The sequence below is a fragment of the Corvus cornix genome, chromosome 1A (assembly GCF_000738735.6).
Source record: "Corvus cornix cornix isolate S_Up_H32 chromosome 1A, ASM73873v5, whole genome shotgun sequence".
NCBI classification, from domain to species: domain Eukaryota; kingdom Metazoa; phylum Chordata; class Aves; order Passeriformes; family Corvidae; genus Corvus; species Corvus cornix.
This window is the reverse complement of record NC_047057.1, coordinates 25,556,278-25,628,366: the sequence shown is the minus strand read 5'-3', so window position 1 is coordinate 25,628,366 and position 72,089 is coordinate 25,556,278. Positions and strand designations below refer to the sequence as shown.

At 38.2% G+C, this 72,089-nt stretch overlaps 1 protein-coding gene across 1 annotated transcript; it reads right to left on the bottom strand.

Moving 5' to 3' along the window:
• Positions 1–36,500: 36,500 nt before the first annotated feature.
• Positions 36,501–64,202, bottom strand: PPP1R3A (protein phosphatase 1 regulatory subunit 3A). Its single transcript, XM_010413530.3, has 4 exons — positions 63,406–64,202; positions 42,792–42,850; positions 42,546–42,682; positions 36,501–40,332 (listed from the first exon to the last, which is right to left on the bottom strand). The coding sequence occupies exons 1-4, from the start codon at positions 64,200–64,202 to the stop codon at positions 37,831–37,833; spliced, it is 3,495 nt and encodes a 1,164-aa protein (XP_010411832.1). The 3' UTR covers positions 36,501–37,830.
• Between the last annotated feature and the right edge of the window lie 7,887 nt (positions 64,203–72,089).

The following is a 72,089-nucleotide window of genomic DNA, read 5'->3' as shown; positions in this document are numbered from 1 at the left end:
TAGTAAGCTTACCCCACACACATGGTCTGCCCCATGGGGAGGGCACAGCACTGCCCCACGGGGACTGGCCTTCAGGGAACACATTCTGGGCCCTGGCAGGACGGCCAGCCTGGGACCAGGACGGGATGGTCGGAGTGGTCCCTCCTCTTTCTGCCACCCAATTGCTTTTACTTAATTAGGCCCATTTCTGTAACATCTGCACACACATGTACTTGTGTCTGGAGATGATTTGGGATTGTCCATAGCACAAAACCAGAATCTGGAAGAGGTGATCAAACATGGCATGATCAACCAGCCATATAAAGGGAGGGAATAACGTCTGTCTGTGGGAGAAGCCAGAGGCAATGGCTTGAGCAGATGTGAACAGAAGACTGAATGCTGGGATGACAGGACTTTCACAGAGCCTCAATTGGGGAGTCAGTGGTAGGAGACAGGAGCTCTTCGGTGGTGCTCACACACTCATTCTCTTCCCTCCATTCCACCTAGAGTCTGCTCAGGCTTGATCTGGCATGGTCTTGATTTTTCACCTTCTTTGCAGGTTTATAACTAGACATTTGTGCAAAACTAGGATAAGAAAATTGTGTTGAAATGATTCATAGGCACTGGCACACACAGAGACAGAGCGGTGAGACCACCGCTGTTCACAGCCTGATTGTGGTTTAACCAAGGCTGGAAGCACCAGTCTCATGAAATGAAAGACACCTGAAACTTCATTGGGGTGGCTGCAAGAGAGACAGTGCCTTTACAGATCTAAGGTCTACCTTGTACATCTCCATCTGCATTATGTATGATAGAGTGGGGAGATTTGCAAGAACATTAAATAGAGAAAAAATACAAAATGTGTTTTGTTAGTCAGAATGCTTTATTACTCTTCATTGGACGTGATTAAATGCCCAGGACATGAATAAATCAATAAAATGGAGCTAATAAATGAGTGACTTGCTCCTGGTGACTGTCATATATTCTTGACCAAAATGAATAAAGGTGTAAGTGCAGGAGACAGACATGTGATAGCAAATAATATAAGGAAGAGTAACTTCATTTTATCTTATTCTGTCACACAAATTGAAGAAACCATTATTTTAAAAAAAGAAAGAAAAAGAATAAATTAATTACACTTATGCTGCATTTACAGCAATGAATGTCTACGCCTGAATGATGCAGGCAAAGACCATTTCTGAAAGGTTCTTAAAGAATGACAAAATTCAATATCAGAAGGGGCATTCAGAAAACCACACATGCTTGCTGTTTGAGGAAGGTGAGGCACACCATGGGGTTTTCTCTCTCCTTTAGAAGAAGCAGACCATTGTCAGAAACTAAACACCATGCTAACTGTGACAGTGGATTTGGGTGGCGGCTTCTTTGTTGTTTTTTAATAACTAGATAATTGTATTTCTATACTGAAGTGTCACAGCAAAAAGAAACTTGAAGCAAAAATTTAAATATGATTAGCTTGTTAGTGGTGGTTTTTAGGAATCTAATTTTTTTCCCTCAACTCCCATCCTATTTTTTAAAATTTCTCCAGGGCATGTCATATATAGTGAAAAATCTCAATGGAGGCCCACAGGTATCACTGCTGTTTAGTCAGACTCAAATTGGGCTCTAATGGTTTTAGATAGAAGAGCAGATGGAGAGGGTTTGTTCACTAGTCGGTGCCCTTGCCTCAGAGTTCACCTCGAGTTGTTTTCAGAAATTCTCACTTCATGCACATTACTTATTTATATCATCACTTTTTTTTCCCACTTCATAGATAATTGCTACTTAATTGATACTGCCTTTATACAAGCCTCCACAATAGCAAGCAACAAGACACACTGCTAAATAGAGGAATCATTAATCTGTGTATATATTCTGGATTTCTTTTAAAGATGGGCTGAAATAAGCAAAGTCATTAGTAGTTTGTTTGCAACAGTGTATTTATGAAAGCTCTATGGAGAATGTGTCAACAGTCAGTATGTAACAGAGCAATTAACACAGTACTTTTGTACTTTTGACTGTTAGCATGGGAGTAAACAGAAGCAGATGTGAAGTGTTTGTGCCGTTAGTATTCACAGACTGTTCTGACATATGCAAATACAACTAATGCTTACAGAGCTTGCAACTCTTATTGTACCATGACCTTACTTACCAAACCCTGGGACAGGACTACACACTTTCCTTATAATTATTAACAATAAACAGATACTACCTTTTTGTTTTTAAAGCATTACAGACTGCAGTGGTAATGTGTTGATAGTCTTATGCATATATAGCTTGTTTTAGACAGTGCTTTCTTCAATGTAAGAAGAGAACAAACAATAAAGAAGTAATGAAAAATGCATACAGAAAGCTAGAACAGGAGTCAGCTCTGAAACACTGGTTCAGCTCTAATTATACAAGCCCACTAAAGTTCAGTAGTTACTACATCCATCAGATTCTGTGTATTTAGGACAGAGTTCAAACTGAGACCTTTCACTGCTACAGTCTTAAAATGTATATCTTGCTAAAGCAACTCCAGTCAGGCTGTTAAAATAGGATGCCAACACTGAAATGGTTTTCTGCCCCATAAAAAAACCCCGAAAACCACATACTTGACCTAATAAAATTGCCTGCATCCTGAAAAAAAAAAAAAAGAAAAAGGAGAATAGAAGGCTTCTTGTGTTCAGTTATTTTTCATGTGAACTATATATATCTGATATACCTGGAGTTACTACAGTGATTTTCATCTTCAAATACTATCTAAAACCTAGCTATGTTACACAGGTGAAGGTCAGATGAGCTTTTATTTTCAAATGTTCTGTTACAGATGTGTTTCCCGAATAGGAATTAATCAAAACGGAATGAAAATATAGGATTTACAGTGATGTTTGTCATTATTTACTACATGAAAAATATTTTGCTTCAAAAGAAAACAATTTGTAGAAAATAAGATTGACAGGCCATCTCTTCCAACATGTTTCCCTGTTTGAAGGCAGAAAAAATATCTCCTAAACATACTGTCTTTTTGTTATCTTTAAGATATAATGGCTCATGAAATTAAAGTCCTCTTTTGAAAGTGCATATATGCTTGTTTCCATTTTGGTTTTGCCATTACAAATTAGTTTAACAGGTCTCACTACAAAATACTGTGTTTCAACTGGACCCACAGTGAAGCATCTTCTTATTTTGGCTCCACTGGGGCAGGAGGCTGTTGCAGCAATCGCTTGGAGCAGAGCATGGGGTGGAGCAGCAGCACTCCCCTGAATGCAGAGGCAGAAAAGCAGTGGCTGGAGGTTTGGAGCAGCAGCCCTGGGGCCAGCTGTGTCAGGAGGCTGCACAGGACCTGGGGGGTGTTACAGCAGACAGACGCCTCAGATGCTGTCAGGCCCACCCTGTTAGTTTCAAATAATGCACTTCTGTATTGTTTATTGTAAAGAAGGTGTTTCACTGCCGCTAAAACACTGCAATTGTGTGCTTGGTATTTCTTGACTTGTCAAGATTATAGGGACAGGCTGAGTTTTTGGAGGCTTTAAGATATTCACATGCTTGGGTGTGGAAGGTATCAACACTTGGGAAAGTAGTGAGGGTGTTAAAAATGTTTAGGTTTTTTTCCTTACCAGCAGTTTTCCATGTTGCTCATAGCATTTGAAGTACCTGGAAAGGTTAGTTTTTCAGGAGATAACTTTTTTCTTTTTCATTTTTCTTTTGATTCAGGGTTTTTTTGGTTGTTTGGGGTTTGTTGGTTTTTTGGCACCTGAAAAACACAGGTATTACAATTAATTGCAGGTGTGTATTTTCTCATTTAGAAAGCTTTATGAAATTACCATTATCATAGCTTTCAATTTTTCTTGGCTGCCTTTTTTTTCTTTTTTTTAGTCTGAAAGATACCACTTTTTAAATAAACAGTGAGCTGTGAAAAAATGAGGACCAGGGGTGTGATGTTTAGTAAAGTTGGTTAAAATAAATGTCATTCAGTAGTACTTTGTTATTCACAGCCTTATCCCTAAAACTTGGCCACAGTTTAAATCACAGAAGCATTTAGACGTAAGTATTTATACTGTAAGCAGTCAAGGACATTGTATGCTGTTATTGGCTAATGCCAAAACAAAAACAATAGCTGAGTTTACCTGGACCCTTTAGTCCCAATGCACCCCAAGGGTTTGAGCTGTTCCTCCAAGCACCAAGGCTGAGTGACTTTCCTCCAAGTTTCTGGTTCATCTCATCAACTTGCTTGCTTATCTAAATAATCATTTGTCCGCAGCTGCAGGCAATCAGCATTTTGTGCATACAGTGTAGATTCCCAAGCCAAATTACGAGATAATGAAAATACATGTAATTACATGTTGGTATGCTAGTCTAAATATAATTTACACTTGGGAAAAGGGAAAGAAGACAAGATAGTAACAGGTGAATAAGAAAACAAAGAAATGAGCTTTAGAAATTTTTCCTGATCTTGTTTTTCAGCAAAATAGGTATAGTCACTTATGCTCTGTTTACTTAAATGGTTATTTGTGAATTAGAAAGTCCATCTCTCTTTGAGGAAATACTGAACAGCCTGCGATTGCTACAGTATTTAAGTGAACATTTGGGGAGAAAAGTCAAATTGGCCCATTGTGATTGCTGATACATTTTCATATCAATGTAAAATTCTGATTACTTTCCTTTGAATTTAATATAAACAGCTGCACAGAAATACTTTCTCAAACATTTTTTTTTGTTTCCTGCTATTTATTCCTTGAAAAGATTTGGATCATGTTTGCTTTGCAGGTCAGAGACACCTGCCTTTTGGTCACCATCCACAGCTTGTGGATGATGCGGACCTGTCTCCTATCCAGTGACTTTGGATGGGATGAGATTTTGGATGAGATGCAGTTTGGTAGGCTTAGAGAGTCTCTCATGGCTCTGAATGTTATTTTGTGTACATTCCTTCTTTAGTTTCTCTTGAGCAGTTTTTAAATGCAATATTATTTCAAGCTTTCACAAATTATTTTATTGCTGACCAACAGACTGCATTTCCTGAAAAAGCTGTTTCAGGTTAACATATGTGCTCATTCCTAATACCTTGATCTGTCAAACCTTCTGTGACTGAATTTGAATTATTGTAGTCTATGATTTCTTTTGTTAAAACCTGGAATTAATAATTATGTAATGCTTGGCTTTTAAAAGAGATTTGTTGCCATAAAAAACTATTAGTGAAATATTTTCTCAAAGATCCCTTTGTTATATCACAACACAGATGATTTTCAGGATCAAATATACATTGTTTTCAGGAGTTAATTTACACAAAACCATATATGTAGTAGACATAATGGAACATTCTTATTTTGTTTTGAGTTTGGGATATGAGTATTTCAAATTCTTTTCATGTCTTCCTTTCTTGTGCTTTTTCTGACATAAAATATTTGAAAAATGTATTTGAGGAATTCAAATTGCAGTCGTTACCTACAGGAAATATATATAGTAACTTTTTCAGTTTGTATATTTTTTCCTTAATATTGCTTTTTGAGTTTTGTTAAAATTGGTTCATGAACTCAATTATAGTCTGGAAGCTTATTCAATGTGTACCTTGAATAATTTGGATGCACTGACCTCTAATTGCTCTCAAGTTAGGATTTTTTTTTGTATTTGAAATGGTAGTTCTATAAATTTTAGAGTAATATATGGCATTACTTGCTGAGTTTTGTATTTTCATCATTAAATACATTTTCAATGACTAATACTTCTCTGTGAGTTAAAGAAACATCAAATTTAGTGCAATTTATCAAGGTGTGAATAAGGATAAGATTCTGTTCCTGCCTTTATTTACTACTTAAGATACCTGGAGCTGTATTAAAAGCCTTCATTATACTCTCTGTTTCCCTGAAGCATACAGCCAGCCACAAAATAGATGTCTGCAGGCATCATTGCAATGATGAAGGTGGAGAGACAGATGAGACCATGGAGTAGGATATGATGGGGGCAATGCTACAGAGTTTATGACTTCCATAAGAGGTTGTTGTCGTGGACCCTTTATTGCCAGGAACCTTGAGAACATCAGAAACAGTGGTCTTAAAACCTGCCTCTAGTTCCTGTTATGCTGAGTAACAGCTCACCAATTGCTAGTAAAATCTCCATCACTGAATATCTTTAGCAGGATATTCCTGCATATTACTGACTGATTAGCTAAAGCTTCACTAAAGTTGCTGGACTTGCAAGAGGAATTACTTCCTCATTAGGCAGTGATGCTAGGTGATCCTGTAGCCTCTTGTGAGCTCAGAGAAAGGAAAACTGTTTCTTTGTGGATATTCCTTCAACTCTTCAGAGCCTGTTCCATTCTGTCCTCAAGCTGACTCTGAAAAGCCATTAAAATGCAAAAGGATGTGCAGATAATGAACAACCCTGGGCTTCATGGAGGAATTTTGGGGTGAGATATGTTAAGCCTAGACATTAGCTGTTAGTCTCACTAATCAGCATAGTCCCTTTGGTCCCTTTGGGCCTCAAAGGCATTTTTTTTTAATTGGAGCATCAATATGCACATAGCTGTCTTGAATGGTGGAAACATCCCTGCTGCACACACCCAGTGGGGACAAAGCTAGCCAAGGTAGCAGGCTCTGTGCTACAGCCTAAGGTAAGAGCATCACTCTTGCTCACCGTGTGTGGATGTGCTCCTGGGGCTGCTGTGGCTGGTCTTCAGCAGGGAGTAAACTTACATCACATGATAATCTTAAAAGCAAGATAGGAAAACACAGCTTTCATAAAACTTACGTGATCAGTAAAAAACTCCTCAGAGAACTTAGTAGTGGTTCACTGTCAGGAATGGAAGGATGCATGTCATGAGCTTGCACAGGGGTCTGTCTTGTTCTGCTGATTTTCAGTACTTTTGTTAATGACCTGGTTGATGGAAAAAAGTGGTTGCTTATTAAACCTGAAGACCATATCATGCTGGAAGTACTGTAAGGATGCTGGAGAACAGGAGCAGGAATTCAAGAGTGTTTTAAAATTTAGGAAAATTATTGTAATTACATTGTTTTTATGGAGTTCAGTGTCCACTTTCCATTCTGTTAAAGCTCATTATTATTGTTAAATCCACAGTTTTATTCTCATTGAGATAATTTATTGGAGTTGTTCATGCTTCCAGAATGAAATAGAAACATGCACTGTTCTGGAACCTTGAAATAACTCTGGAGTTGTACGCAAAAGCCATAAGTATTTTATGAATTGAGACTTCAAATAATTTTCTTGATCTTTGATAATTTTTTTTCTTTGATAATAAAGCATTCCAAGTCAAAATAAGACTCTCTAGTCTACATCCGTAGGAGTATGTGGAGCTAAAAGGCATAAATTCAGCCTCACGCCTTGGTGCCTCAGCACATATTTTATAAATATATGAGTATAAATACGAGTATAAATACTCATATAAAGGAGTACTGTATAGCATCCCTAAATTATATAAGCTCATAAACTTGATTAATGTGGAATCAATGTGGGTTCACTTTAGCAACTTGAAAAACCTTTGCACCATGCATTTTTTGTACGGCACTGTTCTAAGGAACATGATTTTCAAAAAATAATTGCCCTAACTAGTGTGAATCAATACCCTGAAAATAAACACAGAGACCCTCAGCGGATCCTTGATGCCTCCATTTTCATTAGGAACTTTAACATTTATCTCTTTGTTTTATGCCTGTTACACAGAATTATAGTCCCTCTGGAGACATTGGATTAGGGATTATAAAATCAATGTGGTGTAAAACCGTTGTTCCAGCATTTTCAAGCCATCCCCACAGAATGGGAAAAGGGCAGCTGGACCCTGACCCACCATGTGGGACAACATTGCCCAGCTGAATGATCTCTTCAGGAACGGCTAACTTGACAGCCTGTGTAAAGCTAGATAAGCAGAGATATTAGTGCTCACTGAGATATAAATAATTATTCAGCTCACCAAGCAAGGTAGCACTGCACCCTGCAGGACCTGAATCAGACAGCTCAATATGAGCCAAAGTGCACTGGATTCACTGCTAGATTATTCAGCTTATTTAAGACTCCAGACTTGGTAAAGATAGTTGACTTTCCTTAAAACATAAAATTAGAACTGCAGCATCTGGAAGGATTACGTTCTTACAAGGTCTTATATTCCTGTATACACAATTATATTATTTTTCTGTGATGTAAACATTAATTTTAAATCTAGTGACTACTTCTGTATGTATTGTGTTTGAGAGATGACTTGAAAGACTGGCTCAAAAAATCCTGCTCACCCACAAAAAAAAAGTGTAGGATAAAATCTTTATTGGGGCAAAAAATAGCATTGCTTTTGACCAACCAGATTGTACAGCATAGTGCATCTTTTCTATTCAGCTCCGAAAAGGGGAAAATGTGCTAAACTACCTCATGGAAAACCATACTTCTATAGTCTCTGTCTTAATGTGCATAACAAAGATGTTTGGTTAATTTGGATGATTTGAATAAACATATGTTTCTCCAAATCAGTAAAAAACTTCCAGTTTCTCTGAAAGCCATTCAATATATCTGTGAATCTTTATTGACTTTTACTTAAATACAAAAAGTTGATTCAAGTAACATGATTTAATTCTGTTACTAAAGACTGAAACCAGCATAAACCAAGGAGCAAAATGAAGACTGTTTTCCAAAAAACTCAACAGTTTCCTGGCTTCATCAGCCTCTGCCCTACACATGGCATGGGAAGAAGGAAGTGCAAAGCATGCATTCACATTGTCACCCCTGCATGTTGTTGTATTAAATGTGAGAGACAAAAAGTAGAGCACTTGCTCTTTCAATATCAGAATAATTTTCTTGTAAAGATGGTTTGCTATTGTTTACATAGTGGATTTGGTTTAATTACATATTTGCATATTTAATTACATAGATGTCATTTTACTAACCAGTACAGTTCTTGGAAAAACAGACATGGATGTTATTGTGTAAGGTAACATTGCATTTGAGAGGTGATGCAGTAACAGTCTAAACATTGCATGCGTTTCTTGATGAAAATCTTTTCTTTAGTAAGAGTAACAAGAAAGCGGTGCTGGCATGATACCTCTCCCACAACTAACAGCTCATTTTTCATGCTTCCCAGTCTAGTTTAGACCAAAAGGGAATTCCTGCAAAAATAACTTCTTTTTCTATTATTTTATGTTGGCAATTTTTCCTTCAAAAAGCTGTAGGTTCAGAACAGATGTGAAAAATAACATTCTGTCTTTAAGTTTAGACTGCAAAAAGGGAATCCAAGCAGGACAGAAGAGTGTCAATGCTCCTGTTGTTAGTGACCAGCCAAAGCCTGGCCACAACTTGTGATGGCTTTCTCACGCAAACATTTTCACTCTAAAAATGTTTGTATTAAAAACCAAGAGATTAGGCAGCTGGGATGAGAAGTGACTCATCTCGTGCTGTCACTCCTGTCCTCAGCCTAAACCCCAGGCACGTGCTCCCATCACACTCATTAGAGGGGGAAAGTGACCTGGTCCCTTGCCTCTCCTGGAGGCAACTGCTAATCTCTAGGGAAGGACTTGAAAGCCACCAGTGACAGCTAAGTACCAAGCTTCTAACTGAACCTTTGAAAATACGCTGAACATTTTTATTTCACAAAACAGTGATGCACATGTTTTCTGCTTTCCACAGCTTGCTTTTCTTCACAGTGAAGCATATTTCTTTTACTCCATGTATCTTAAGATTAATAAATCAGAATATGTTCTCTTTATGAAGAAAATAATATAATTTTTTTTACTAACATAAAATACGTAGGTTTCCCTAAGAACTTTATGCCTGACTGTAATAGAGTATATCAGCTTGTTATTGCCATAAAATAATTGAGATGTCCATTGTGGTGAATTCAAATTTCATACTCTAAAGCCAAACTTCCATCTTCAAATCTCTAACTCTGTTAACACTTTATTTTGACCCTGGAGTAGATCTGTAGCATACATTAGTAGACAGCCTGAGGAGAATGAAAGCCTTGGATGAGGTACCCTGTGAGCAGATTGCAGACATATAGGATAGTTGTGTATAAAGGTCATCATAAGATTTAGACCTGAAACTACCTAATTCTGTTAAAAAAACCTCATTTCCAAGCAAGGCAGATAGTGTGGTGTTAGGGGCTTGGGTTTATGTTTCAGAAGTATCCTTGGTATCCTTTACTTTCATCAGGCATCAAACATACAGCGCATCCCCAGCTGATGAGGAAAGTTGAACTCACATGTCCTATTTTCCAGGAGGAATCCTTATGCATTAAGGATAATTAGGGCCTAGGGTATTTTACAGTGAAACATCACCTTCTCTTCTGGAATGATTCAGCTCCAGAAGAACACAAAACAGAGCCAGAAAAAATGTGCAGACCAATATTATCTCTCTTTTAGCACATTAACATGGAGAGTGTGTCATCTCTACATGGCTTTACAACTTCCAGCCTGAGTCCCACCCTGTTCCAACAGCTTGGAGTAGGGACAGGAGCTCAATCCAGTCTTATCTTCCACATGAATATGCCCCATCTTCTACAAAAAACACTTCTTTTATGATTGTAATGCTTACATTTTTTGTTTGAAAAATAACACTTCTATACTGCGCCTTTTTTTACACTGAGAACTGAAGGCAAAGTGGGTAGGAACCTGTAATTTAAGGAAGGACACAGGAGAGACGCTATCAGTCCTGCTAAACAGTTATCTATGGCTTGAATCTCTCCTGTGGACATGCTGGGTGTTGAAATTCCTTGTACGACTCCTTAATATTTTAGATAAAGGAAAAAATTGCTAAAGAAGTCTTAGTTAAAGAATATCAATGGGTTTTGAATGGAGACTTTGTCTAATACACTGACTTGCTGTATGGACAGAGTCTCATAGAGCACCCGTTTTCCACATGCACATACATGGCATGCAACTTGCATTTTCCCCCTATTTTCATCTTCCTTTTATTTTTTATTGTCTTGTTTGTTTTAACTTGAAATGAATAGTCTTTAAAGGGAAGGATAAAGAAATCTTTGCAATGAGGTATTAAGAAAAAGGAAAAAAAAATACTTAAAAATATCCCATTAGACTATTTTCTCTCCTGCAATTCTTTTTTTTTTTGGTCTATATTATTAAAGTTGCCAATTTACAGAAAAACAAGGACATGCATCCTCTAATAATGAACTTACGTAAAGTTCATATAATGTGCCAGCATGTCCCATGGCTGACATTGTAAGCCAATATCCACGTGCAATGGAAAATTTGGATTTCTGATTTGTTACTATATTTTCAAACAAGGGAAAAAATAATGCTGGGGACTCCTACTCACATATTATTTTATAGCTTTATTAATATTATCTATACAAAGTGTTGCAAAAGAATATGAACAGTGGCTCACAGTGAAAAATTTTCTTATCCAAACCACTCAGTTCTGAGGTTCTAAGAAAAACAAATATTTGGTAACACATTGAGTCTGTGATGCATTCTACCCTCTAAAAGGGAAGACAAACAGCTGCTGAGGAAGATAAAAGAAAATGGTAATTGACAAACAGAGGGATACCAACGTAAAATGCAACTAAAAAAAATTGTTCTTGGTTTCTGAAAGTCACACACAGGCTGCATAACTGTCAAGATGTACATAATTTAAGACCTTCGCCAGACAGTTATCGTATTGCTAAGCATTGCTAAGTTTTATAGAAAATGCCACCTTGATTTTCAGAAATTCAGTCTGCAAAATAGAAAATCTGTTGATGAAGGATCTATGGGGATGCAGTCCCTGAAACTTCTTATGACTGCCAGGCAGAAATGAATGACAAGAATATACCTTGTGCACAGAGCTACCAAGTCAAATTTTAGAGGAAAAGGAGGAGTATAAACTAATTCATGAAGCCTAGCATAGCTTAATAAAAGGAACCATTTTAAACTGAATAACCAGACATAACCAAAAAACCCATTACATCTTTTAGCAAACAAAACCTATCTCTGTATTAACAATCTTGCTGTTCACCAGAGGACTGCATTGGTGTGCAGTTGCTGGGAGCATGGGCACTGAAATAACCTTGCATGCCATTGGCGAGGGAGTTCCAGCAACCTGGAGATGGGCAAGAGCAGGGATGGGCGTGAGTTATGGTCAGGCCAGAAGACCTGTTATGTTTGTCAGACCCCAGGCCATGGCAGCCAGGCTGCCCTCCTGTCCCAGACCTTTGATTTCCACTGACCCCATGGTAGTGAGGAAGGAAAGTCTTGATCTCTGGGGAGAGGAGAGGAACGTAAATGTTCATCTCTCATTTTTGCAGTAGAACAGGGAGTTGCAGAGAAGGCTTCCTTCCATTTGACGTCTTCTGGAAAAATAAAATGGTGGTGAAGCTCTGTGAGGTTTGGGTGGGGCACCAGCAGACAGTCACTAACACTGTATGAGAAGCTTTTCCCTAGGGCAACCAATATGAATATCAGACATGCTGGTGGGCACATGGCAGCCCATGCCATGGAAAGGTCAAGCTATCCATTCCCCTCCTGTGGGAGCCTCTATAGTGCCTTCGGCTGCATCCTACATACAGCAATACCACCTGATGGAATAAAATCCTCAACAAATGGAAATGCTTACATTCTTGGCATGGTGTTGATCAAGGGAAGGGCCAGGAAAACCATGCCTTTGTCTGAAAGGAAAAGACAAAGGAGGCCTTACCAGACTACCTTTCTGAATGGAAGGATGAACACACAACTTCACTTTTACCAGTAATACGATTATTCCCAGCAGGGGACAGTATGTGCTAAAATACAGCAGCTTGTGCCTAATTATACAATTACACCCACACATCCCTGTCACCCACTCTTTGCAATTTTCATCTGAGAAGACAAGCTGAGCTTAAATACAGCATCTTTTGGTTCTGGGTGCAAAACCTCTCGCACAGGCCATCTCCTTAGGATCCGAATTTTTACATGTGCAAACACAGCCCAAAACCTCAGCTGAACCCTAATATACACTAGAATTTTAAATGCAGGCATCTCTTACTGCATCAATAGGGCATGCAGTGATCATCTGAATCCTTGAGGCTGGACATTGCTACCAGAGACGAAATATCACAGACTAAACAAGTTTTGTTAGTGAAGGATACACCCTTCATAAGTGGATGAAAAAAAGAGGTGAACTGTGGAAATAGCCTGAAAGAAGTCGGTGTCAGGATGTAAATGTAATACATCAGGCGGGGAAAAAAAAGCAAAGGAAAAAAGAATGTATGACTAATACAAAATGTAAATATATATAAGTGGTGAGATAAAATTATATTTATTTTTTTATCCACTGTTCTACTATGGAAACATTTCTTACTAATTTGAGAAGAACTAATATTTATTAAAATAGGAAGACTATTTATATATACTTACATTGCTTCAGTCATACCACTATACCAGCTTCTTAGATGGTATCTGATTTCTAGGATATATTGTAGACTTTAATATAATTTGCCTATTCTGGAGAGTCAGATGTCACGTTCTGCAGGATTTCTTTGGATCATGCTTGTTTCTGAATTTATGTGAACCACAACTTCACTGAATTTGTTGAAAATTCTTAGCTATGCAAAGCTATACAGCCAAGTTACACATTGGTAGACTTACTAGGTTTGGACCAAGTCTGGATCCAAGCCCATACCAATTGTGAAAACATGAAAATATAATTTACTATGTAAAACTAACATTGTAAGTGTCATAGAAGGTGTATTTAGTGAAGCAGTTATGGGATCGATTTTGCATTTCCTTATGAGTCAGATGTAAGAGTTGTTGGTGCTGCTTCTGGACAAGTAAAGCTTCTGCACGTCTTTCGTTTAACAGTCTTTTCCAAGACTGTTGGACTGTGGAAGGGCAGTCAGATTACTCTTTTTTTCTCCTGCTGATAGTTTAAAGATGATACTTGTAACCCTCTCTTCAAAGGTGAGAATGTATGCTAGGGAAAGTTAAGAATATTTGGTTTATCTATGCTTCTGAACACAGATTGCTATGCATGAAAAAGGTTAGAGCCTACCAAAATTACTATTTCAAGGACATTCAACACAGGTTGTCTACTTCACAAGTAAGGCAGCAAAAGCATTTTGACATTAGGTTCAAATGCCAACAACAGCAAGCATCAGATTTCAAATTTGTTTGTATGATTTATAAAGAGCAACAGATGGGATAAAATAGAATCCTCACCAATGAAAACTAAAAATGAAAACACTTCCATACCCCAGCCCACAGGCTGAATCTGTCTCTCTCTCTCTCTCTAATCCGAAGTATGCTACTTATTTCTTCGTAGCTGGACACAATAAGGGTAGTTGGGTCCTTGCATCCACCAGAACATAAGATCCAAGATCAGGATCCTGCTATACACATCTGCACATAAAAAGAAAGATGAAAATGGTCCCATATACTTCCATAGCTGCTAAGTATAATACTCTCTCTTGAAATGTGGTGGCTTGTTTGAGATGTGGTAGCTGACTGTATATGTGTGTTCCTAGAGGTCTGCAAAGTAACATTAATTTCCTTGAAAGATATTTTTAAGTCTCTGTGAAAGGAGGCTTTTATTTGAGGAAAAAATGCTTTTCTCACCAGGGAAACTTAGCAGGCCTGTTCCTGGGGCCTCAGCTGCTTGGCTATTTGTGTTTCATTTCATTTTGAAGATGTGCCTTGTAGACATTCTAGGCCTAGATATAGCTGGAGGCCAAGGAAAAGAACAATCCTATATGGCTGACCTAAGCAAAAGGATCTAAAAAGCATTCAAGTAAACTCATGGATTCAAACTCGAAAGTCCAATAAATGCTTAGTGGAGCAACTATGGAAACCAAGCTAGCCTGTTAATCACTAAAGGTTCATCACAACAGAAAATTTTATGACTGCTTTGTGGGCAATATTTCAATACTTCTTTTCACTACAATAAGTATTTTCCAAAGAAATTCAACATACTCTTCTTACTTGATAATATGTTCAGAAGATTCAAGTTGAATACAGGGAGATCATGGATTTTCAGTTGAATATAGTATTTCTACAGGCAAATGTATCGGCTTTCTGGAAAAATCAAAGTTTGTAGACACTGTAATCTAAGCACACTTTTCCCAAACACCATAAATTTGTCATAAATATTCTGATTCTGTACCATTGAAATCAGTGGGAATTTCTGCACAAACTCAGGCAAGTGGTAGGTTATCCAACTGCCAACAAGACCTACAGCCACCTTTACATTTTGTATGTGAAAGGTAATAACCAAAATGAGCATTTCAGGAATATCGGTTTGACACATCAAAATTGTGTTAGTCACAATTTTTTTTGAGATTGACGTAATGCAAAAGAGCACAGTAAATACAACCTTCTTCTCTTCCTACGCCCTCACCGCATGCACACAGTTGCTTGGGTATGAAACTCCAGCAAATAATCTGACAACACAAACATGAACTCTTTAAATGTTTAAAATATCCTGATTACAACAGTATTAAACGTGTCCCTTTACTTGGGAACTCTGGTCTTGACAGCAACTAAAATTACTCTAAACCTCATCTCTTTTTCAGACAGAATTTCCTAGCTCCTGCTGTGTGGCATCTACCACTAATCTGACATGCCAGAACAGAGGCAGAACAAAGAGGAAACCATTGTAAATGTATTTATTTTTTAAATCTGCATAAAATGAGTATTTCAGGGATGCAGTATTCAACCTCTGACTGCAAAGTTTAGTCACCCCTAATCAGTCTTCAGTGTAGAATTTTATCAGCAAATGCAGAAAGAAATAGCATCATTTCATAACTGCATCTGGAGGCAATAAAGTGTGGGTCTGTCTGTATGGGGAAGTTACAACAAAATATGCCAGGGCATGAATTTCAAGCACAATAACTGCTATGCTCTAAGTCTCTCTGTAGATGCTCTGCAACACTAAGACTTCGGGGGTTTATTCCAGTTTAGCTTAATCCATTTTCACAGTGGACTCCTACAGAGGAATTAGTGTCCACAGAGAGAACTATTTCTTAAAGGTATTCTGAGATATTTTCCAACCAGACAAGCACTAATTGATAATATATTTTAAAATATATATTTCCCCATAGTAATAAAATAACAAACCTGAGTACTTTTTCAGGGGAAATTAGAGCTCCTCAGAGACTAAATCACCCCCATCTGCTGTTTTGCAACTCGTGTTGTATGGCAGCCTCTCCTACTTACACATGCTAAAACAGTGCATGAACAAAGAGAAATTCTGGCACATGCATACATTTTCCAAATTTACATAAAATTAGAATTTCCAGAATGCATAATGTGCCAGCCATCTCCAAGTATTATTAGTCTGACTTGTCTTTGAACTGGGTTGGTACAGTATCGATTATATATGAAAAAGGCTGTTACTTTCCCTGTAGTACAGGCTGTATTGTAGCACGTGTCACTAAAATATAAAAAAAATGTGCCAGACTGCTCATATAAAGTGGCATGAAGAAAGCATGCATGTTCTTTTTTTTCTTTTCTTTTCTTTTCTTTTTTAATTTTTTCTTAGGAATTAATTTCTTCATGAAGATTTTGGCTTTCCATGCCTGAAAAAATGTGAAATGTAGGCAAACAGACACATTTTCTGAAACTGAGTTACCTGTTTCACTGACCAGAAAGTCTCATTTGTTGTCCGTCAGGATGGGCATCAGCCAGTGAATCACATCACTTCTAGTTGGGACATTTCAGATACAAATATTATGATGCTAATGCGAGTGTTACTTAGTGTCAGAATTTTAGATTAATTTTCAATATCTAGAAATTTAATCCACAGTCTGAATTGCTTCAGGTCTGTCCTAATGAGTGTTACTGGCATATCACATCTTTATTGATGTTATTTTTAAAACAGATATATGAGAAGAGGGACTACACAGAGACAGCATTTCCCTCCATTAGGAGTGCAGCAAGCCAGCCCAAACTGTATCCTGTCTGCTGAGGGTGTGATGTGAGATTTATTATGAAAGTTTTCTCTGTGTTTCAAGCTCAAACAACATTATCAAACTACCAAATTTTTTTCCAGAACCCACACTGAGGGAAAACAACATATTAATGCAGTGAACATTGTTTGAAAATATTAATTTTACTGATATTATTAGTAAAAGGAAAAACGTAGTTGTGGGAAAATTGCCCCAGCATGTATTAACAAGGTGCCCTGACATTTTTTAGAATGGTTAAAACAATGAAATATGGAACATCAGCAGTATTTAAAACTGTGTTTCCAAAAACCATCTCACTGTTTGTTGAATATTTTCCTGCCCTAAATTATGCCAAAAATTCTACTTCATCTCTTGATATTCCATTTTTATTCCATTAAAGGAGTATGAATATGAGTAACAGTTGTTTCATTTAACAGTTTTCAGGGCACAAAAATGCCATGGAATAGAAATGTATTGAAAAAAAATCAAGATTTCCTGGGTTTTGTTTAAAATATTTCCACTACACTTATCAGGGGAGAATAATTTCAGATGCTAGGTGTTAATCAGATGAGAGTAGGTAAATGGAGAGTCTCACACCGTCTCCTTGTTTGTCAGCTGAACATTTGTGTTACTGATATTTAGCAGCCCTTACTAGGCAGAGTTTGGGGACAGCTGGGAGAAGTTTCAATGGCCTTCAACTCTTCTGAGGAACTTCTTTACCTTTATCTTGTTCTTCAGTTCCATAGTAATAGTAGATCTAACCATTTATTGGGTTTTACTGATTGGAAAATGGTTCTTAGTAGACATAAAGTAGATGTTTATTTCAGTTTTGCCCATGTACTGTAGATTCATACCCTGGTCTTACTGCCATGAATGCCTGTCTTTGAGGTTGAGAACATGATGCTGGAAAAGCTTGCAGACATTATGCAGACATCTTGCTTTTGTCCTTACCAGGTAACTTCTAAAATCAGCATACTTTCAGTCTATTTATCTCTTAAACATGAAAAGAGGTTGGAGTTTAAGGATTTTTTGTTGTTGATTGGTTTTCTTACTTTTGCATTGACCAACTTCCATTTTAGTCAAAAGAATTCATACAATCAAAGCAACTGAAGTTCTGGGAATCTTCTAGTAGTCTTTTTTTTTTTTCCTAGTACCAGTCTAAGTGGAAATACATATTTTTCTAAAGATGGTCTACTAATAAACAGGATATGTAATGAGCAGCCATTAGATATGATTTCCTCCCTCATACAGAAACCTCCATAACTCACTAAGGAGATAACCACTTGTGAGTCTTTCCTTGAAAATGGGTTTATCATATTTTGTGGCAATTTTCATGTCCCCTCTATTCATGTATATTACTGTTTCACCTGTACATACTGCATTTACATTTTGTGGTGCAGTTTTTATTTTGTTGCATTATGACTTCATATATTCTGAAGGCCATTTGGACACAGAAAATATGTCATGGTAAAGCTCCGACTAGCCTAATTAATACAATCATCTAATGTGAAGAAGCCTATAAAATAGGAAAAGACCCCAAACCAGCACCGTACATCTACTTTTATTTTCCTTTTCTAAAATACCCTAGAGACGTAATGCAAACTCCAGCTTGGATGATGTTATCTGAAATGTGTCATGGCAACTACTTAAACACTGATGCAGTAATATAATGTGTAGTTGTAAACTGGTTTCAGACAAGCAGTTTTCTATAACATACAATACTATTTTATTTTTTGGTACACAATTCTTCATTATGTACTTGCTACAGTGATCAAGAAATTCAATAAGGAATAATTTCAGTATTTTCATCCAGTCTAAAGCAGCAAAATTTTCATGCAAACCTACTGAAATAATGCAATGTTTTGTCATGAACTTCAGATGGTGTTTCCACACAGAAAATAGCAACCGTAAAGGATCTGTGAGTTATCCACTTCAAGAAATTTTATGTCTTTTGACCCACTGCTGTTTCAAAGACAGAAAATAGGTCTGAGTACAAATATTGCACTTGAAACTGTGTTTCTCCTTATCTTGGGAACAGTGATGTACTTTTCCACCATATCTGAATTTGTTTTACACAGTACTATATTAAGTTTTGCTTACAGAGAGCAACACAGTGCTAAACTAAACATCTGACTTGATAATAACTGGAATTACCTTCAAAGTCACACCCCATGAGCTGTATTTCCAATTTAAAGACCATGTTTCAAGTACTTGGATTCCTGGGTAAAATGTTCCTGAAACAGGTGGAACTTGTGTTAGACAGTCCAAGACTACTTAAACACACCATGAGCACAGTCCTACAAACCTGTCTTTAGAGTCTTGCAGAGCCTGAGGTTGCTGCCTGAGTGGCCACAACAAGGAGCACTTACTGCAGTTTCTAAACCCTGAAAATAAAGGGGGTAAATAAACGCAAATCCCAAGCAGCCAAAGATGAATGATAATGAGCTTTGTGAAAGGTCACAGCAAGTCACCTCCCTGCAGAGGAAGCACCTATATTTACATAGGGGAAAGTCTAAAGAAACATTAAATTGTGCTCTCTGTCACACACACACCACCTAAAACTGGAAAACACAAGACTGAGACAAGCAGATAGTGCAGCCATACCTGAAGTACTTTGGACTTACCAGATTGTAAAAGATAAGAGAGGACTTAATAAATTATGATTTTTTTTAATTGTTTTGAAGTATTTTTATTCACGATGATAGAATTTGGCTGTGGATTGTCCATGCTCCAGATGCAGGTGACAGTTGAGGTCCAGCAGGTGTGGGAGAGCATCCCTTCCCAGCCTTGACTACTCTCCATATGGCTTGGAGATGGAATAAAAAAGTCTAGTTGGCTCCATGAAGAATGAGCTCATGCAAATCTGCAAGGCAGTTTCAGAGCTGGAAACACTCACAAGCATCACAGCAACACTCAGCTGATACCCCTGGAATCAAGCTGGTTCCTACCATGTTTATTTGCTCTGGACGCATAGGATCTGAACTGATTCCATGTTGCTCCGCTAATTTTCTCATGCTCCACAGTACTTTTTACTTGCCCTGCAAGGACACTTTTAGTTTGGGCCCAATACTGTTAGGTCACACAAACCATCTCAGGCCCAGCAGTTTGCCCAGCCTGGCAGGTTTTGTCAGATGCTTCCAAGCTCTGTGGGAGCCAGAGAAAGACCAGAAACATGAACAAAACCAGTAAACCTTGCATCTGTCTTGGACAGACAACACAGTGCCTGTAATCTCTTCAGCTATTTTATCTAAGTTTTAATATAACTTCAAGCACTGGTTGCCCATTATTTCAGATATGGCAAGCCATTAGTTCTCCAATATGCTTTTGTGTGGAATTAATGATACTGTGCTTTTAAAAGACTGGCAAATGGCTAAACTGCCCTGTAATGCCTTCAAGGAGAGAAGGATTCAAGTGCAGAGACCCATTAGTAGTTTGACAAGGTGAGTGCAGTGAATTGGTGCCAGAAGTATTGGACTGGAAGATGAAAACTTTAGAGGTTCCACAAAATCGAAAGGCCAGTTGAAGCCTGAGGGGCGAAGAAATGAGGCACTGCAGTTATGACAAGGCCTGCATGGATGTGTTGTTTCTAAAATGACTGCTGGGCTATGTGAATAAGGAGAATTGGACATCAGACACCTCCTCAGCCTGCAGCCACCATCTGCCTGCAGCAATGCTGTGTCATCATGCTATGATAATTTTGCAGTTTGTGACTGCAAAAATAGTGGGTCTGCAAAGAGTTTAAAGTTTAAGTAGAACCCATGTCAAAGAACAGTAGTCCCAGAATAACTCTGAGGATGTCAAAACCATCAAGGTACCTGAGATCTGTGAGATCCTCTCCTCCCAGCCACCACAACTGACTCTTCCTTGCTATTTCAGTCCCCTGTGTTTTCTGACTACAATCAAAATGCTGACTGTGTAGCACTTCCTGGTTCTCCAGCCTGGGTGCAAATCTCTTTTTTTTTGTCTCAACTGGGACAAGAGCTGGATGCATGCAATCTGTCTTGTTCTCTTGTATGGATAGGGAAGACGGGTACCTCCTAGGGCATTGATAGGTCACATCCCACATGGAGACACTCAGGGTATGGAGGCCCCAGATATGCCATTCAAGGTTGATTTTCAGGCATGGATAGAGCCATTCTTTCAACACACACTGGATTAAACCAGCTCATTGTATTACCACGTATAAACATTTTTTACTCTTACTCTACAATAAATGTAGGGGTGGTTGTAATATTGACCGGAAATAGGGAATTATCCTTAAAAGACTGAGGAAGACTGACCTAGAACACAAAGAGGTTATTAATGCTTTTGAAAATATACCACCTGGACTTGAGTCAATAGCTAGTGAGGCAATTAATAAAGAGCAAGACTAACAATATATTTGTATTCTCTTTGTGCACAAAATGTAACTGAATAGACATAAAATCCATCCTGCTATTGTCTTTCTCTTCTTGTGGTTGTGATGGAAAGGAGATGAATGTATTTAAGAGCGGTTTCCTATACACTGTAGTCTTGTACAGTATCCCATTAACATTACAGAATAGGATTGGTACTGCAATGAATTATCGAGACAAGAAGCTCTATACATACTTCTCTATCCCTCATGTAGGGTATGTGACTTGACTTTCCTACAAATTCACCAACTTTCCACAGAAATAAAATGTAAAATATGGCTACTTCTGTAAATTCTCTCTCTAGGAAGGCTGGAATCCTGAAGGTTTTAAAAATACCAATTTCAAGGAAATTAAAATATTTTTCATTAAGACCTTTTATGCATTTATTTTTAAATGCTTAGCTCATAATGTTATATTGCACTAAACCCTTCACTTCATGTGAGATTGTAGGGGTGCATGCTGACAGCTGGTTTTAGAGCAAATTGCTGCTGGAAAGGCAGGTTGCCTTTTTCCCACAGTCCCAGCTGCCTGTTTCCCTCCTCTCTTCATAATGGAGTATCTTTCTGTGCAGTCGGTTGAGTTCAGTTAGCGAATTATCTATTTTTCTGGTGTTCCAGGTAGACCCTGGTATGAGTGACAATTGATTTTACATCTGAGTAGATGTGTGCAAACCAAATCAAGTTTATAAAATCAATTTGTATTCCAAGGTGGGTTATTAGCTCAGGCACATTTAGTTTCCCCGTTCCAAGCCAGAGCTGTATTCCAGCACAGATCTCTATGTTTGTGCATACCTTGAGTGGTCAACTCCCAAGCAAGTTTTAAAGTTGTTTTAGAGTACCAAACATTAACTTTAGATTTTTTTGCCAAAATAAACACCAAATCAAGCAGAAGCAGACCTTCCTGATAGCCAGTCTGTACAGTACTGTTCAAACAGCTGGAACACCTACCGCTGTGAGTCCCAGTACTGAAAGCCTGGGTGGGAAAACATAAATGAATTGCAATATGTTTCACAAGGTTACAGGTGATGAAAGTTGCCACAGTTGCTCAATGCTTTGATGTTTAGAGGATTTTAGTGTTTAATTCCTTCTTTACTGAAAAGGCCACTATAGATGGAAAAAAATACTTGGATACATGAACAAAGTCATTCTGAGCTGTTCTGAATGGGTTTATTGAATTTGGTCTGATGCATTGAGCATTCCTTTGTCTATATTCAAAGTTTATTATTTCAAAAATGTTGTTAAATGCTATATACATTCAAGTATGCACTTTTTTTTTGTCTGTGAAGCAACACAAATCCTTGGAAAAAATGAGCACAGAGAGAAATCAGGTCCCCGAGCAAAAAAATTTCCAAGCTACAAATGCTACAAATGGCCCGACCCCAGATTCTATGAGGACTTGCTCAAAGAACTCTGAATTTTCTGCATATAAATACTCACCTAATCTTCCATCAACCTCTTTTCTGTATAATTCCCACTTTCCATAAACTGCATTTTGCATGCTTAAAGGTGACGACAAAGAAAAGAAAATAATATTTTAGAATCTCTGTGAGGCAGGATTAATGAGTGGCTTAAACTCAGTCCCTTTGAATGGGCATTTATTGATTCTCACTATAACATAAAGAAGAGAATGATGGAGAATTCACTTACTCACTTTGTCTAACTCTCTTCTCTGGTGTGGTGAACTAAAAAGAACTGGAGGTAATGGTTCTGAGATTGTGAAAGGAATATATGAAACCTCAGAAACCTGCATCATTTACAATACCATCAATTCTTAGTTTCCTCTTACATTCTTACTTTCATAGTTTGCAGCTTTAGGTGTACATATGCTATTTTAAATTCAGAATTTGAATAAATTCACAAAAGAAATTTATGTGTTCACTTTACAAGGTCAAAAGCAAATTTTTTTTCACTGGCAACTCAGCCTCACCATATTGGACATTTAAAATTCAATTTGTGTTATTTCTGCCAAATCTAGTACATAAGCATTAGCAATAATGATTTGGAAGACACATTTAGCTGGTTTAGCTGTTATTCCTAATGTGACCATAACTATAGCATCTAAGTGGAGTACTGATAGCCTTGTTAAAGATTCATGCAGTGCCTGGGACACAGCTCTATTCTATAGCTACATTAGTGCTGCTGGACTGACAAATATAGCATTGTTTTTTCACTGCAGTGTGACTCACAAAAACCTCTGACCATAACAAGGTAATACTTTTATAAAATAAGTTTTTGGAGCACAGCAGGATGTGACAATAATTTGTGAAATAAAAATAACAATAAATGAAAAATTAACATTTAAAAAAAACTGTAAATCTCATTCTCATTTAGCTTGAGTTACTTTGGACTTGGAAGCAAATGTGATATCTAAGATCAAACTGCTTTTAAAACAGCAATGCAAACTTCAATTTATGCTCTCATGTCAGTGCAAACTGTAATAATTCAAGAATTTTGCAATTACTATTCACTACGTGAACGTATTTGTTTCTAATTTTATACAAGTCAACATCTTAAATCTCAGAAAAGCTCTTGATATAAACAGGGGTTAGAATAGCACATCTGCAGATCCTTCTGTGCAGACACTGCAGGTGCAAATTCTGTGTTAAGTCATGACCCACGGTGCGTTGTTGACTATGACATGACTCCAGCACATATGAGACTTTGTGGCTAATAATTCTAAAAGCAGCTCTGTGTCCATTGAAGATATCTGGCCCATATTCTGTTTCAGTTGAGCACCCCAAATCACAAGGCACATTCACAAATGTGCCAAATGTTGTGCCTCTTTCCTGACATTTCACTTGTGAGCGCCCCTATCATATCACTTCTTCCCACTGGGCAGCTTAAAGTCACATCTTGACTTAACAGCTTGCTGGGAGACTGTTTGCTGCAGCAGATCTAAGCTTCCATGGAAGTTTAAGAAACTAAAGAAATACTTCTAACCAAGTAGATTTTGGTTTCCCATTCTGATGGTTGTTTCTCTGCTACCTCTTTTGCAAGAGTAAGGAAAGAAGTGTAGTACAAACTACATTTAGTCCAAACTACGCATCTTATGTGTCCAGAACTGCTTCTGACCCTTAGAGGCAGATTCTGCTACAGAGTTCTGCTGTCTTCTGAGATGCTTCAAGCTCTCATTGCTAATAATGCATGTGAAAAACAAAGGAGATACACAGTGAGCTATGCTAGGATATAGACTTGAGGACATAAGGCTGGGCTTTGGTGAGAGAAGTCATAATAATAAAGACATCAAACAGCACACCAGACTTCCTCATCTCCCCAGCTGTACCTCTGGAAGGCAGAGCTGATGCCTCTGTCCTCCCCTGCCATGCTGTAGTGCTGTCCTCCCATGCCATGCCACCACCACCAGATGTGTTTCCCATCACATGAGCCCATGCTGCTCCAGCTGTGTGCAGGCTCTAGTCTAAACCACCACCGCCATCACAGCCACCCCCGCCGACCCTCACGCCTACTTCTGGCCCTTCAGCAGTGACCTTTTCTGCTGCTGCCTTTCCTGGAGCTGATGCCAGGGCTGTGTGTGGTGCGTGCCAGCGGGCAGCAGGTGCACTGCAAGAACTCGCAGAGCACACTCCCACATGGCCAAAGAAGTGCTGTAAGATCATGGATATGGGGAAAGGGCATCATGGGCTGTGATGGTGGATCAGGCACGTACTCTGACTCTGTATTCAGTGTAGCAACAGCACGTGGCTCTTAACTGTTATAACTTAATTTTTCATTTTTATTCTTTAAGAAGTAGGATTCTGAAATTAGCTTTATATTTGGGGCTGACTTAGAATGGTTTATCTCACAGAGTGTAGTCCCATTTGGATTGGAAAAACTTGTAGCCTTATAGCAGTTAAGCTGGTAATAAACTACTACCTTAAAGTATTTTTCCCAATTAAAAATAAAATCTATCTTTTTTAATACAAATAAAAATGTCTTACAACTTTACATCCTAATTATAGTTTTAAAGTGCCAAATTCTTTGAAAAATCATTACAAGCGAGCTAAAGGGAGAGTGGAAAACAGTTTTATCATAATTATACAATTGTGAAGTTTTACAATAAAGAAGTTTTTAAGAATTTCAGTTTGTCTGAAGTGCCTTGTAGATTTCTTTACAATGTTTTAATTGCACAATCAAAAGCAAACACCTGTTTGAAATTAGCACACATCCAAATAAGGAACAAAGACATGCATTTTTGACAGTGAGAATAATTAACCACTGGAACAGGCTATCAATGGATAAAATGCATTCTCATTCACTCTCCTTAAATCAAGAGTAGGTCTGTTTTTAAAAGACACTGTCTCTTATCCTGGGATCGTTTATTAGAAGTTCCATGATCCGTGCTATGCAGGAGATTGTAATAATGATGGTAATTTTTGCTAGAGATGTCAGAGAATATTTTGGCTCCTGGGACAGTCACATAGCACATCCATGAGCTCTGGCTCCTGTCAGCTGCCATCAGCCTGCAATCCCTCTTTCCTGCAGATGAAACAGTCAGCAAGTTTTAGAGATATTTATCCCTGTTTGGTCTGTAGCTTTCACACTGCCCCTGGTACAACCTTCCACCTTGAAATCTCTTTAGTTAGAATGTTAGAATGAAAATTATATAATAGTTGCTCTGAAAGTGTTTTGCAAAAGGAAGAAAGCTGCATATATTTAATTAAAATCTAAGAGCCCAATTCAGAGGTGTTTTAAGCATCTTTCATTGATTTCACTATCCCTACCTTTAAAAACACAGTTGTTACTTCTTAGACTTGAGTATTTGGAGCTTACTGTGCCAAGACATGTTGAAGCACTGAATTAAATGCAGTCTCAAGCATGAACAGCTTACATAGATGCTTCAAAGCAGTGAACGAAATTCCACTCCAATGCAAAATTTACTGCATTTATATCCTAAATATTTCTCATCCCTGCTGGTCTGGCTGGGAGTGCAGACTACAACTGCCTCTCACTTAAAAAACTAGGGGATGTGCCTGAACTCAGTAAAGGACAGAGCCAGTTGCCTCAGGATTTGTCACCCAAATCCAGCCTATCTTTTTTGTATCCTCCAAGCTCTGCAGGAGGATAGATCCTGAACAGGAAAGCTATTGCTGGCCTAAGTAGTACTTACAAGCCAGGTAGGGATTTCTGCTAGGAAGTCCATTCAGGTACAGTGGGATTATACTGTGATGGTTCCTTTCTGCAATTTCTCTCTTCTGTCTTTTGCTTTCCTCTCGATTCTTTGACCTGCTGCTTGTAAACAGTGGGTCTCATGAGCAAAGCAGTGATTCATGGCCATCTTGGCCACAGTAGCCACAAAGCAATTGAGTCTAAAAGCACTTTTGACAGGAGGAAAAGAAGCAAAACTTCTGCTTCTGGACATGAGGAGACCAGACTTCAGGCTGCTCTGGGAATTAGTAATTATGGTCCCCTGGGAAAAGATTTTTGCATTTGCTGAAGTCCATCTGTGCGGTCACTTTTTAAACATCGCCTCCTATGTGCACAGAAGCGGGCAATTCCCAAATGTCGGAAGTCAAGCAGGAGAGGCACAAGCCCAGCTTGGCTGAACAGGGTTCTTCTCTTGGAAATAAAGCAAATTAGGAAGGTGTATGCCCAGTGGAAGCAAGGTCAGGTAACATGGGAAAAATAACAAAATGGATTATCACTGTAGCATGTAACAAATACTGTAGCCAAAATTACCCAAAGCCTCCTACAGGTCAATTAGTTAGACCTTCCAGTCACCCTCAGGTAACACAAACCTGTTCCACAGACTGTGTCCTAGACATGTGGTTTTTAAATGAGATTTTTTTTTTATCACTGCTGTCCAATCCCCAGATTTTTACTCAAAAGATTTTCCACCATTAATTTGTGTAAATCAATTCTAAGCATCACTGTGAAATTTTCATCAATTTCTTGAAATTGCATTTGTGGCATTGCAAAATGACACAATGAAATTTAAATTTTGTACATTTTTCTTAATTTATATGAAATCATTAAGATTTTATGAGCAAATCTAAGTGAAGAATTTGTCTAAAGTTCATGTATTTCAGACTCGGATTTGTGAAGTAATTTGCTTGGCTTCACTTTATTCATCCATCCACCTTCAGTTCTTCAGCTCCTTCACCATTACCTAGTTAATATATGAACTATTTCTTCCTTTCCTCCAAGCAGATGGGGGCTCATTGTGCCATACTTTGTGCAAACCAAAGACTGCCTTCCCATCTGAGTAGTTCAGAGTGGTTCATCCCAGGGAGGGCTCACTGATCAAACTTGGCAGTGTGCTCAGCCACCTCTGCCCATCAAGAGAGAAGTCTCATGATGACCCAGATTATGAGCAGACCAAGCCTCCACTTGCCTGCAATGCACTGATTAGACACACCTATGTCCCTGCACAGCTGTAGGACACTTCATGCCAAGAGGGTGAATTATAGTGTGACTAATAAACAACTTTGTCTGTGATGCCAGACAGGAGGAAATGTATTGTGAACACAACAAGGTAGGCTTTTGAAAGGGGATAGCAATTTTAAATGTTGCAGTTAGAGAGGTTCTCCTTAAAAACTTCAGCAACTGTAGGACTGTATCTTCAGAAGATAATCCATTCAATAGGTGTTCTAGGGTCAGGAGTTTGAATTCTCTGCTTTTGTAGTCACTTCTATCTAGACTCACCATAGCAGAGCTCTGTCTGACTGTCTGCCGGCTCCAGTTTATCTTGCAGCTGTCCACTTTGGACCATGATTTGCTTACCACTAATGTAATGGTAATTTGTACTATGGTATGGTTTTATTTGCATATAAATAAATTATCTGCCATATCTTTGCATTAATATGCCTTTGTACTAAGCTGAAGTAAAAAAGACAAATGCAGTCTTTCTTGATGTCAAATTGAATGGGAGTGCTTGTGGAATACAAACATTTTAAAGGACTTAGGTATTAAAGAATGGGTAACAGGCAAAAAGGGGAGATTTCCTGAACCCTTAGTTTGGGGAGGTTTACATGAACTTTAGTATTTAATTTGTCTGTCAGGAAAGCCAAGAACCTTGTGCCCAACCAGATTGTCAGCATTCTGTTAGGGGGACCCTTCACTGAGCAGTCCTGCTGGATCAGAGGGTGGTTTGACTGACTTAGGGAAACACACCAATGGTGTAAGGGAGACCCCTCGGCAGTGGGTCTTCCTCTTTGAGTATATTACCCCCTGCCAGCGACTGCCAGTGCTCATGAAGGACTCACGCTGAGAGTAACACTCTTTTTTAATATAAAATTGTGACAGGTTAAGGTTCGAGGATTGTTGGTGATAGTAGCTGACTGCAAAAAATGCAAAAATGCATTCAAAGCAATACACGGACAAGCCTCAATAAAATTACTTAGCGCAGATAGATTCCTCTTCTATGGGGAAGAAGACAGGTTCACCCCATTGACTGATCTCAGCAATTGCAATGGAGCCTTCCCTAACTTTTCACCTTATTGTCAACTTATTTGTATACTATTTCTTTATGCTTAGATGGAGTTTGAATGACTTTAGTCATAAATTCTTTGTTTACTAATGGGTGTAAAAGATACAGTCAAAAAGAATATAAAGAGCATGCCAAGTGAGGGATGGTCATACCTTGGAGGTGTGTAACTTTGGGATGAAGGTGTGTGTTAATATTACAATTAGGATATAATTTGAGGTGAGTGATTTCATTACTGTTGTTGGCTCAACACCAAGACATCTCCTATCTCCCCTGGTTGACAGCATGTTATGCAGCTTCTCAGCTCCAAAGTACCATCTGCAAAGCACCTCCCTGCAAGGATTCCTACAGAGCCTGCCCACAGACTCTCCACTCTGCTCCATCCTCCATTCCATCCCCCTTAGAAGGTCCTGTGGTTGCAGATTGTGGTGTGGGGAATCATCATGGAATAGGTTTTGAGTATGCCAACTTCATTCCATCCAGGGACCACCAGCAACTGTATTTTACCCTATGATAACTGCACCATTATAACTTCCATTAGGATGTGAATAAAACTTCTTGGTTTCCTCTAATTGTATCCTCAGCCATCTTTCACCACCTGGGCATCTGAATAGGAAGTTCTCTTAATTATAGCTATGATTCCAGACAAGAGGCAATAATGTTAAGAAAGAGACAAGATAGGTATTGAAAGGTAGATGCATGTTTTTGTTACTACTTTAATTTAGATTACTGTTAAATTTTCTTTCAAAATATTGTCTCTTCTCATGCACTGAGGCCAAATAATGTTAGCCTATATATAATAAAGGTCTTGAGTGCTTAAAACAAGAATTAAGTGGATCTGAGTAATGTAAAGCCAAAGTCATAATCCAGTGAATCATGTAAGGCAGGGTCCACGGAGTGCCCCAAGTTATGGTCTCCTGGTTGCCCTGATCAGGAGACCTGGCATATAGTGATATCGCTTTCTCTCAGTGACCCCAGAGAAGGAAATGAAGATGTGCAGAGGAGTGGTGGGGCAGCCCTGTCATCCCCAAAGTGGAGTTCGGAGCAGAAAGCTCTCTGGGGATAAAACTCACCACAGTATTGGCACATCAGCCACACTACATACACTTGACTGCAGCTTCTACCTAATTCTGAATTTATTTAAAAAAGTGGGATTAGTCCACATCTGTGGGTTTCTGAGATGCCACTCTGAAACAGCTCATTTTCCATTGCATTGGATTGTGAGCACAGAAACCTTATTCAGGACTCCGGGTTGCATTTCCAGATGATGGGCACCGGTGCTCTCCATTGCTTCAAGACTGTGAAGAAAACTTGCCCACAACAATATGACTGGCTTAAATATCACATGGAACAAACAAACATGAAAATTGTGATGTCTAGTGCATGGCAAAAAATGTAGCTTTGTATCCACGCAATCAAACATGGTTCAGCATTGGTTTATTAAAAATATAATTAACGAGATTACAGTTGTCATTAATCTAATTTATAATCAATTTTTATTGCATGTATAAGTTCTTGACTTTTTCAGAATTAAAAGGAAAGTACATGGCAAGTAATGCTATTGCCTTATGCAGTATCAGACAACACGCTTTTGAAAAAACACCATGTTTGCTTCTCACTTGAGATGTCTACGTTAAAGGATGATGTACAGCTACAGGTGTAAGTCTGTTCAGATCAGTTAGTCTAAAAGGTCACAACTGCAGTGGATAGTGTTGAGTTTCTTACATTGTATGTCTTCCAGTGTTTGATAATTTCAAGGTAATAACAGCTTATTTAAACATTTCTTTACACCAAATTATATAGAATGTAATAATAACACAGTGAATTACTGTACATGCAGTTTACCATGCACACGAGCATAAGATTGAAGGCAAGGACACAGGTAGCTGAAGTGGTTTCTAATGGCCACATGAGTGGGTGTATGTGAAACGCACTGAGCCGAGTCCCAGCAAAGCAGACTGCGAGCATGTCCTGGCCACACCATCCAAACACTGCGTTTACAGCAGCCTGCCCACCTCACCTGCAAGGTTAACAGAGTCATTGCCTTTTCCCCCAGGAACAAAGCCTTTATTAGTTGGCTTTCTAATACTGATGATTTTTTTGCTACTCCTATACAAGGAGGGGAAATGAAAAGACTTGTCTGTGTTTGTGCCCTTTTCTGGAGTGCAGCATGGCTTAGAGAACAGGGATGTGGTGACCACAAGGTCAACCTGAACTTAGAAAAAGATAATTTTCCTATTTATGAATCTCTTGTCTACTATGGGACAGTGCAGGCACATAGCTGCCTGGTTGCTTTCTTGCTTTCTTCCTCTCTTTTCCAGCTCATTTTTTCTTCCATTCTTCCCTCTATTCTGTAAGTTTTATTAGTAATTCTGCCATAATTCTACAAAAATGCTGCATTATATAAAGGGATTCGACACTACAATTATATCAGAAAATTGTATAAAACCGTTCTAGTTAGTACTTAGAAGGTTCTTTTATTAAGAAAACACTTCTCTGTGGATAAATCAGTAGTTTATCAAGCGGTATTTCTCTTTCACACCTAATCTTATAAAGGTCTTATAAAAGCCTGACTTCTGTCTGCCAAAACATGAAATAAGGATGGGTACAAGCCAAGACCCCTTGTGACTGCTGAGACATTTCCCGTAGGTTTGTCTAATTCTGAGATGGTCAAGGCATTGCTCAGTGTGCCTAACTGCCCCAAACCATTCAACAGCCTAGACCATTTAAGGAGATATGAAACCTACACAAGAGACCTCCTACCCTTGTCCTTCATCAGTCATGGATTTTGGCTCATTCATAGCACAGAGGGACAGACAGACACATAGCTTGTATGAATAAGGAGTTGCTGAGAAGCTTAATCAGGACTTTCACCCAAGCTGGTCATTGTTTTTGTCTTTAAAGTGTTCAGGCCACTCCTAATTGTCCATGGTTGCCTTGAGAGGAGAAACTATTCCTCCCTAATTAAAGGGGGCCTACTTTTTGTCTTTTCCTCAGCAGTTCTCATTTCCCCTTCAGAGATACTGGAAAATTGGCAGTATGGAGCTGCCTTCTGTCCTCCACTGGAGAAAGCAGGGCCAGGAGCACAAGCAGTTGGCAGCCCCAGAAAGATCACTGGTGGAAATGATCAGAAATTTCCACATAGATACAGCTTGTCTAGTGGCTTATATGAGTTTTTATGTTCTATGATCTCCCTGTCATCACATAGATGCAAGACATACTCATGCCCTGTAGTCCTTAGGAATCTAAATGTCCTCCTGCAGCCATGTATACTATTAAAAAATCAAAAGAAGCTCCTGCATGGCTCTGAACTATACCAGAAAACGCAGGGACTGTGGGAGCTGAACTATTTACAGATAGTTTTATATTTCTGCACTAATAAGCACAGGCTGACACGTACTCTTGTTTTCTCCTGACAAACATAGCTTCATGTCATTGGGGACTGACCTGCATAAACAGCCATGAGGCAGGTTTGTGGCTCCAGCCTGAGGCTGTCCCCCCCAGAGGGTTATAATGTCCTGAGAAGGAGCTTTTGTTTCTAGTCCTCAGAGCAATGCTCTAATCTTGAATCATTGAGTATTAAGGTCAAGGGTAAGATATTCTCCACTATAATTCCATTAAGCAGTAGTTGATAAGTTACAAAAGAAGTTAGCATGTATTTCAGTTTTTATTCTTTATATAGCTAATACCGTATTTGTGTTATCTGTCCAACCTACTCAGAACTTATTAAACTTTCTCATCTCTAGAGAAAGCTGTTCAGAGACTTTCCATTTAGATGTTCTGTTTAATATTTCTTTTCCATTCTTCTATGAAATCTAGTTCTCACCTTTCCATTCCCTTTTCCTAGAGCCACCCATACACATATGCACACACATATCTCATAGGTACCACCAAATCATGCATATCACACTTGTTAAGTATCTCAGCTCACCAAGCTCATGCCTACTCTGAATGCAGAAATTACCTGTTCCCTTCAACCTCCCCATGGTTTTGAAAAATACTGTCCTCATTCAGGCATGTGTAGTTTTGGTCAAAAAACCTCTCCTGACACCTACCTGAATTATGAATCCTCAGCAGCATCAAGACTTCCTAGATCAAAAAAGCACACTGAGTCCTCTCATTATCCATATAGCTCTATGGTCTCCTTTGCAGAGAGTGTTCTCAGAAGAGCTGCAAGTCTTGGAAAGCTCAACTGGGAGTCACAAAAGGACATGGTTGCCTGAAGTGGAACTGTGCTGGGATTCAAGCATCTTTGTAGGTTTAAGAGAGAAATTCACAGTTCGTGGCTAGAACAATTCTCCACTCCTGGTTCATGAGGCACTGATGTAGGCCTGGAAAAGTAACTTTATAGTCTAAGGAAGAAGTAGACCTCACTGAGGAGACATAAAGGTCTTGGTATTAGTTTTGTATTTTACCTAAAGAGAGTGCACAAGTTAATCTTGGAACAGTTTATATCCAAATTTCCCTCCAAGCAATGGCTTAAGGGGTTAAGCTTTCTCCAGTCCCAAAACTTTGGGTTTGTTTTCTGCAAAGTTTTCTGTCTTTGAAGGCAGCTGTTTAGGTACCTCAGTGCATGAGAGGGCTGCAGAATATGGAACCTGACCTGAAAAAAGAATGTCCCTGCCACCCAGCGTTAAGTAACTAATCCCACTGACAGGTGAAGGGTGTAAGACCTAACTCTGCCATCAAGGCTTTTTATTAGAAAACTTTGGCAGTTCCATATTTAACACATTGCCTATTTTGATTCTCATTCATATATTCAATGACTAGAGAGTTTAGGTGTTTTATTCAGGGGTGTATATACCATTGGGCATATAAAATTTAGTATAGTGACTCAGAACATTACCATATTAACCTTCCTTTAGGGGTCTAGTTGATACTCTGTCCTCTTCATTTTTTAATTTCCAATATTAACTGGGTCTTTAAAGGCTGTAGCTTGTTTCAGAGCCTATCCTCTGTTGAGCCAGAAGTCACAGATGGATAAGAATCAGCAAGCAATTAGCAACAACAAGTACTTAGATCATTAATGATGTAGCTTGTTCTGACTATCTCCTGGCAAGGTATCTGGATGCAGAAATTCTTCTTGCTCCTCTGTCTTTTTCCCTGAATTTATATTTAAGGCAATTCAACAGATTAGACATGCAGCAATATGAAAATTAATTTATTTGTTACATGTGCAGTTTGGATAATAGCCATGGGACATACCTCCCATGGTATGGAATGTAGATACACCTCATATTCCTTGCAATAATGCAAGGAAGCCTTTTTCAATTATATTATTTTTAATCACTATATTGTACCAGAGTTGAACTCTTTGTGACCACAGGATTACCCTGCCTTGTAGGATCACACCCTTTTTCTGTTGCATAGCTTGAAGAAATAACTAGAAGCTACTAGAAATTAAAGTATTAACTAGAAATATGTTACTGAGGCCTTGTAGGCAAGCTGAATATGAATCATTGCAAGAGCACAACACACCACTTATTTCCTGAAGTAAGTAAAACTCAGTATTTTGCCAATGTTATAAAGGTGTTTCTTCCATACTACAAACAAAAGTAAGAGGATTTTTAAAAGATAGCTTATCAAATGATAAATAAAAAAAAGATAAAATTACTTGCTTTGTTGTTTTAAGCACATACATACTTTAAAGTTCGGGCACCTGTGCTCACAGATCAGTCTAGAGTCCTGTTTTGCAATCATAAGGTACGATATGCTGATTAAATATTTTAAATATAGAACATAAAATCCCAATCCAAATCTGAGAAATGCTAACAGTATTCCACTTGTGTGTAGATGAAATATGCTTATTCTAACATTCAAATATTTACCCTAAATTCCAACTCTGAATGACTGTACGTGTTAAAATGGCAAACACAGATGTTTCACCTGTTGGATACAGGAATACAGCTCTTTAAAGCACACTTTCTGTAGAGATTGAAGTAATTTAGCTAAATGTTAGCTGATATTTAGGAATTGGTTTAAATATATTATGACACACAGTAAAAGCCCACTAATTTTTAATGAATGCCTGTATTAATAGATCCTCTCTATTTGTCCCTTGCATTCTATTTGCAGGTCATATTGACTCTCCTGAGCTCTCTGTAACATTTTTCTGCCTTTGTCCAGAGACTGATCCATTTCATGAACTTTCCTCCACCCATGGTCCTGGGCCCATCAATCATCCCTGACCCCTCTTCTTGCTCTCCAATCAGCTGAGCTGAGCCTTTGACAATGAACCAAATATTTTGGGTTGAAATGCATGAGAAAAAAAATTTCAACTTGCAGATTACATACAGGCAACTACCACACAAAGGTTCCCATGACTCAAGGATGTCTATGCTTTCATGTGAAGGAGCAAAAGGGTCCTTAAAATGCACACTGCTTAGAGTCTCCAAGATTCAATAAAAAAACACAACCAGGCTTTTCCACTTTCACGGTGGCTGAACTGTTCATCTCTGCTTAAAATAAGGCATGTGTCCAAGACATTTAAAGTTCTTTAACTATCTCAGGTGCTTAGGGATTTAGACTGTGTGAGATTAAGACCTCTCTAAAAAATGCACATTACAAGTTTGGGAAAAGAAAACCCCTCTCTGATGGGAGTATCAAATGAGTCTTTAGTCTCAAATGGAAAAGAATCTATTGTTTTGAGCAGAGAACCACTTTCAGTTTAAGTAAGTTGAGAAACTAGGAACCCATCTATCCCCAGAGGTACTGCCAAACCCTGGTGACCACAGTCCTCCTCACAATAATACTCCTCCAATGGTTAAAGTACATTCTGATGGATGAAATGCCCAGATTTGGTAAAGCTGAATATATTCAAACATGGGTTTGAATCCTGTGACTTAGTGTGTAGAGCTTTTACCTAACAGGTCAGGAACCTGGACTTTGGTCCTTGCTCTGAAGTTTATGAATTCTGCTTTAAAGAGCTATATGGTAAATTAGATTGTAGAGGATTTTAACTGAACCAAAATATTCTAATTTCTGCCATGGTTGTTTTACCTATAAAATTGATATGTGTCCAATGTCCTTGACTTCTCTCACCTGAGGAATCTGGTACTTGACTGCATTATGATACTTTCAGCAGGACAAGTGTGGGATGTTTTCTTCGCTTTTTATCCCTTTATCTGAGGACCTTGATTCTGTCAGAATATATTAGATGCTATTTCAGAGCTTCCACTGTACTGGGAAGTGAAGCAATACTGGATGTCTCTATCCCAGTGAGGCTGAAATTCTGATCCACTTAGGCCAGGGACTTGTCACACTCCAGGGAGTGAACTATGAGAAGTAAGGCAATGCTGCACCTTTTGGAGAAGTGTATACAAACATCATGAAAAGGCTGTCATTTGCTGTCTCCTGGTAAAGGAAGGTCTGCAATCATTACTTTGGACTTACACTGATTTAACTGCAATCCTGCTTTAAATCTAAGCCTAAGCTTTTTATTGGATTCATCTCCTAATGCCTATTGAATTAATTTCTTTATCTCAATGAATATTTTGCTCATATATACCTTTGAACATCTGGACACGGCCTTCCATGTCTCTCCTTAATGCCTCTAGTCCATCGCTATAACTCAGTCATGGATTGCTGTCAAAAGTTGTCATGGTATCCAGCCATCAAAACATATATCAGCAATAGATCATGCACATACTTGCTCACCCCACTGAATGCACTACTCCCAAAATGTTTCAAAGTTTTACCCCCCTGCAGAACACGAATGACAAGGTGCCTCCTGTAGCAGAGTGTCCTATCATCCTGAAACATGTGAATAAGTTTTACATGGACTTTAAAACATTTATTTCAGGGCCAAGCTAACAATTAAATAATTTTGCTATTACATAGCTTCAGCCATATATTGCAACCAGGACTTTCAGAGTTATGATATTTCACAGTGGCAGTAAGGAAAGTGAAACAAACAGAGCTTAAAAACAACTCTTTTTTCTTTTTAATTTCTATGGTTTCAGCAACATTATGCAGTCTCGATGCTTCTTTTAATATCCTATACCTGGGATGCTGTTTGTGACCATCCTCTGGGAAATGGCTGAAGAGCATCATATCTTGTCCGTTCTTTTCCTTCTGGACAAAATTTGGGCATGTGCCTGTGTGAGACACCCACAGCGTTGGAGCAGCAAAGCTGCCAGTGTGTCTGGCCCACAGAAGTGCTGCACAGAACCAATTTGGGCTCTCCTTAGGGCAGATACCAGCCTCTTCTGCCTCACCCAAACCACACAAAGCAGCCTCACAGTACGCCAGGGTCGTGTCCATTGTTTTCTCTTGGTGTTTGATTAGCTCTAGGTTGCAAGCCATAGGAAAAAAGCTATAAATCTAATTCAGACATGCTGCACACAATCATAGCATTCCTTTGGAAAATTTATTTAATACTTTTTAGATATGCTCACGCAATACTGATGAAAAATGTCATTCACAGTCTTTGCCCAGGATAACAGTTCAGTGAAATTCTCAGTCATGTTACTCAGTCCAGATTTACAGAACCCAAAAATGTTCATGCACGTGAGTGATCAGTACGAGGCCTGTGGCTGTGGCCTTCAATATTTACAGGGTGGAAACAGCTCATCTATTCTGCTACACAGTCACACCCTGGAAGTTACATGATGTTACGGAAGTCAAAGCCCTACGTTTTTCAAACAGGGCTACCACCAAAGCTCTAAGTCAAAATAATGAAATAAAAATTTGGAAAATTATATTAAACTATCAACAGGTGCATTGCTTAGATCATTGGCTAATTACACTAGCAGATTATCAACTGCAATGTCCGCACCAAAATACTGATTTAGGTTTTATATTGTTCCTTGTGTTATTATGTACCACACATAATCTTAGGAAAAAATTCCCAGAAAAATATGAAGCTTTAATGCAAAAGAAATTAAAGCAAGTAAATGGTGGGTTTAAGTACTACAGAGACATGAAGGATTGCTTCTTCATATCCTGCTAAGAAGCAACAGCTGCACTTCATTTTAACTTGACGTGCTTCAGAACTCATACTCATATAGGTATTTAATGATCCAAACATAATGGTCCTGCATAGTTTAATTACTTATATGAAGGCTCAGCTTCATGTGTAATCTCTTAATAAAAGATGCTGCTGTGGAAATCTTGCTTTGGTTCTAACAATGAATAAACTCTTTAACAGTGAAAATGCTTTGGTGGAATCAGAGATTATTGACCATGGATCCTGAGCACTGTTGGCAGTCAATGTTATTGCTTCTTGACAGACTCCTTGTTTCTTCTTCCTTCATGGCACAGCCAATACAAGGAGAACAGGTAGAGTGCAAGACAGACTATCAAATCATAGTGGTAGAGTGTTCCAGCAAATAGAAGAAACAAGAAGACATAAAATATTTTGAAAGCAGTATGTTTTAAACCTGGAGACTCACTAGATAACTTGAGTGCTTCACTCTTCTGGTTAGAAATATCTGCAGAATCAGAAGTGTGTTGGCTTTCTTTCTGCGAGTCATCAAGCCAGTTTCGTGTTTTCCCCTCAGTTATTAAATGGTCAGATCGAGAGTCTGTTCCTTCATTTTCTTTGGTAGACTTACTAATTAAAGCCTCTGGCCTCCATGACTTCTCTTGTTGGAGCTCTGCTTGATGGAAACTTTGACCTGTACTCCTGCCTCGTCCTTCTCCAGAAATTGCTGTGTCTGAAGTGGAAGGTACTTCTCCTTTTTCAACTTCAGAAGAGAAGTTTTTGTTAATACACATAATTTCATTTGTTAGATTTGAATTGTACCCTGACTCAGCAGCAACCTTTTCAATGACTTTGGATTCAAAGTGTCTGTGCAGGTGCTCCATACCTCCTTCCACTGTGGGCCCTTCTGAAGATGCTACTGAAGAGCTTTTATAATGGTAACTAGGCACAGTATTTGTACCAGAAGGTGGCATTTTTGTTTCAGCTTTAGAATATAAACAGGAAAGTGTATCAACATGGCTTTCTTCCCTATAGAGCTCTTCTGCTTTCTCACAGTATAGATGCTTCTGAGTGCTCAGGGGACTTTTAGGTACATCTGAACATAAACCCCGCTGCAAATCTTCTTTCTTTTCTGTAGCAGAAACCTTTACTGCTTCTCCTACAGGTAGAATATTGTCTGGTTGTGCTTTGGCACATTTTTCCCTGCTACTGCATACAGACTTCATTTCTCCTTGCAGTGTTTCATGTACGCATGCATTATAAATACCTAAAACTGATTCCTTTTCAAATTCAGTGTCATATAATACACCCACTGTGTTGAGTTGACAAAGAGCATAATGTGAACCATCATTTCTCCCTTCATGTGTATCAAACGCTGTTTCCTTTTCCTCTGTGGGCCTGTCACTTAGTGCAGTCTCTCGAGGTAGCTTAGCAATTACTGCTTTTTCACTGCCAGGCATTTTTTCGGGAGCACTTTCTGATGTTGTTTTAATTATATAAGCTGTACCTGCCTCTGCTTCCTCTGTAATACCCTGCTCAGAGACAGAAGACTTTTCACAACTCTCTGCCTCCTGGCAGGTAAACAGCTCCTTTGTGGAAGTCATGCTCTGAGGTTCCACGCTCCCCCTCACTCTCCACCAAATCTCACTCCCCGTTTCTTGCCACCTCTGCTCTGCAGAGTTTGCTTCGCTTTCCCTTCCGATTGGTCTCCCTTTATTTGCGTTGTCTGGCTTCTCTCTGCCTTTTAACCTCTTAAATCCTCTGTGTTCCTGAGTGTCCTCAGGTTGCCTTTCATCCACCCTGGTGTCCCTGGGTGCCTGCTTGTTCTCAGCTGGCAGAGGTACTGGGTTCAGGGCTTTGGCATTGTGTTTCCTGTGTGACTTGAAAGGCTTGGAAGCATCCTCCTCACCAATTGATGCCAAGTCTGCTACTTCAATGACTTTCTTCTCCTTCGCTAAACCAGTGTTAGAGTTCTTTTCTGACATTTCACCAACTCCTTTTTTGTGTGTGGAATCTGTTGAGACACCAGCATGTGCAAAAGTGCCAGCATATAAATCTCCTCTTAAATGTACCTGAACTTTGCTTTCAATCATCTTGATTTTTCCTTCATTTTCATTTTTGTCAGCATCTGACAACAATGAATCCACAGTTTGGTGAGACATTTGTGGTGCCTGGTGCTCCAGAGCTGGATTAGCATTGCCATCCAGCATCCTTGCTATGCATGCATTTAATTGCACGGATTCATCATGCTCTGGTGAAATGGTTTCTGGTCTCGTTTCACAGGCCCCTTTTGAGGTACCAGCAGCATCCTCACTGATGAATAATCTCTCCATCATCTTACTTCCCAAGGCACTATCTATTTCACCTTTTGAAATATCTGTGTGCCTCTCTCCTTGTCGGCTTGAGCCAGTAGCCGTAATATTGATAGCCTCATTCTGCTTTGTCACAGGAAAATGTTTTGCCGATAAAAGGCTTTCACTGGTACCAGTATGTTCCAAAGAGCGCTCATAGCTGTTTACTGAGCCAGCAGTGACTTCCTTCCCTGGTAGCTGACTGTTATAATCTCCTACAGAATACTTAACTTTATCTTTTAATTCTTCTCCTATTGCATGTGAAGTGTTTTCAGATGAGGAACTGATAGGCACAGGGTGCAAGGCACTGCTTCTTTCTATACAGGTTAGCTTTTTCACCAATCTTTCAGTTTCACTTGGAAAATTAATTGGTTCTGTTGTGTATAAATTCCTTTCATCTCTGGAAGAGGTACCTCTAGCTTCTGTGAAGTGCTGATTTAACTGAAACAATAGAATAGAAAAGAATGATCAAAAAGTACTTTGCAAAAATATGCCAAAAGAAGGAGGCAGGATTTCATTATGGAAAGTTTTGTTTTCAGTAACAAAGCTTTTATGGAAACATGTTCAAAACCATTTGCAAAATTTGCATTGCATGTATTTTTTAACATAGGTAATGAGCTTTATGGTGGTACTGAAAGGAGCAGGAAATAAAATAGTGCTCCAAACCCTCTCTCTTTATTCATGAGTTCAGTAAGCTGCTAGTGCATTTTATACAAATTAAATCTGAAGAGAATATTCCCTTAAAGGCAGGCTAATTCATTCTCTGTACATTTGATTCTAGGTTTGGAGAGAGGAAGCTATGGGGCAAGGGGGGAGGATTGGTGCTCAAATGAGGGCATTGATACAGTACATCAGTGTCCGGTTATGTACAGTATTGTCCAGTAAAACAAAGACACATTTCACACTGACAAATACTGTAAGGATTATTTGTGCCTCATTTCTCTCAGGGACCATTTTACAGGCTTCAAACCAGACTGGTTTTAGACAATCTGGTAAGACATGAGTTGGAAATGAGATTAGCAAAGTAAAAGGCCAGAAACTAATCATTCTCCCTCCCAGCTCCCAAATATCATATTGTATTATTCAGCTATGCCTGCTTGTCATTGCACTCTCTTCTCACTTTAGCAGAGTCACACTGATAGCACTAGCTGATCAATTAGAGGCTAGCTTCTTGGGCACCCCTTTATACATTTGCACTTGCTGTAGATACCCCCATTACAGTTTCTCTTATTAATATGTTTTCTGCAAAGCCTCTGCAAACTATTAATAGTAAAACGTCACTCAAAGAAAAGTGAGGGAGCTAATGTCTCTGCAAATTCTGTTTTAATGACCCTCTGCCAACCAGTGCTCAAGTGTATTTGAGTTCTTCGGTGATGCCAACTGTCAGGATTTAACAGTGAGATGCCTGTGTTTTTTTCCCCTCCTCATAACTGACATTTGCATGATCTCAATAATTATATGCAAATCTTACGATTTCCCCTTCTTCTCACATAAGGCTCATGTTACTTGTCAACTGCACAGCTGTCTTGTGAGCCAATGCCTGTGTGTTTCAAAGATTTGGTTGTATTTCCATGTATTATAAGCCTTCATTGTTTAATTCATTAAAGAGCGCACAGTGCAAATTAACATCTAAATTATAGCTCCCCCTTCATTTATTGTACGGACAAGTCTGGCAATTGATAAACAAATAGTTATATTTGATCCTCTTTTTTGTAAAAGGGTGGACTGAGAACAACAAGGGATTTTAGAGGTCCTCCTTTGCACGTTTCACCATTAAGGAAAAAAAAACCAAAACATTGACTTTCAGGCGGTGAAAGGTCTCACAATAGGCAACAATTTTCAACTTTTTAAAGTAAAAGACGACAAAAATTTATGTTCAAATGAGAGGAATTTTTTCTATCAACAAGGAAAAAAAGAACGGTTCCCATCTTCCTCTCTTGTCTGATTCAGCATTCACATTTTCACAGGTGATAGCTATTATAATCTATGGTTATGAATCTGTGCACCCAAATGATATGAGCTGAGAACAGACACTGGGAATAATAGATTGCTGTATGTGTCTCATTTATTGCCATTTTTTCTTTCATATTGAAAAATGCAAGGCAAACCACACACACACATGCATGCACACAAATCCAAATAGATTGAATGTTCACTGAGTGTGAAACTCATTGTAAAAAAATATAATGTAAAATACTTAAATAGAAAAATCTGCCAATATCAATATATATATACTTACTGTACTCATATAGTTACAATTTCAAAAATCTCAGAAGTAAACAGTACTACAAGTACAAAAATTTTACAAATAGAAAGCATATCTTTAAAAGTATTCCCATCCTAGAGACTAGGAGGAGAGATTTTATTAAATGTTACCCTTCTAATTCCTTAGAACTGTCATTTAGAGCCTCTGGTAAAGAAGCAAAAGGGAGAAGTCATTAATTTAAGACCAGAAAAAGTTGATGCACTATACTGAAATCAAAGCACCTTCTATTGTTGAATCAGTTAGAGATTCAGTGTAAGTACAGACCAAGGCTTTACATTTGTAAATTAGTACATCAGTCAGCTCTGTTAAAAGGGGGCATTTCACCAGCTTTGAAGCGTAAATGGATTCAAATCATTTAATACTGTAGATATAATTGTATAACACTTACCAGCAACTCTAATTCTTTTTCATCATCTTTGTAATCACCCTGGTTGTATTCTGCATTTCTCTCTTTTATATTTTCATTAGCTTGTTTGGTGTCTTTGTCTTCTGCTTGTGAATAAACAATCTCTGGGATGTTTGTGTCTGAAGAGTTAACAAAAACATAGTTCAATAATTTCCATGAGGTTGGTTGTTTCACTATTTTTAATTAACATGTGCAGTAAGGAAGAGCTAATTAAACTGGGTGTTGTACCTGAAGTCCTTGACTTATTCCATGTGCCATCATCAGACGTTGCCAATATTTCTTCTTTTCTGTTAAACAAAAAGAAACTTCTTGTGTTATTCTGCAAAAATTGTTGTTCTTATTCCTCTTAGACCCAAATATAAAGACTACTAGTTAATTACACAACATTTTGAATGCTGTTTGAAATTCTGAAAACAGCTACATAAAATGTAGCTTTTTTGAGTGACCTATTAAGAGTTGGTCATAAGAAAGAACTGGCCAAGAAAATGAGAATATGTTGACCTTCAAATTACATTGCAAATCTGATGGGTTTTCCCAGGCCTTTTCTGAGAAAGCAGCACAAAGGTGATTAGATGCATCAGTGACAGGAGAGCATAATTTTGGGGTCAGGCAAGGGTCTGGAAGGATATTTGTGTTCAAGATGCCAGGGCTCTCTCTTGCTTGTGTTTTCCAAATATTTGTATGTATACAGAGATGTCTGGAAAAAGGCATGTTTGTTACCTTAAGTAAATCAAAAGATCCTCCCTGCTTGCGTACAGTATAAATCCTGTTGCTAAGCTATGCCTGGCTGGCAGGAACAAATTCTGCTTCCCTGCAGCCAGTGCAATTTTTTCTGTTGCTTTGCTGGCTGTGAAAACAAAGGCCAGGTTCAACACAAAAAACACCTACAGAGAGATGCTGAGTGCCTGCAGTCCTCATCAATATCAATTGATATCAATCGAACTGGCAAGTCCTAGCAGTTCGAATCGTGCTTATAGGGATCTAACCTTTAGTGGAAAAGGAAAAAAACGCTAAGAGAATGTCACTTATGTAAAATATAAATTATTATATCACTCCTAATGACTCCTCTATGAGGAGCAATTTTTTTTTCTGTAGGTCTTAATTTATGTGATTTTCAACCAGCCGTCCACCTCTGTTACTGAAAATTACTTTCTAATTTTCAAATATTAATCTTTTCCCCTTCTATTTTCTTCTAGTGTCTTTCATTTGAATTGATATAACATTAACTCTGCCACCTAAATGCTTAATTCAGAAGGAGGATGCTAAATTTATACTCTATTAAAATAATGTAGACATCTACTGTCACCAACTTTTTAAAAACCAGTCTTTATAGGGATTGCCAGACTAAAGCAGACAGAAGATCCTGCCAGTCTAGCATCTGACCTCTGACACTGACCACCATCAGATACTTCAGGGGAAGATGTAGAGTTCTTGTAGGAAAATACTTGGGGTAATTTGCACTGCCCTCTTAAATTTCCTCTTGGCCATTTTTTATTAGAAGCTGTCCTTGAAGCACAAGATTTAATGCTCTCCCAGCAATTCTTTTCCACCATTAATTGCAATAATGCTAAATATTCTTGCAATCTGTATGAATGTCATGTCACTCTTGAATTCTGGTATGTGCATAACCTCCATGTGTTTTTCACTCTTCTACTCACACTGAGTTGTATTTTCCCCTAGCAGCAGTTGTTATAATCTGCATTTCATTCTGAAAAGGGTGGCAGATCCACCTTTTTTCAGTTGATCTGTGGAGGTTTTAAGGTAAATCATTAGAGCTTATCGTTTATACATAAGGTTTTGGTGAGGGTGGTTGGTTTTTGTTTGTTTGTTTGTTGGGGTTTTTTTACTGTTCAAAGGCTTGTCTTAGTGTTACATCTAGTTCCCAGTTTCTTCTGCCCTTTTGCATCTTTTTCACTCATCTGCTTCCATAAATGTGTAAGTTGGGGTTTAACCATGATACAGATGCATCAAAACATTTAGGTGCTATCAGGGTGTCTGCAAAAGCCCCAGATTAGGAACCAAGACATGTATAACACATGAACTGAATCATCACCCCAAAAGTGTGATCCCAAAACCACATGGGCCCAGCAGGAAACCTTCCACTGCTTTCCAGTGGGGAAAAAAAGAGCATCTTAAAGTGTCAACATTTCTTTGAACGTAGCTGACTACCTGCAGTGTTCAGCCATATGGATGCCGCAACTCTTGGGAAGCAGGGATGGCATAATTTTCTGCTAGAAGGGACTCTTCTTCTACTTTGTAAAGAAACCAGAGTTCGACAAATTTTTTAATTCAAGAAGCATTCCCAGGAGAAGGGGAGTTGTTAATGCCTACATCTAGCATAATATTCTAGTGGTAGCTAGAGTTCACATCCAGCTACTGTGGCATCCAAGTAGCAGTGCCACTTTCAGCTTCTATCACACTCTCACATGATAAAAAACCCCACTGCACATCATTCATGCAAAAAATACCCAGATTATCAGGATACAGAACATTTGGGGGAAAACTGGAGGGCAGATTTGCCTCCTCCTAATGAAGCTGGATGTGCAAGCAGGATCCTTCTTCTTTAGCTTAAATTTCATATGTTGGTGAAAGGAGAAACTGGATTCTGCCCCCCGCTTGCTGTGTTTCCTATGCAGTGAATATTTTTGGGTTTGGTTAACAAATTTTCAGTGTAAAAATATAGACAGAGTGTTTGAATAAGGATGCTGAGTACCTATTTTATAAACCTTTAAACGTACAGGTATAAAGATGCTTCAAGCTGGATAATTATGGGTGTGTGCCAGGATAGTGTTACTTTATCTAGCCTTATTCTTCTAAGCATCTGTGTTCAGGCAGTCCTGTATATCATTCCTATTATCAGTGGTGAGAGATTAACACTTCCAAAAGGAGATTTATTCCCTCTAACATGGGCATCATGAGTAAGATGGAGTGATGGATCCTTCGAAGGTGCTTCTCTACCTCTGAAAGGTAGACCTTATTTACTGACCATAAAGGGAACCTACAGTTTCAGTCATTATGTAAAGCTCCATGAATCTCACCTTGTAACTATAAATTCAAACTGGAATGCGGTTATGGAGTTTTAGTGGCTGCGAATGTAACGCTCAAGGTAGGCAGGCCCCTCCGTTTTACTTTTGCTGTGATTGGAGCTGAATTTTTCCTTAACTTTTGTTCAAGTAGCATCTGGAGCCTTGGCACACAAGTTTCTTTTCACAACAGCCACACAGGTAAAAAATAGCAATGATAACACAGCCTCACAGCTAGGATACACACTGCAGGGCTTGTAGCATAATTTCTTGCCTACTGCACTGAATTTTATAAAGATTTCTGGTTTTTAGACCTTTATTTGTGCACACTTGCCCTGCAAATACCTGAGCACAGGGAATGTCAGTGTAACAGTTATTTTACTTAATTTAATTTTATATCAGAAATATCTGTCCTCATATAATTATTCTTGGGAGAAATCTAAAATTGGCTTAAATTGAGGATATTGATACTGCAGTATTTGAGGATCACGAGGAGCATAAAAAATAGTAACTTAAACCACTACTTCAATTTAGGAAATTATATGAAGATGTTGAGGCTATGGGTGCATATAACTACAGAACAATCTCAAACATATATGTATATCCTAAGGACTGAAATACTTCCCAAAAACCAATAATAATTAGCTGCTTTATCAAACAGGGGCAATTAGAAGGTGTTTGTCTAGTTGGTAAGTTTTTCTCCATATTTCTCTGAAAATGTCCTAGCACAGTATCAGAATTCCATGAGCAGATTTTTAAATTAGAATATTAATTAAGCTTTTGTTTCAGAAATTAATTATTGCACTTTGTTGTGAAGGATAGTTTAAACTTGCCTTATATGATGAGAGACACAATATTTGTGTTCTGTTAAAAAGGGTTTACTTTTATTTTTAAGTGATCCAGGTATTCTGACAACAATGCAAGCTAGAAAAAAATCCATTATGTCAGCTGATGTGATTCTACTCCAGCATAAGTACCTGTAAACCTGCATAAGCTCTGTTGCTTTCTCTCATTCAACTGAATGGAGCACATCTTCATAAAGTACACCAGGAACTTATGAATTTCTAGCAGGCGAAAAACCCCAAAACCTATGCTCATATGATTCATCCTTGAAATTATCATTCACTTGTATTGAATTATAAAAATAAATCAGGACTGAAAACAGGTTATCATTGTAATTTTGCATTAGAAAGAACAAATATGAAGTTCAGGGGCTAGTTAGTAGGACTGAGAGGACTGAAAATGTGATGGACATTATGTAAAGGAGTTCAGAAGTCCCTAAGTTATGTGGAATTGGGATCCCAGACAGGAAATGTTAAACTTGAACCCTAAAGATGTGGAGTAGATAGAAAATTAAAAGTGGCAAGAAAAAATAGCCAATAAACAATATTTCTTTGACTTCATGAAGGGTTGGAATAAACTCAGACATGTCAAGGCTTTCGAACTAGCCTTTTTAAGCTAAATAAGAATATTTTTATAAGTGAAGTTTCATCAAGATTTCACATAATCTACACGTAACCCAACAACCAAAAGGCTTCTCGTAAATTCTTCTACCACGGTGCTAGTGGTGGGGCAGATTCTTATAGGAACAGAAATCTTGCAGGACATAACTGATAGGAAGAGCGATTTGGAAAATTATATTATTTCATCCAGTCTGGGAGCAGAACTTTTTGTTTAAATATGCTCCAATTAAGAGAAGTAGATAATCTCCAACCCAAATCTGAGAGACCCAACGGAGGAAAACACATATTGGTTTAAAACCTTTCCTATTCAGACCTATTCAATTGGTCCTATACTGCAACAATATCAGAAGAGTAGAAAAAGGATTAGCTATATTTAGGAAGAAGAAGATAAATAGTGTCAAGGCAACTACAGGCCCAGGTGTCTTCAAAAAGTTCTCACAATATATTTAGAACAAAAATGAGAGAAGAAATATAGATAAATGGAAAACGGCATAAAAATGCCAGACTCACATGATAATATCTGTCTTTGATAAGATTACTATATTTCCCTTGTCTAAAAATCAGTTATCTGGACTTCATTAAAGCATTTGTCGTGCAGCCACATGGGAAATTTATTAATTAAATGGGAGAAGAGGGAGATGAGCAGAAGAGCTGGGCGGTGGGAGAGGGGCTCAGTGCCAAGCAGGGTCCCAGGAGCTGGGCTGTGGAGCTAGCAGGCATCGCTGGGGAATTGGAGAGGACAAGTCATGCAATCAGACTTACTCAGTCATGTTATTACAGACCAAAGCACAAGAAGTCAAAGTTAAATTAAATCTGTGGCAGAGACGAAGTTGGGAGACATCACCAACACAGAGGAGGATTGAAAGAAATCGGTGGCCTGGAGGATCAGAATAATAGATAAGGGATGAAATTCAAAATTAGAAAGTGCCAGGTTATACATTTAGGGACTAGAAAGAGTTTCTGCCACAAAACTAGGCCTCAGAAGTTGGAAGAAATGGGTGAACAAGAAAAATCTGAGGGTTTTTTTTTTGTCAGAAACCATTTCCAAGGTGCTGGTGTGAGATGAGATAGACACTGCGATATCAAGGCAAACCAAGTTCAGCGGTAATGTCTCAGAGAAGGTATTCCCAGTTATGAAAGATTCCAAGAAATGTTCATGTTGTGGCACCAGGCACCAATAAGATCTCCTCTAGAACATTTATCTACTATGTCCAAGAAAAATTGATTCAAACTGGAACATGTTCAGAAGAGGACTAGAGGAAGGCTGGCAGGATGAAAAATCTATAATAACCAAGGAGGCAGATCAAGTAGTTCTATTTTCAGCATAACAAAATAAAGTCTGAGAGGAGGAATAAATGCCCTCTATTGATATAGCAAAGGGGTAAATACCCAAAAGATGAAAAAGCAGGAAGACTGTTAATGGATTAATATAAAGAGTTCACAAAAACATTTTTTGTGAAAACTTAAAAGAAGATCTGCAAGCATTAGAAAAGTATATCTTGTATTTTTTTGGTGCAAGTATCAGACACAAGAAACTGAGAAGGTCTCAGTATGGAAACATGAATATATTTTTGAGAACAAGATTATGCAACACATTTCCCAAGGGATGAGACTTCATGATCCTATGATCGCAACCCATCCCTATTTCAAATGCTCCTCTGCAGCTATATGCCCTGAGAGTTATGCTTGCAGGAGTGCACGTTTGCACTATGGAACAGCAGGTGCTTTGGTCTGGCCTGAAATAGGTTTGGGACTATAGCCAGGAGCAGCAAACTTCATCATAATAGGTGGGGTTATCGCTTGTCAGGATTTTAGTTCACACACCAATATTTGGCTAAAGTTGTATCTGTATGTTTGTATAACTCACAGTACCATTCACTTTGTTCTGTGATATATCCACTTATGCTAGATCTTACTATCTAAATCATGTGATATTTATTTTTAAAAATGTGAGAAAAAGGCTAAAATTGTTGGATTACAGAGTATGGAAAGATGAAAATGTACCTGAACAACTCTGAAATTAATGCAACCTGATCAATTTTATACTATCTCATAATTAAAAGAAAACATGGGATTATATTATTTAGTCTGAAATTCAGAGAGGCATGAGGTTGTTAAAGTATTCAAAGAATGTATTTCTCAAATATTTAATTAAAGTACGTAAAAGGGAAAAAAGTTTTTAACATTATTTTATCTAAAATAGTCTTAGGTTTTGTAGGTGTTTTCATGCTTCTGATTTTTACTGTAGATTCAAAATCAAAACAAATCAAAATTCTACCCTGAAGATAATGTATTGTAGTTGAAGTTGAGGTGAAGCTAGAATGTCCTCATGAAAAGAGCTGGCAAGACTAAAGTTGCTAACCAAACAGTAGTTATATTTTAATTTCAGGACAGATTTCTAAGCCTCAGAGTAACCTCATATAAAAGCAGCCTTCAATATAACTAGTGCTTTTGGATCTAGTGCCAAAAATACCCAGCCTTGCTGAAGAATGATGCCACTGGGATGTAAACAACATGTGAGATCCTTGAAATGAAGTAGTTCCATGTGTCAGCAGTGTTTTACTGAGAAGCAGAAGAGCAAAAAGTAAATTAGTGCAGTTAAGTACTCATGTTTGAGCTGTCACTGGAGCCAAACAGGCAATCCTGCACAGAAGTGTAACCCCATGGAGCTGGGAAAGGGAATATGGGGAACGAAGGGCAGGCAGCTTAGTTTGGTTATTTTTGTATCATTAGCAGCAGATGTAATTTCAGAAGGAAGTAGAGAAGGAAATATCTGCATTTAAACAAGCAACAACAAAAATTATTTTAAAACATTTATGTACACATCAAAATCAGAAAGCCTGTAAAATGTTTTGAAGACCTGGGTGAGAAACTAGAGAAAGGATTTTCCACACGTAATTCTAAAATTCAGTAGTCTTGTATGCAATATCATTCAAAATCCACAAACATGCAGCAAGAATGAATTTCTCAGGAAGAAGTCATTTTGGAAAGGATTAGGGAAGACTTTGTATGTCTAAAGTTCTAAGCAGAGCTTTAAAATTCTATTCAATTTTTTGTAAGGCTCAGAAGAGTAAGAATTCAAGATATTTTTTTACTAACATAACCCCCATAACAGTTGGCTTGCTTGAAAATATTGCTCCATTTGTGTTGATCCTAAAATACCAGTTGGACAGGGCAGAAAATATTTCTGAAACAAATTCACGCTGAGAGGAAAATGCAAGAAGGGAAAGAAACCTTGGTACTATACAGAAAAAAAAAAAAAGGGGAAGCTAAAAACATATGTTTCATTTTGGTTCGGGAGCTACCAAGGGTCCTGATGCAGACCTTCAAAGTGCAGACTTTGACTTCTTTTGTGAAAGTGTCTCCAGAGTTAATCTGATTCTATCTCACTAACTGAATATATGAACTAAATATTTAATGAGTAAAGACAAACTCATTCCTTGCCTCCATATTGCTCAGTCCAAAACTCGCTACAGGGACAAGTCTCCCTACTGATTTAAACTGATGTCTGTGTTCTCAGAATTTGAAGTTACAGTTTTATAATACAACCACTCCACAATTTATTATCACATGTTCTTAGTCTCAAGCCCTGGTGCTGCCAGAGAAGTCACGGCTGAGCTCAGGAAGAGGAGGTATAGACTTGGCTTGAAGCCAGCTTTGTGCCTTCTGGGGCCTTGCCTCGCTGTGCCTCTGCACCACCCAGGGTCCATAATGTGGCGTGGAGATGACAAGGAGGCTGAGAATTACCCTGTCTATGCACTGGCATAAGAATGCAAATATATTATTTCTCCTCTGGAGAATTTCTAACATGGAAGACTGCCTGCTGGAGGTGTGTCCAATGGCCTCACTACTGACCTCTTATTTTAGGGCACTTGAAAACTGAGAGGCGACAAAACGTCTGCAGCAGAGACGCGTGCAGTGAGACACGTTTATGTGCCACCACCTGTGTGTTATGGAGAGAAGCCATTAAGCACATGTTCAGCCTCCCAGGAGCAGACCACTACTATACACAGAGGCTACAGTGTCCAGTAGTGCCTGGCAGTGCTGGCCACGCTGGAGCAAACCAGCTGATGGGCAGTAGGATCTGGCCTCATCCAGAGTTCTACCTGTAAGTTGTATCTGCCCGGGCTTTGAGCTCCCTGTGTCTATAGAAAAACAAGAGCCTTGATAAAGCTAAGGAGCAAAATCATCGCTATTGCCAGAGCTGGTGCTTATTTCTTATTTGTTTACCTGCATATTTTGTCTAAATGAAGGCAGAAAATTATTTATATGAATGGTATGCTCTCATTTGGAATTGACACTAATGAATGCAAGGCCCTTTCCCCCTCTTGTTTGTACCATCAAATTAATTAGCTCTATTGTGACATCAGTATTTTTCTCAAGTAGTTCAAGGCTTGAGCATTTTCTTTTCTTTTTCTAAAGGGCATCTTCAGTGCCCTTTATCTACCATAAGAATCATGCATCACTTGTATTTTTCACAACTAATGCTGTTTATTGTAAAAACTGATTGTGATGTGAAGATTGTTATACTGTGTGGCAAATTGCCCAAACAATTACTGTAAATGCATGAGCCATAAACTGTACTGCCAAGGACACTGGTAGGTTAGCTCCTATAAAAGAAACAATTAGAGTCTGAGGTGAAAATAATAGAGATGAGATGACAGTTATTGAAAAGGCAGAACATCCAGTTTAATGTTGTAAATATAGGTTTGTAGATTACACTGATGGTTTTAAAGTGTTCATGACTTATTGAATGGAATAGAATATTCCATACTTTAGAATGGGGCCATAATTATTATTCCCTTTTAATTGTGATGTCTGATGCATTTGTGAGCAGTTGTTGAGAACATCTTCACATTATACTGATTCTATTTCTAAATTATCATCCTGCTTCAAGGGTTGGAGGGTTTTTTATTATTTTACTTTCTTCGCATTTTGTTGTTCAGGGTCTGTTCTGAACAAAGTATTTTCTCTTGAGGAACTTGGAGTGCTTAGAGGGTTACAGCAATAATTATTTCAGTTTCAGCCTACACACTTCACTGCTTTAAATCATCATTAGAAGTTTCATCCCTCAGCAACTCCTGCTGAGACCGTCTTAAACTCCTAGAAACAATTAGATAAGAATAGCTAATCTTTATAACAACTTGTATATAAAGGTATTGATAAGAATTTGCCAGAAATTAAGGGAATACATTTTTTTCTTAGAAATCATCTAAATACAGAAAAAGGTTATTTATGATTGCTAAAGAATTTCAATAATTCAAACCAGATTTGGAGTATATGAAGATTAGGGTGCATAAAAAAGAGATGAGCAAGAAGATGTGTTGCAATAAACTGTGCTATACATATAAAGAAAATGCAAGAAAATTGACACTACTGTGTGAGAATATTAAACAGTCCTCTGTTTTTTTTAAGACAAGACATAGGGATAAAAGACAATTAAATAAGATTCTAATATTAGACCCTAGGGAGAGCTCTAAATAACTGGACACAGAATTATGGCTGTCCAAGAAGGCAGAGGTTCTGGGCACATAAAATCAGAACTGGGAAGGGTTTAAAGGAGATGACAGAGTGAGCAGCAGAGCAAAGGTAGCAGCCAACAAAGGGCAGTTGGTGTGAGCAGCATGTGTGAATTCTAAGCTACCAAACCCATTAGGCAGGGGAAGCTGGAAGAAGCTGTAAAGTGGCTCTGAAAGCAAGTTGCAAAGAAGCTAAGTACTCATCTAAAACAATTTTCAGAGAAATGCCTTAGGTCTTTTTCAGGCTTTTACATAGTGTTAAAAAAGGCTGATCTTAATATTAGGTAGGGGTGTCAGAGCTGTATTGGAATTTGATGGAACAGCACTGAAGATCAGGGAGGTATTGGGGAGAAGAGCTGGGGAGGCAGAAGAGCTGTGGGTCTGGGCAGTGGCTGCATCCTCAGCAGGATATAACTGCCTCTTTCCAAAACTCGAGGCAGAGTCCTGGGAGCTAGACCTCAGGTATAGCAGAAGCCAGCAGCTGCATTTACTAGAGACAGACTAAGCCTGCACAGAGCAGAGAGCATGGTGTGGAGAACTGCTATCCATGCTGACAACAAAACAGAACACAGCTGAAGCTCAGCCACCACCATTCCTCGCTTCTGCACTCCTAATGCACTCTCCTGAATTTTGACTTCTTAGGTGGCTTTACCTGAAAATATGGCAAATTCCCACCTAAAAGCATTTTGGCTTCAAATGATCCCTCGTTGTGGAGATATCATGTTATACATGCCTGAACCATAACACTGTTATTATAGGTTGTGTGTGGCAGTATCGTGGCTTTCTGTTTATATGTTTAATTTTTTTCAGGAGGTATTTAAAAAATAGAAGCACAACAGAAAAATAATTTAATGTAAACAATGCAGAAAACAATAATTTAAAACAATGTTAAATTCAAAACTGATTGATACCACAATGGAAAAGATTCAGAAGCAAAAACTGCAGACAACATCAGCATCTATAAATGAACAGCTGTGCGAACACTAAGTAGAAATAACTGAATATATTCTAAAATATTGCCATTACAACCTATCCTGTTAAAATGAAGCTGTATGTAAAATAGGAGCCCTTATTACAAATCTAGGCAAGATTGATTTTCTTATATGACCTTCAACTATCAGCAGTGTTAGAGAAGGCTCAATCTAGTTCTTAGTAAATAGGTGTCACCCAACAAATGGGACTGACACTAATTAGCTTCCTTGTGGATAGTCAGGAAACAGAGGGCAGAGGCAGGAGAGGATGTGGTACACTCATTATTAGAGCAGTAGGTGAGGGCATTTGCTGGCTGCCAAAAGAGGATGGCACTGCAGCAGCCTCTTGGAAACTACCCTGGGAACAGAAGATTGCATTTCCAGGAGAGTCAGTCAAGCAGACTTCTCAAGCATTTTGAATGAAAACAGTGCCACAAAGAACCTCTACTTAAATGTTTGAAATTTGAGGAAGACAATATTAACCAAGGTGGTATTTCTCCACCTTGAGGAAATACCCCTTAGTTTTTGTCTTCTCACCTAAGAAAAGGGGCTGTCACAAGACAAGGAGAAAAGGTGAGCCTGGATATGGACAATAAAGGACTGTCAGTAATTTCTGCACAAGGAAAAAATAGAAAAGAAGTTTGGAAAACAAAGTTGAAAAAGATGCTCAGAATAAGTGATATATGGTATGATGATTAATAGTATCAAGGGGGAAAATTGATCAAGAGACCAGCTGTAAGGGAATTCTAGCTTTTTTCCTGCAAAGATAATTCCCAGTAGGATTCAGACAATGTTTGTAATAAATCTATTTTTATTAAGATTATTGAATTGGTGTTATCCAGGGGATTATATTTTCCAATTACTAATATTTTCATTTTTCAGTCTTAGTTTATGATTGAAGCAGGGACATGGGTGGCACAGAACAAAATGCATTGGCCTGACTTGGGATGAGAATAATCATTGCCTCAAAGCAAACAAAGTCCCAAGAAATTAGTCTTTATTTTCTAGCTCATTAAAAAAGACCTTGAGTTTTAATAGCAAAACATTAATACAATTTTTTAAAAATAAAGATGTATATCCATCCAGTTGCAGATTTTAGTGCCATCCAGTCTGAACCAGGAGCCCAACACCAGTTTGGTGCCAGGCTCAAACCTTTAATATTGCATTGTCTATCCCCAAATCTCATGAGTATAGGTATGAAGACTGCAGAAGAGCCCATTGCATAATGTCAGTTATACCTCAAATTAAGCTATAGAAATCATAAACAGGAACACTGCCACTTTTTTGAGACCTTTTCACAGCTCTGTCATGATTGTTGCACCTTATTATGATATCCATGAAGCAATGTTGAAGCAAAACCAGTTCAGAAGTCGTGTTACACAGCTGTTTTATATGCGCATTGGTCAGAAAATTCATTGAATCCTTTGACAGAATGGGCTAAAGTATTTCATAAACAGAGAACCTCTTTCAAAAATGTTCTCCAGGGCAGTGTTAGAAAGTCTGTTGAGAGATCCATTGTGAATTAGCAATGCAGGACCTTACTATTGAGATGCTGAAAAAGAGGAAAAGGTGAGTCAGGAGTCAAGTTTCCTGAGGGCTAGGCTTGGTCTAATGTCAGAGGATATGCTTCATAGGTTGCTATTTTGTCTGGAAGAGGCATGACCAAATATCAAAATGGTGGTGTAGAAAGGAGCTGGGGGTAGTGTCCCTGTGTTCTTCTCTTGCTTCTTTCTCCCACTGCTTTAAAAGATTGGAGGAGAGAAACTTTCAAGTTGTGTCTGTTTTGGATAAATATGAGAGGAGAAAAACATTAACCCATGTGGCCCCTGGTCTTTTTCTGAATCTCACATGGGAAAAATAGAGAAGGAGCAGTCTCCTCCTGGTGTGTCAGAAGAGAGTATTTTCCTAGAGGCTGCCTGCAGTATGCTGAGGCACATATACAAGAAGGTGATAAGTGCCTCAGATAGACTGTAGAGAGGTAGATGGTAGTCAGGTGAGACTAAGACACAGATAGCAACCCTGGGGAGGAGAACAGAAAGGGTGACCACAAAAATGAGCCTTAGACAGTTGTTCTTGAGAGAGGGCAACTATGATCTAAACCTTGGAAAGCAGCTGTAAATTCAATGAGCATCTCAATAGTATAAAAATCCCAGGTGTTATCATGACAAGAGACTTTTATAACCTTATTTTCATTTTCCACCTGCTTACTACCACACAGCAAGAAGGCAGCTGTGTGATAGGTATCAATATTTCCATCAAGAAGACATGGAAAAAACCTAGGAGACACTGGTTCAGATTTACTAGGGTAGCTGTGGAGACTGACAAACTCCCCAGCCCTCTACCACAACATGAAGCGTTTCAGGCTAGTATATCTTATGTTTATCACCCAGCATCTATAAATGTTATTGCAGGGACAACACTTGTGTGTCAAAACAAAATGTAAATGCCAATCCACTTGGTGCACCTAAGTGCAAGGTAGGAAAAACCTGCCAGCTTTGCCTAGTTCACGTTCAGTTGTGTAGCTCAGTGCCCTTTAGGACTACAGTTAGTAACCAGCACTAATAAATCTTCAGGTTTAGTGTTAGAATATCAGCTGGTTTCACAAATCAGGAGGAGAGTGGAAAGACTCAGAAAACCAAGCCCCCTATTATGCTTTGGCATATCAACTAATACTTTCTTGTGCGTGTCACTGAAGGTCTAGGGATCAAATAGCCACTTCTAACATTCTCCCACGGTGTTTAAAAGGTCTTACCCCCTCCTTTGCCCTAAGGCAGGGACTTAATTTAACTTTCAAAGTATTCGTTTGGACAATTTTTTCCACCTTTTGTAGATGAGAAGATAATCCACATTTTATCTTAAAAATACCATGGGCAATTAGTTCTCTGAACTTACACTGCTGCTGAATCTGTTGCTTCAATTTCAGAGCTGTGGTGTGGGACTGGATCACAGCTTGAAGTTCATAATCAGAATAAACAGCTCAAATGACACTGGTAGTCGATGCAATGATTAAATATGACTCCAGTGCTCTCAGCTAATGTTGCACTAACTTTAAACATCTTTTCAAGACTAACATTTAGCAAAGTCAAGTTGAATGTAATGGAACAATTTTTTTTCCAACTGAACATTTATGAACTGTAGTACCTGAATGGTGGACAGGACAGAGTATTGAAATGGTCATTTACAGCCTGGTTCAATTTGCAAAATAGATATCTTCCTAAACAAAAGAATCATTGAACATACAGGAGTTCATTTAACAATGTAGTTCTATTTTTCCAAAGGTCCTTAACCAGCAATCTGAAAGAGCATCTGGTCCTGTAAATATTAACATTCAAGGATAGTTTTACACATGAAGAATTCTACAAAGTTCAGTGAGACTCCTGATGTTCATTAAATTATTTATTGTGCCTATTTCAGGATCAAGCCAGTTGCTGAATTGAAAAGTTCTAAGAGTCAGTCATAATAGTGTTACAGTATTGGCATATTTAAATAAGCTGATGAAATTGTAGCAACTGAAAAAAATCTTAGAAGTGTAAAGCCAAGCAATGCATGTAAAATACAAGTACTTATCATGGCTGAGAAATGACACCCAGATTACAAAGCACTGGTTTTATATGATTTCATGCAAACAACTGAAAAAGCTTTATAGCGACCAATATTTCCCACATATTAGAACACAAATTTCTGTTCTGTAGTATTGGTAAGAGCAGTTTCTAAAGCAGATCATGGAAATGAACGAGAAACCACCAATACTAATAAGTTCCATAGTAAATACTATGCTAGGATTGTCAGTACAGCAACATGTTATTTTCACGTGTTGTTCCCTTACATTTTAGAAGCTTCTTTTAATATTTCTAGTGCAATAAATAGATAGCAGATGGGTAGCACAGTTTACAATTACCAAAAGCAAAAATGTGACATGTTTTCAGCTTTCAGGTACTCTCCAATCAGGTGACCACAAGTACAGGAAGAATGTGTCCATTTGTCTGCGCATACTATTCACATCCATATCTTCCACCTGTTTCTTTAACACTTCTGTGATAGCATTCAAAGACCTAAGCCATTCACCTAAATATCTGTATTTAGGGTCTTTAATAAGTTTCATATTTCAAATAGTATGCATGCCCAGATTTTGAAATATTATGATTAAACAGAGAGAAAAAAACCACTGAGCATAGTTTCTGGCCAAGTAGGATTGCTCTCTACAGAATATTTTTCAAGTGGTTTATCTTAGCTTACTTTAAATTACTTTGGAGAGTAAGGCTGCAGCAATTTCATCAAAAGATAACTCCAGAATTGCTATTAAAAAGCAACTCCTAATACTCAAACTCAGTTCCAAGCTTGCTTTTACCCTACTTGTCTGAATAAAATATTTTAGAGCACCTTAAATAATTACCCTGTGTCCCTCATAATCATAGTCTTCAAGTATGTGGAAAAGTCTTATTTTGGTGCTAATCCTACCTAATTCTACAACTGAGAAAAACTGGCAATGACCAGGAGGCAAGAGAAGGTCTGGGAATACTAAGTCAAATTAAACACAGAGAGAGGAGTGTTCCTCTTAGCTGGCTCCCTGTGAATGGATAGCTTCTCTAGCAGCTGCTTTCCTGGTAAAAACAGTGACTGCAGTCACTTCCTATTAATAGCAATAAACTTTAGTCAAATCCCATATCTGTATGCTGATCAAGATGTAACTCACGACTTAAAATGCCAGAAACAACCTTGAGATTAAACAGAAGTACAGAAAGAAGATGTGTTTTAGCACCTTTTCTGCTCTTCTTTTCCCTTCCTGATTGTGGTGACACACAATCAAAAGAGCAAGGATTAAAAGGAAACATAATTTAAATGCCATACTTTAAACAGACCAGCTGGGAATTATACAGTTGTTCCTCATAGCAAAGTGCATGAGAGACTATTTCCAAGCATCTTTGTCAGAAGCCTTAGCATTTCTTAATCACATCATGAGCTTGTGGGAAAGGCCAAGCGGAGCTGAAACAAAACTGCATTTCTCAGGGCAGCCTAGGCACTGGTCTGCCATCTGCCTGGGAAAACTGACTGAGCATGGTGCCATCCTGCCAAGCTGGGTCTTCAGCAACTTACTTCCTTTGCCTCCCATCAGGAAGGAGATGGTCAGCAACTGAAGAAGAAAAAGTACTCACGCATAGAAGAAATTTTCTCACTGGCAATTGCTTAGAAACCATTTAGTATTTATGCTGTCAAATTTGGCATTGGCGGCCCACAGACACGGGGGGGTTTAATCTCTTCTTTCTCTTGTGCACTGTACATAGAACAGCTCTTGTAAGAGCCATTGCCCTATTCTGTGTTGTGTTTTAAAGTGGCATTATGGAGGGAAGTGAATTGGTGTACTACTACTCAAAAAAAGGTACAGTCTAACAATTACAAAAAAAAGCATAGGATCAATATCAGCTGGATCACAGTGATACACTTGTGGATCAGTTCAGAGGGATATATTTGTGGGCTCAGAGAGCTAAGGGGGAATAACTCTAACAGTTATTACAAAAACACTAGCCTTCCCCTTCCTTGTTGAAGGACAGGAGTCCAAATACACAATACCCTTTTGTAAAACAATTCTCATGCTGATCAGCCATTTCCCTGGCTCTTTTGCCCTTGACAGATGGCAAACCAGGGCCAAGCACAGAAATGGGATGTAGCACCACCAGTGACAGGGGATATGGCTTCCATAACTTTATCACTGCACCTTTCAGCATGATCTGCAGGAGTCTGCCTCAAGCAACACCCAACCACTTCCTGTCTGATCAGACCAAGGCAGGAGCCTGGTGCCCACAATAGAATCACGTGGTCCAAATCTGAGGACCAGGAAAAATTCATGTTTGGAATCATGATCCATATCCCAAAAGCATGAGAGTCAAAAAAAAAAAGAGAAAGGAGTGGAGCGATACAATTAATTTACATTTTTCTTTTATATATATAAATATATATTAATACATTTTTTTAAGGTATATACATTTACATAAATAGGATAGAAATTAGGCCTGTTTATTGATAGAAGCTTTTTCATTTCCAGTGACACTCTTAAAATTTTAGGGGTCAGTTTTTCTCCTGAAGTATATTTATGACTATGTACAAATTAAGCAAACACTTTCAGATAGACCAAAGCATAAATTAATTAATTTAAACATTATTTTCCCAAACTGTATTTTGTCCCTGTGAACAAATCCTTTGAAGACTTTTGAAAACCACAAAAATTGTTAAAGTTTATGAGGAAATAATTTTAGGTTGTTAAAATACAGCTAGAACCAAATACTTTCTGAAACTTTAAGAGAAGACTATTTGTTCATACCTAGACATGGAAGCAAAAGCAAATGAAACATGAAATGAAGAGGCAGACTTTTAAGTGATGTGGTTCTGAATATCCAAATATAGACAGTTTTCAGCATTAATTATTTGATGCAATTTTGCTTTTTACTATATTTTTTTTCACGTGCAACTTTTGAGGGTTAAGTCCATTTTTTTATATATTTCTTAATAATGGTGTCAGAAGTCAGCCTATTGCCCTCATTCACTCAACTTAGTCCTGGACCATGTTCTTAAGGGTAACTTGAAATAGTCATATTATTGTGATTCCCCACTAAAATACAAAACTTTTTTCTCTGAAAGTGCATATTATTCCTTTCACTTAACTAACACAACTAATCCTTGCTAATGACATTTAATGAGCCGCACAAGTATGCCCTAGAGTAGATCAGACTCTCTGCTTAAAAGACATGACCCTTTCATGTCTTATTTTTTAACTGCAGAGGTAAATTGCACATTTTAAGAGAAAGTACAAATATCTCAGAGCCAAGAGTTAAAAAAAAAAAAAATGCTATTACAGGTTTCTAAATTTGAAACAGAGGCCTAAATGAGTGTCCTTTTAAATTATCCTTCTATTCAGATTGCTATGAAGAAGTCTTTAATTTAAGATGTCCAACTCATGGGTACGGATAGCAATGTTCCCTACCTGTCACTTTATTGTGAGAATCATAGATAAAATTGCTTTTATTCCTATCTATTTGCAATGCTGCAACTCCAACGACAAGCTAGTTATGGTCAAGGACCATCCCCCACTTTGCTAAATGTTCTATAACCACCCAGCATAGCACATATAAACGCTGCAGAGTTTATCATCCAAACTAAAGGTAAGAGGAGAGAGAGAGACGGGCTGGTGGAGGAGAGCTGGTAAATGGGCAGCACTGCTCAACAGGAGATGAAGGAGTAACAGCACATCAGCAGCCTCACTGCCAATTTTGAAGGGTTTGTTTCTTTTGTGCTTTTTTTGAGATATCAAAGCAAAGGAGTTTTAATGAGGGTCTGAAGGAGAATAATGAGGTACTTTTGCAGATGTCTGCAGGGTGTTCCTCCTCACTCAAAGGGGCAACATGTACAAAGACACTTTGAAAAACAAGTGAGCAATGGAAGCTGGCATCTTAGTTATTCTGAAACAAAAGGCCCCGATGCTGACCTCATTTACACTGGTAAAAGCTGTGACTCTTGTGAAGTCAATGAAGTCCCTGTAGCATAAAATTAGTCCTGGATTACAGTCTGCCAGAACTGTCTTTCAGAAGCCTTGGTGACCACTGAAACAATATTCCAAAGATACTTTCAGCTCATTTTTGCATTTACTGTAAGGTCTCTGTACATTTTTCTGCCACTTAAGAGGATCTTGAAAGTGCATGCTTGTTAACTGTTTGACAGAAACGTGTAGCAGATCCTAGTGCAGACAAGAATCTGACCACTTTGGTTTAAATATTTTAAACATACATGTGTATATGTATCTATATGAACAAATATACACATTCATGTATACATCCATCCATCCATATGTATGTATGTATAAACACATGCACACATATGCAATCCTCTTCAGTCTGACATAGAAGAAGACAACTTCATAGTCTGATTAGAGACAAAGTAATTTTATATTGAGAAGAAGACGTTATCTCATTTCCTATTTTTTAAAATAGCTCTCTGAGTGATTTACACATAAATCATTTAGCATATCCATGTAAAAGACTATCTCCCAGAAGGAAGGCTTCTACAACTTTTGCTAGCACTATGCATATCACAACAAACTTTAGGGAATTAAACACTTAGGAGTCATTTGACTTTAGATGCCAATGGTATCTAAATTTTCAGGTTATTCTTAACACCATCTGGAAACCCAGGGCTCACTAAATTGACACTCAAGTCTCCATGTCCATCCTCTGTTCCTTGTGGGCTACCTGAACTCAGGCTGGAGTCATACCACCTGCACATGCCTGTGGTATTTGATATCACAGCCCTGCTGCAGGGTATCTCAGGCTATCTTACTTATCCAGAACAGGTCATGTGATGCTTCTTAAAGGACAGAACTGATGTATAAAACCAGACACAAATGTCAGGAACTGACCGCAGAACATGTAAAATATCGTTCCCTCTGCTCTGACATACTGGGATGTTCCTTCATGGAAGCATGATCATGAGGGCTCCAGAGTTGGCCCAAGGGACAGTTGTCAGGAGAGCTTTGTGGACTGGCTGTGAACGAGGCCTCGGGCTAGCCTTTGGGCGGCTCCTACCCTGTGGTGTGGATACAGGCACTAAGCCGTATTGTGCACCTCTCCTCACAAGGCTAATGTGTGATTAGGGCTGGCAGAAGCTCCCAGCACAGCAAGTCTGGTTTTGGGAACGAAGGTTCTGCACAGAGGAAGCCCTGGCTGTCTCCCTCTTCCTTAAGCTCCCACCACCACTGCAGTTCTGTTCCCCCATCCCTACCAGTTCATTCCAGTGGAAGAGCACCAGCAAAATCAAACAGCACTGTCTTATTTGGAAAGAATAGGAACTAAAACGCCAACATAAATTCAAAAACCCAACATTAACTTAGTTCTGGCATCCAAGTATTGCAAAGGACATTATAGGTAAAATACAGATTTAGTTTTGCAGAAGTTCAACTGATTTATCCCAAATTTGGGGGGGGGAAATAATTGAAAATTAGATTTTTGCATGCAAGATTGTTTTGCTAACAGAGAGAACATAGTTAAAAACAGTAGGAAGCCAAAAGTTACTATTCCCAAGTGTCTCTCTTTATATGTGATTAAAGTAAAAGTTAACAACTGCCACTTTATAATTAACATATTACTTTTAATCAGAACAGTATATACAAGGTAAATTCTATGTATTTTTTTCTTTAATATATTACTGATCCTGCCTTATAAAACATACTTCATTTCACCATATGTGAAACAGAAGCATCCACCTGTGGCAGGGAAAAGGAATTATAGCCCTAATATACAACTTGCAGAATAGCCCAATGACTTGCTGGAAAGTTTGTACCAGCTATTGTAATTGCTGGATTCTTCTCTCAGTTATCCACTTCTGCTTGAAGAACCACCAGTGCTATTTCTGATTTAATAATTGCATGTAGAGAAAGAACCATGAAATAAATTGTGTGAAAACCCAGCTTTTGTTTTGATTTTAAATTTTTGTTGACTTACAAAGGAAGTGGATGCAAAGTATTTTAACTGTACAGCTACCTTGGTCTAGAACAAAGATCCCACTGATGTCAGCTCAGTTTATATCCTACAGAGATCAGAACTGGTACACAGCCCACAGAGGGTTTACAGACCCTCACACTATTTTTCAAATTAATGGCATGCATAAAATTAGGATCCCAAACTAATCTGTCTGCAGAAAACCACTGGCTGATATATACAAACACTTTAGTGAAAACAAGTCTCGGTCTAATTTTTCATTTAGAAAAAAAAGGTAAAATAGTAGAAAATAACATGGGCAGTCTTGACTTGAGTAAGCACACATAGAAAGTCAGAATTAGTCAGCTACATTCTAAATTACCAAAAATTAAGGTGTAACCTCACCTTCTTTGTGTTGTCTTTAAGCAGCCTTTAAGAGATCTATCTGTAACCTCCTTCTGGGGTTTATTATCCACCTTGGGCACAGTTTCTTTCTTGTGACAAATCAGTGTGTAATTTTTGTCATCATTGTTTGCCCAGAAAGTACCAACTGATGTCTCGTAGCGTATGCAGAACTCCACCTTAAGTCCATCTTTCTGGAAAGGAGGCACCAAAGAAATCTTAAAGCAAAACTGGTCTGTTTCACTACCACAAGAATTAGGCATGAACTCTGCGAGGATGTCATAATAACTGAGCCAGTTATTCAATGTCATTCGAACATACACCTGTTTTTCAAAGGACACATTGAGGACTCGTATAATGCCGTTCATACAGGTAATCCCAGGCAGGAGAAGGACTGACTCCAACATTACTTTCTGCTCTCGTACTTTTTGTAAAAGTTCTTCTTGAGAAGCAGGTAATGTAAATTGCTGGGAGAAAAAATATTCATCCTGAGGAAAAACTTCATCTTCTGTATCATTTTCTTGTCCTGTATTAGGAAATTCCCAGGTATCAAACTCTTTAACAGACACAAGATCAAACCCAAATGCATCAGCAAATGAAACTTTTCTTGAGATGTTGGTGGGAGTATCTACCTCTTCTTCTTCTTCTGAAGCTGAAGAACTCCGTCTTCGGGGACGTGGTGAGAAACGAAGTTTAATGTCAATATTAACATCTTCGTCCTCTGAAGTGGAATTATTTCCAGTGGGGACTTGCAATAAGTTAGCCCTGTTAACCTGACTAGGTCCTTCAAAAGACTCCATTGGGCTCTCTGATATAAACTGAAAGGGAACTGTACAACTAGTAGCAGCTGATATTTGAGATAACATGATTTAAAACAAGGATTAATGTTACAGCTGACATTGCAAAAGGGAGTCAGGTCTATTAATAGGTGCTATGGTGTGCGAGCTATGTTGGCCTTTCTCCATCTGACAGTATTAGATGTTACAATTTCAATGATACATTTCAAATAATGTATTCCCTATTTTTATGTGGCTCTGTGTCAGAAGAAGAACAGCATTTAAAAACTGACTTTTTTGCATAGTTAAATTGCACAGAGCTATTTTAAGATGATCAACTTACGTTGCACAAAAAATTCAACATATTGCACTAATGAGGAGCTATTCGTCTCTGATTAGGATGTATACGTCATCATGTAAATAGTTTCTATATTGATAAAATATTCCTATATGTATTGTCAAGGCCATTTTTGCAATGTTTTCAAATATAAAATGCAATGTCACATTCTGCCCCAACTTTATACCGTACTGACTCAGTGAGCCAGATACTAGGACTATGCCAGCTTCTTCTAGCTAAGGACTGGCCATCACAACTTCAATGAACCAGGAATACAATAAAATATTGAGGTGAGTATTACCGTAGTCCTGAGCCCTACGGTATATCACCGTGTCCCACAGCCATAGGGAGGACGAGGAGAGAAGATCCAGCAGGCAGGAATTGTGCAGCAAGATTGATTTATTTAATTATTTTACAAACTCTTTTACAGACTTTTTTCTTCACAGTCCAACTGGACAAAGGATCAGCCACCCCCTGGGGGTGATTGGCTAAAATCCTAAAACATCCATTGTCAAAATATTTTTCTACTATACCATAAACAAGACTTTTCAAGGTTGCAGGTGGCTTGGTTGTTTACATTCCCTGCTACCTCTTCTCCGTGAGAGAAAAGTCTCTCACAGACTTAGAAAACAGCAAGAAAATCCTCGCTAGCAGCACTTTTGTATCTACAGGTGAGTACACTGGAAATAAACTTGTAAGGTACCATTGTAAATATGGCTGAGTTCACCATTAATTAGATTATGAAATCATCTCGTTCTAGATTGCATTGAGCATCATCCAGCCAAACGGAGAGAAAAGCAACTGAAAGAATTAACTTAGGAAGCCAACCCTGAAACACAAACCCGTTTCACACAGCTACAAACAGGAGGAAGAAAGACACTACATTTCTTAAAGGGAGTTCAACCTTCGTGCAGGACATCTTCCCATGATAAGAAACGAAACAGTGGCTTCTTAATCAACTTATTCCATTAGGATTTGGCTTTCACTGTTATGGCATTCCACGCATGGAAAGATTCAGTCTTTATAGAACAAAGATATTGAACTCAAAATGTCACCTTTTCCCATCACATATTTAACATTTCCTATTTCCCTTGCCTATCTCAAAGGGTAAGCCTACACTGTAATCTAATAGTACAGTACAAGTTAAGATATATAGCAAGACTATCTTGAAATTAACTATGCCAGAGACTGACAGCATTAGTAGCATCATCACATTGAATCCTTCCCCTTGTTGTTATAGTCTCACTGGTAACTTTAAAGCTCATCTGGGTATGTCTATTTCCAGACAATAAGGTAAACTGCATCTTACCATGAATCACCTTTTCTGCTTCATCTTTTTCTGATGAAGCATCCCCCCCGCACCATGAGAACACCTCCGGGTCTTACCAATGCTCCGTCAAAACCCTTCAATAGCCATCCCACCTGCTATTGTAAAAACATTCCTAATTCCCTAATCATACTTTGAGAAAATGGCATATCAGAAGAGATTTTAAAAATAGCTTTCTACCATAAAGTGTGTAACTCCTACCCTCCAGGGAGGTTACTGACTTTGAGCTAGTGCTTTACAGTGCTGTATTTTTTAACAAGGGTCAACTGTAAAAACATTCAAGACTTCTTGTTTAAATACAGATGGTAGTGCTATCCAGTTAAGTTCATAACTGTCTAAGAAAGCAGTGAGATCTCCAGAACTTCCCCCACAGAAGAGTCCTAAGTCTGTCTCAGTGGGACCCCAGAAGGACCATGTCTACCTGCTCCCACCTATGGCTCTGCACAGAGCTTCAGAGCTGATTTGCTACATGCACATTTTGACTTTTTACTGTGTGAGTTAGGCACAATTTGGAAAATGAGACTTCTTACTCTAACGGGAAGTCAATTTCTTCTGTCAACATAATCTAAGAAAATATTACTGTAGTAATTATGCAAACAAGGAGAATTTATTTATGACACTGTTAACTTATTGGTTACACCTTTTTCTGTGAAAAGCTGTTTCCTCTTTTTCATTCTGTATATTTCTTACAAAAAGCTACACAGAAAAATGCAAATGGGAAGATAACTTCCCCAATCAGGCGTGGTGGGACATGGAGAATAGAGGTGCGGGCAAGAGGAGGGCTGCCAATCTACTGTGCTTGGGCGCATCTTGGACCAAGGCAAGCTTTGAGAATGGATTCATTTCTAGTTGAAAATTGAAGGAGAAAAGCAGGAAAAGAAAACTCATGGAAACCAGTATTGCCTCTAGACTGCATGAAAATAGTTTAAAAACTGGTTAAAGACGGGTTTGATTTATTGATTACTTTTGTTGTAATTGTTCTTTTCTTAATGTTTGCTGAAACCAAACATCTATTTGTCTTGGCCCAGTCCAGCACCAATTCAGTCAGGGAGAACCCTTCCATTGGCTTCAGCAGCTATTACACTAGATATTATGCCCAAGCTAACAAACAAATCACTATATTCCATCATGCTGTGACAAGGACTACCTAGGAAGGAAGGATAGGTTGCAGAATGTTCTGAAAACAAAGGCATATTCAAAGACATATTTTTGTTTAAATCAAGTGCTGTCAGTGACATTAATTAATGGATATTATTCTGTACCTCTCTATCCATCTTGCCATTCACTCAGTTCAAATATAATGAAAAATAATATCATTTCAGATATTCAGATATTTCAGATGCAGATGTTCTCTGCATCTTTCAAAATGGTCTCCTAAAATACTGAAATCAGACAACAGAGTAAATACTTCCTTTCAAAGTATAACAGCAGAAGGTCATTTTAGAACATTTTAATGGGACAACTTCTTTAATGACTTCTTTACTGAAGCCTCATTCCTTAATGGTTTTGAACACATCAAAACCAAAAGTTGAATCAAGACAAATAGTTTCCAGGTATCCTTAAACACTGTTTAAGTAACAGTGGAAACAACAAGTAGAATTAAGAATGTGTAGAAAATAAGACAGCTCTGTATGGGTTAGCCTCTCTACCGAACAGCATAATAAACATTAGAGGGAAAAAACATTACAGAATTAGGAGGCTTTGGACCTAAATAAACCCACAATGGAGCAACAAAAACTACAGTCAAATTTTTTGTCACATCTATTATTAGCACTGACTAGTTGATTTTTCTTTGCCTTAACTGGAAGAAAAGAGGCTATACCTTTCTGCATCAAGAGGAAAACAATTATGTCTTAAGCACGGACTAAAGATGAGCAGTATAAAATCTGGTTCCACTTGGCTTCCTAACAGTGTATTCCCCAGTGCTCTAGAAAACTGCACTTCTTCAGCAAATAGTATGAGATGTATTACTTTCTGCACTGCTATTAAATAAATCTGTTAGGATAAGGCATAAATACATTTTCTCCTTGCAGAGAACATGATTCTAGCTGACTGTTGAATGGTCAAAAGTGCTGAACCAGAGGTAGAAGAAATATTTTAAAGGTGATATACTTTAGAAAGAAATATTGATGGCATATTTTGAGAGGTATTTTGAAAGAGCAATCAATTCTGAAAGTATGTAGAGCTAAGGAAGAAAAGACATTATTACACTTAAGCAACATTTTCCTTCTAAATTCCATATGACTGTAGTTAAATATCAGTAATAAAGGCTGAGTGAGGACAAAGGCTGCCTTCAATTGTTTTCTGCTCTTCGTTATGGATTGTTTGCACTGTCAGACTTTTTAACAAAGCTTTGTCTTATGACTGCAACTGGTCTACTTTGTGACTCAAAGTAGAAACCAGACCACTCCCTAAAATGTGTGCTTGTTTTCACAGTAACAAGCAGAAAAATTGCAGGCTTTCAAAATATATGTATAGAAAAAAACCATTAGAATTATTATACAGGGATAGCCTGGATTCAAAGCTAAGACACTGAAAAAACTCTCTTTAACCTAAATTAAGGACAGAGGAAAAAAACAATCCTTGTACAGTGAAAATTCAGAACAGATTACATTACTGGAACAGAATTTCCAAATGCTCTGTTATCCTTATTCATCTTTTCAAGAATACATCATTTATTGACAAATTTACAGGATAAACTATTTAACTAGTCTGGCTGATAAAGCCAGTCCCTTCTTTTTCTGGTGCTTTGTGGGAAATCTCAGATTTCTAACCATGCAGTGTTTTAGCAGCTTTGTAGAGAATGTGGAAACAAAAATTATGCTTTAATAAGGTGTGTGCAGACATTTGAAGAGGAATCTGCTTCCCTGGGCTGGAAAAAGTCTGCATAGTAAGAATACACAGTATGCTTTCCCTGTCTCTCATTCTTCTTTTCAGATAAAACTGGACATTGAGCCAGTGAAGGTTGTTCCTCTAATGTAAGAGCTTTGCAAACATTTCAGACAGTGACAAGAGTGTTCCCACAAAGAATAAGGATAAAACACAGAACTTTTTTAAAAGGAATCTTGTTTTGGGCAAAGAGAGGAATTTTCATCTTTAATGATAAGACTCAGAAGAAAATAAAAGCTAACTCCAGAAATAATGTGGAGAAAGAAGGAACAAGCAAGACACCCAGAAGTATGAGATTAATATTTTCTTTTATGGTATATCTGAAAAGCAAAAATCATGATCTTGGAGATCAGGACTTTCAGCCTGCCAAATGTAGGGGTTTTTTTACTCATCCTTTTATCTTTCATTCCCTGTAGAATCTTTCTTTACTTACTGAAAGAACTGTTCATCTGTTCAGATATAAAGTCCTTTCAACACCATTTTTTTTCTTATTTAAGATTTGAGTTGAAGTATCATGCTTTTGACTTTTGGGCATGTACTGCATTTAAATTTCTAATTCATCAGACTGGCTCCTTTTAGTGACTTCAGTCTCCTCAGTTTCTGAAAACCTGTCCTTAAAACTGAAAACTGTAAAAAGATTGTTTTCCTTATTCTTAATTTAATTTTTGTATTTGTAGGCACTCAAAATCTGGGTTCTGTGCCTTGTCCTTCTTTAAAATCCTTCCATTTACAAAGTCACTACTGAAATAGCAGAACATGTGGTTGATTCTGCATTTCTTTTTTGGAGTTTTGGGGAAAGGAACACACAGTCCTTGTCACAATGAGCAGTGTTTGTTCTCCAGTCTACAACTGCACCGTTCCATAAAAACATAAATTTCAGTAGAAATAACCTAATATAGCAAAATTGCTATTCTGAATTGAAATCAAATTTTTTATATTACTATTATTGTAGGAACCCCTTTAGGTATAACCTGCTTGAAGTTGCTGCAACAGAAATGGCATGATTGTAATAAGTAGTCTAACATGCCAGATCACACATTATAGAGATTATCTCAATAATTTCTGCTATGATTTGGCAACCATTCAGCTGCAAATAAGAGAAGAGGAGAACAAACTGGGTAAATTAGTCATCAGAAGGTCATGAAGTAACAGAAACAGAAAGATGATGGCAACTTTAGGATGTTCCAGGCAATTTCTAGTAGGGATAGAGCAGGTCAAATGAATGCCTTCAAAAGAAGTGATTGCTGAGACTGAAGACCAAGAAAAAACAGTTAAACAGCTCATCATGTCATCACCAGGAATTTTGAACCATCAAGGCTGTTAAAATACCATGTACATCCCATTCACAATGATTACTGGAAAAGTGTTCTATTAAATCTTGCAAGCAAGCAGGTAGCAATTCTACTCCGGCACAGAAATATTAGATAACCCATGTGACCTATAGCATTGCATTATGAGCCTTGTTTTCTAATCTAAAAACATCAGGCTACCAACTGAAACATTGGTTGGTCAATGTGAAACCCTGAGACAAGGCTTACAAGTGCCCAATCAAGATGATCAGTCAGGATATGAACTTCAAAGTCAGAAGGAAAGGAATCATTTTAATGGATATCCTAATGTCCCTCTCTCTTTGACAGAACTAGAATCTGAAGGGAGCAACCAAGGGTTATTTTCATCATGCATAAGAGCCTGAAAAACAGCATCCACTTCAGCCTTGTAAAGTTAAATCTTTGATGCCATTGTTGATGCCTCAAAACACAGACCTCATTTGTGAATACATATTTTGAACATGAAAAGTGACCCAAAAGAAGAAAATACATCCTCTTTCAAAGCTTCCACCATGTTGTTCTATTTTGCTTTAGAACATATTTCTACATATTTAATAACCTTCCTAGACTAATCTCACGAGTTCATAGAATCATTGAATCATAGAAAGGTTTGGGGTTCCAACCCCACTGTCATGGGCAGAGACACCTTCCACTAGACCAGGGTGCTCAGAGCCCAATCCAACCTGGCCTTGAACACTTAAGGGGATGGAGCATCCACAACTTCTCAGGGCAACCTTTTCCAAGATGAGATGACTGTGTTTGCCTTAACAGTGACAGACCTCAGGAGGCTGAGGGCCGTGTCAAACTTCAAGCGACAGTTTGTGCTTTGAGAGTGACAGAGCACAGAACTCTCTGACTCTGAGTGGTAATTGCTCCTTCAAGTGGTTTCTTGGGTTGGCAGAACTAGTCACTTGCATACCCAGCATGAAAGCTGGCTGCTATCAGAGAGTGGATAAGAAAAAAAGGGGAGCAATTTGTGTTTGGTTTTTTTTTTTTTGCTTTAATTCGATTTCACCAAGAATAGCTACATTGCAGCTATAAAATTTGATAGGTCGTTTCCTTTCACACAGTACTTTCTATTAGCAGGTAAAACAAATGTTTATTGTACTAAATACAACATGTTTGACTAAGTGTAGAACACAGGAACCAACATGTTGGTTTCAGTTTGTTCTGCATATCACTGGAGAGTCTAATCCTTTCGCAACTCTATCTAGGCACCATAAATTTCTCATTAATCATTATGTTTCAATGGGGAACACCAAAAGGTGTTTTCTCAGATTATAATGAAGTGAGAGGCTAACGTCATGGTCTGTTTATCTTCATACTTAACATAGTATAATTATTTTGTATTTTTTTTTTCATTCAGCTAGGACTTGCACCTTGACTTTTGTAAACATAGGCAGTTCGGTTTTCATTGTTAAGGATGTTGACTTAACAGAGTATAAAATAGAAACCTGGGTACATAAGAGCAGCACATTTAAAGTCCAACTTTCATTTCTCCTGCTGGTTATATTCAGTGGACCAATAATTCAACTGGCTACTTGCAGTAAAATATCAGAACACTTAAAATAAATGCTGGGTTTCAGGCTGCTATAATGAGTGAAGACTCTTCTGAAAACAATGAAGGAAGTCTAGACATCTGTACAGTAAGAGAAAAAGAAGGAAAACTGGCTCAAGGGATTACACCCCGAATTTCCAGCTCTCACATACATGCCAAAAAGGGTCTTCCTGTGACTGCAGATGAAGGAAGATTTCTGGATAAACCACCTCTGTCATACATAGCTTTGATTGCAAAGGCAATACTTTCTTCCCCCACAAACAAACTGAATTTAGCTGCTATCTACAAATACATTGAAGATAATTTTCCTTTTTACAGGAATAAAGGTCGAGGTTGGAGGAACAGTGTAAGGCACAACCTTTCACTAAATGATTGTTTCATCAAGGTGGGAAGATGTGAGGATGGCAAAGGAAACTACTGGAGTATCCACCCATCAAACTTAAATGACTTTGTTCATGGGGACTTCAGGCAA

Coding starts and splice junctions, on each gene's coding strand:
- PPP1R3A (XM_010413530.3), bottom strand. CDS start 64,202: ATGGAGTCTTTTGAAGGACCTAGTCAGGTTAACAGGGCTAACTTATTG. Junction 42,851..63,405: donor TTAAAGACAACACAAAGAAG/GTGAGGTTACAC, acceptor TTTGTTTAACAG/AAAAGAAGAAATATTGGCAA. Junction 40,333..42,545: donor AAAAAGAATTAGAGTTGCTG/GTAAGTGTTATA, acceptor CTATTGTTTCAG/TTAAATCAGCACTTCACAGA.